Source organism: Vicia villosa, linkage group LG3, assembly GCF_029867415.1.
Source record: "Vicia villosa cultivar HV-30 ecotype Madison, WI linkage group LG3, Vvil1.0, whole genome shotgun sequence".
NCBI classification, from domain to species: Eukaryota; Viridiplantae; Streptophyta; class Magnoliopsida; order Fabales; family Fabaceae; genus Vicia; species Vicia villosa.
The window spans coordinates 37818725-37890813 of NC_081182.1; the positions used below are offsets into that span (position 1 = coordinate 37818725).

The following is a 72089-nucleotide window of genomic DNA, read 5'->3' on the forward strand; positions in this document are numbered from 1 at the left end:
AGTGCTGAAGGTTTCGACTGAGGACAGTGCTGCTGATATAATCACCAAGACATTGCCGAGTTGTAAGTTTTTCCACTGTATGCAGTTGATAAAGCTGCATGAAGAAAGCTAGTTTGTTTCCTTGATGTTGTAGAGTTAGGTCCAAAGTAAATATTTGTGAGATATTGGATGGAACTCTAGTATGGTCGAAGGGTAGCTTCTTGGTTCGACATGATTAAGCATGAAGTCGAAGGTTGTTCACATCCTGGTGTCGAAGATGCTATGGTTGTTAGCATGTTAAATTAGGTTTTAGTGTTTAAACCCTAATTTGTTAAGTTAGCTTGTTTATTAAGTTGGCTTGTGTAATTGGCCTTGTGGAAAAGCCCATTAGTTAGTATGTTAGGTTTTATTATAAATAGCATACTAGTCTCTCATCATTGCTAAGTCGCAAATCCTAATTTAGGATGAGAGAGGTTATTTGTTATTCTTGTAAACTTGTAATCTTGTTTTTTAAGAGAAAGTAAAAGAATAGCAGTTATAACCAATTCTCATGTTCTTCTTCTTCCTTGTTCTTTATTCTTCTCTTGCATTATACTTTGTTCTTGGTATTGAATTTACAACATTTATAAAAATTTTATATTAAAAAATAATATTTATTTTACATATATAAATAAAAAAATTCAACATTTTTTTGGAAAAAAAAATTCAGATTTTTTAAAATTGTTTTTAATTTTAAGAAAAAAACATAATTTTTTTTCGTTTTTTTTTTCAAAAGATATGTAATTGGAAATAAAAATAATCATCCAATTGTATTGTTCCACGACATGTTATAATATTACTACTCACAAATAATAATTCTTTATTTCTATATCTCCCTTCCTCTCAGGCTTCGAATCATCACTAAGTTTCCTAATCACAAATATTCACTTCTTTTCTCTTTCTCTTTATTTTTCATAATCTCTGTCTTCTACCGCAACCAAGCCACTGCTATTTGACTTCTTAGAAGTCTTAAAAAGAATCTATTATGGATTTGGAATAAATAAATTGGATAAGATTTATGAGTAGATGAATCATGTTAGACACTTTCATTCTACCACTTTTTATTTTATATATTATCCATTTTAAACGGTTTATTATTTTAATATATTTAATATTCAAAATTTAAAACTTTGTTGTTATGGGAATAGTTTGGTCTTTCATGAATTATTTATCTGAAGTGTTTTGTTCAGCAATATAATTGGGTTACAGAAAATTTTGCCGATACCCAATTCCAATCGGATAAAAATGAATTAATTTTTAAATTATAATTTTACTTTCAATACTTGATTTATTAGAAGGGAAAAAAATAATATGTTAAGTAAGTTATATTTTGTAGTAACACAATAAGCATAGACATAGACAATACAGCAGTTGAGATAATGAAATTTTTTTAATTCAGATTTTTTTGATTTTTTATTTTAAATTATTTTTTAAAATTTTTGAAAAAATTATTATTTTTTATTTTCATAATTTTTTTCTCTATTGAATTTTTTTATAAAATAATAATTTATATAATTAAACCAGTTCATAAAAAGAAACTGTTTCTAAACCGGTTTTAAACTGAATTTGAATTATTTAAAATAAATGGTTCAGCTCATTATCCATTTAAATGGTTTAATTTTTTTATGGTGCAATGTAATTCAGTTCAAGTATCCAATTCAGTTAACCATATTTTTGAACACCCCTAACAAGAACAACCAAATCAATTTAAAGAACTTCCAAATTAAAGAGGGAAAATGTGAGAAAATTTGTGGTCTAGTTATCTATGATACAAAGGGAACGAGATAGAAGAAACAAGGGGAACCTTGATGTTAGTGACCACTGTTATTGCCCCAATGACTTTTCAATCAACAATAAGTCCATCTGGTATACATATTGACCACAAAACGTCCAAAACTTCAAGAATCTGTAACTGCCACTAGGTTGAACATTGACAGTGTCAGGAAATAATGCATTCCCGTGTTGTTCTCTGACAATGTAGGGGAGAAGTCTGGAAACAATACAGTCTGTATCAAGGAACACATCCAGTCCATGTTGTTCTCGATTCTTTTGTATGGCAAGGTGCTTCCAGCAAACACAACTCGTGTCTGCTGACAGATCGAAGATTTTTTATTCAAGTACTTATAATGTTGTTAGTATCATGGTTTTGGGGTTGATAACAATTTTACTAAAACATGGTTCTTAACAAATGCTGATCAAGATGTCGTAACATCTTGATTATATTGATACATCGGAGTTTGAGCTTATATTGAAGACATATGTTCTAACAGATGACATGACATTCTGAACCTGAACATCAGTACCTGCCGTTTTAAATCTTAACATATTTGATTTGATTTTGTGATACTTCTTTTAGATATACATATTCTTAGATCAAGAGGATTTAATATCGAACTATAGAATCAAATCAAGACAGAATTATAGTTTCTAAAATTGGATGAGTGAACAATTTAGGAAACTTGAAGATTTGTTCCAAGATTTAAAAGAGATTTCTCTGTAGATTTGTTGCAGCCCTTAGCTTGTGGATCAAGTAAGAATTAGGGCAAAAGTTTTGAAGCCCATGGACTGCTAAAGACTATTTAAAGAGAATCCTAACCTAACGTATTCACAACTTTCACAATTGTAAAATCAGGGGAAGCCTTAGGTCTGAAGTTTTGAGAGTCTAATGTGTGTGTGTAAGTCACCCACATATCTTTTGATACAGTATGGTAGACTATTTGTTACTTGACTTTTAGCAAGTTGTTATTCTCATTCTTTAAGCTTTTAAGCATAAAGTTGAGTATTATTCTTGATTGAAGCTTTTAAGGAAGATCAAGTATTGTTTTTAGTTGAAGCTATGAAGCAAAACTAAGTATATTTTACGGGAAGAGTGATCTTCTTTATCACAAGTTTCTGATTTGTTTTTATCACAAGGTTGTGACTTATTTTATAACACTAACTGAGATTGGGACTATTTGTTTATCACTGCGGTGATTGGAGTTGAGATGTTGATTTCTCATATCTAGATGTTGATTTCTATGTAGATGTTTCACTGGATAGGAATTAGGCAAGAAGTTGTAAACTGAGACTGTTTAGGCTTTAAATTGATACTGCTAATAGGGGATTTCCTTCCTGGCTTGGTAGCCCCCAGAGCATGTGATGTTGCATCAAACTAGGTTAACAATTCCTTGTGTCATTTACCATTCTGCAATTGAATTCTATTTGCTTTTCTGTTTGGTAAATATGTGATTTGTCAGTAGATGATGTCAAGACATATATCCTAACATTATGATGTGGGTTGAGACATTGACCTTAACTTATGATCTGTGTTGGTTGCTATTATGTCTATCCCAAAGGTTGACCAAAGAAGGGACAAAACTCAATGAAGGTGTTTCCATTAGAGTTTTTTTAAGACTGGTATATATTCTTTGACACTCGATGTTCCAAACACATGACAGGAGTGAAAGAGTCATGATGATCTTTAAAAGTATCAGTCCATCTTCCATCTCTCCATGGTGTTAAGGCCTACAGTGGAGAAAACTGAGATATGAAATGGAACAAGATTAGTTAGCCTTGATAAGGTTCTACTTGCTAAAAGAACAAATGACTAGAATGATAATCATAAGCCATCTATGTGGCCAAGTTATGAAGACATGGTTTATTGTCTGGTCACTAATAAGATGAATGAAGAATGATAGGGAGCTGAGTCTAAAAACAAATCGTATTTGCATGGTTCCTCAAGAATCCACTAGCTTATCTACATGCTTACTGATCAAAAGTAAGATGAAGCCTAGATGTCATACCAAAAGTGGTAACATCAGACTGTTGACAAAGTTCTAAGAACTTCTATCATGGGACCAATAAGGTCAATACAAGATGGAAGACTTTCCTTAAGACATTTAACGATTTTCTAAAGAATCTCCTGATTAATCCATAAAAAAGAAAAATCAAATATCTTCATCATATCCTTCAAGATACCAGAAGGATGTACTCTGCTGATAACAAAATTTGTGAATACTCCCGAACCTAAGTCAAAAGTTCAATCATGGAGAAAAGGGCTTGATGTTCAATCATATGTTGGAACATCATTTAAGCAGATTGGCACTCTAAAAGTATGACTGATTCTAAAGAGATAGCAGGCACTGGATCAGATATCTTCCAAGTCAACATTGTTTTCTCCAAATCCCAGCTTATTCATGTAATATAATTCATTATTTAGAGTTTGTATCATTTATTGTTTCAAAGATGAAACACTTAATTATGGTGAATTTAGGAGTAAAATTATGGGCTAATCCTTATCTTCAACAAGGGCTATGCTAGCTAAGAGAGTTTTACTATCAATTTTTTTGGATACTAGAGGATTACAATGTACAACCGAATGTCCTGACATTGTACTATGGAAATATGGTTTAAATCCAAACATTCAAGGATGTCAGTGTGCTTAGTTGATCAAAGAGCATTTTACTGATCATCTCCTACTCTAGGGCCTTGGAGTAAGCTATAAGGGTAATATGGTAATTTTGTATTGCTAAAGAAACATAGCTATAACTGTCAAGAAGGCTTGTTAGCAATATTTCTTCCTTCTTCACCTAGTAATCCGTTTAAATTAAGAAATACATGTTCCATTGACAGAGAATGTCGTTTCAAATGTTGGAACATTTGTTTTCAACAATCAATGTTTGTGAAAAGAAAAAGGAAAACAAAAGAGTACTTCTCTCGTATGATAACTAGTGCACTATTTCATAGATGATTTAACGTATTTCAAGCACTCTCTCATTGACTAGGTCGTTACAAGCAAGGATCTGTTACATCCAAGGTAACTATTTTTGCATTTAAATACATTACTGGATGTTCATTCTCTCAAGTTGTGTTTCAAACATGAGCACATCAAACAAAAATGCTGAGGACAGAAAGGATCTCCTGTTGAAAGCCAAGAAGGATTAGAATACTGATCCAAGGAAGATTGTGTCAAATGTTGGTACATCCACTGAAGCACCAATAACAGGGAAGAAATCAGTGTCAAAGATGAAGTCCTTCAAGAAATATCATGTTCAAGATACCTCTCTAACTATGCTTTGTGATTAAGTCCCTCTTTTCAATTTTCTTTCCTTTTTGTTTAAGACTATCAAATTAAGGGATTTAGAATAATGATGATAATCACACATACAAGATCGATCGAGGATTTTTTTCCGAGTATTTACAATACTGTTAGTACCATTGTATTGGGGTTGGCGGCAATTTTGCTAAAACATGGTTCTTGACAGATGTTGAGAAAGATGTTGTTACATCTTGATTATACTGATACAACAGAGTTTAAGCTTATATTGAAAACATATGTTCTAATAGATGTCATGACATTTTGAACCAGAACATCAATATAGGTTGTTTTAAATCTTGACAGATTTGATTATATTTTATGATATTTTCTTTCTAATATATCTCAATAATATTCGCAGGTCAAGAATATTTAATCTGGAACTATAGAATAAAATAACACATAATTAAAGTTTCTAAAATTGGATGATAGAACAATATAGGAAACTTGAAGATTTGTTCCAAGATTTAAAAGAGATTTCTCTACTAATTTGTGGGAGTCCTTAGCGTGTGGATCAAGTAAGAATTAGGGCAAAAGTTGTAAAGCTCATGGACTGCTAAAGACTATTTGAGAACCCTAACCTAATGTATTCATAACTTTCACAATTGTAAAATTAGGGGAAGTCTTGAATCTGAAGTTTTGAGAGTCTCTTGTGTGTGTGTGTGTGCAAGTCGCCCACATATCTTTTGATACAGTGTGGTAGGCTGTTTGTTATTTGACTTTTAGTCAAGTCGTTGTTCTCACTCTTTAAGCTTTTAAGCATATAGTTGAGTATTGTTCTTGATTGAAACTTTTAAGCAAGGTCAATTATTGTTCTTATTGAAACTTTTAAGCAAGGTCAATTATTGTTCTTAGTTGAAGCTGTGAAGCAAGACTTAGTATATTTTACGGGAAGAGTGATCTTCTTCATCACAAGTTTGTGATTTCTTTTTTTAACTAGGTTGTGACTTATTTTATAACAGTAACTGGGATTGGCACTGTTTGTTTATCACTGTGGTGATTAGAGGTGGGATGTCGATTTCTCATATCTAGATGTTGATTTCTAGGTAGAAGTTGCAATGGGTAGAGATTAAGCGAGATGTTTTAAATTGGGATTGTTTAGGATTTGAACTAATATTGGTAATAGTGAATTTCCTTCCTGGCTTGGTATCCCCTAAAGTAGGTGATGTTGCACCGAATTGGGTTAGCAATTCCTTGTGTCATTTAGCATTATGCAATTGAATTATGTATGCTTTTTTGTTTCGTAAATATGTGTTATGTTAGCAGAGGATGTCAAAACATCTCTCCTGACATTATGATGTGGGTTGAGACATTGATTTTAACTTATGATTTGTGTCGGTTTCTACTATGTGATTTATCTGTTTTCAAAAGTTACAGGTGAATGCTATTATTCTATATCAGGAGTAGATGCCATAAAATATGTCTTGATGTCATGTTCTGATGTTGGAACATCAGTATTAACATGTGATGACCTTGTACCAGAGAATTTCAAATACCTAGGCAAATTGGTTACTTTTATTCATTTGTAGATGAAAGTACACATAAATGTGTGTTTTTTTTATTATTGCTCTTTTTAGTTTTTGCTGTTGGGGTTCAACCACCATTGGGTTGAGTAGCCCGGTAAGAGTTACCCTACTTAATAGGGCCAGTTGTTTTTCCATCATTTTCATCTTTTTGGGGGTTATTTTTCCTCAATCCATCAAACCTGATATGTGGATCAATGGTTATACCAAACTGTGAAGAATAAACTACTTTTAAAGTACTTCTCAAGATTAGAGACTATGGTACAAAATAAATGTTAGACTCGTATCATACTCGGGAAACTTGGGGTATTTAAGTATTACTAATTTTTTCAAGCTTTGTTGGGGTCCCTAAGCTTAACTTGGGGTTTTGAAATTTTTCATTTATTTTCCTTTTAAACCATTTATAAATCATTAAAACCTTGTAATCCTTTTCTTGTTGTTTTTTAATTGGTTGATCACTTCTGACTTTTGGTTGACTTGATTAATTAGGATGATTGAAGTTTCATTTTAATTGTTTAACCTTTGATTGAAGCTTGATGAACTTTCCTCATTTCAAAACTACCTTTAAATGATAATTTTGATCATTTTAGGTACTCTGATTGATAATAAGTTTATCCGAAGTATCATGAAGAGTGTTATTCAAAGTAATGATCTCATCTCCTTTGCTTTGTGCTTGATCAATTCTACTCTCTTCTTCTCTTCTTCTTGATTTTTTTGGACTTGTGCTACTTGTTTTAGGAGAATTATTTCTATCATTTCTCTAACAAGTATGGTACATAAATTGCTATTGTGCTAACATTATGACCATTAATTGTGCTAACATTATGACCATTAATTGTGCAAACATTATGACCATTAATTGCCCCGAATCGGTTGATTAATCAATAAAACTAACATTATGACCATTAATTGTGCTAACATTTATTTTATGCACTTTTACTTTTATGCATTTTCTTTATTGTCATTTACCTTATCCCATTTACATTCATAGCATTTTATTTATTGCACTTTAATTTTATGTTTTTTTATCTTTGCCCCTTTGGCGTTTGTTTCTTCTTTTATTCAAAAGAACAAAAACACTTAAATATGAGAAAACCCTAAAAAACTCTTAATAATTTTGTGTGGACTTGATGTTACCCTATAATGCTTATGAATTTCAGACTTTTGACTTAGACTTAGGATGATTTCCCCTTGCTTGGAGATTCATCTGAAACTTTAATTCATCTGGACCTTGGGTTTTCATCTGAGCACTTGGCCCCTATCTTGACAAACACTAGAACCTTTGAAATTGGGAATTCATCTGATGCTTTGTGACCTTAATGTTCATCTGATACACTTGTGGTCATGAATTTTATCTGATACATGACTTTCATATGAGGTTTTGGGATTCATCTGATCATGCTTTGCTTGCTTATTGCTTATCTTGTGGCTAAACTCCAAAGAAAAGGAATGCCCATCTTGTGGTTAGTTCACCTGCACACACAAAGGCTTTCACTTGGGCTATCTTACAATGAGATCTTTTTTTTCATATCATTTACTTTATACATTAGGATAGTCCCTTCATCTCCTCTCACTTTTTAATTTTCAAAATTTTCTCGCTTTTTCAAAACCTTATTGTTTTCAAACTTAAAAGCTTTCATAAGAAACTTTGACTTTGTCAAGTGATCGTCAATTTTTTTTCTTCAATAAATGCTAAGATACTTAAGCATATTCAAACTCTTTCAAAAAAAACATAAAAAATATAAACATCGTCAAACTTTTTTTCTGTGCCTTTGTGTACTTTATTTAAAACCTTTTCAGAAAGGAAGAGCATAAGTTCAAATTCTTACAGTTATGCAAACCCTAAGCCCATAAAAGTTGAGGTTGTAGATATTGGTATTTTCTACTTGAATGTGAGACATGCTCATTGATTAAATTTAAGTAAAGCTCTCCATATCAAGATGATGCAAATACACACTCCCTCATACTTGTGGACGGCAATTGGTGTTTATCACTCGAATGTGACGAAATGTCTTTTCCATTATAATCAAACAAAACAAACCTATGTGTTTTCTTTTTTAGCAGAAGCACAAATGCTCTATTTTCCCTGTTGCACAAAAGGGGCATGAAACACAAAATGCGACGTCTTGCCGAGCACAAAAAAATAAACATATATAATTCTTTTCCCATCTGATTCATCCTCTGCAAACTTTAATCTTTAGTTTAAAAATGCAAATTTTCAAAAGGTTCTCGTGGAGTACCATGGAGTGGAGGGGTGCAAATACCTTCCCCTTGTATAACCAACTCTCGTTTCAAGATCTTTTCTTTTGTTGGATTTTATGAATATTTTTCCTTTTCTTTGGAAACAATAAAGTTCGGTGACGACTCTTACTTTTACGAATTAAGTTAATCAATAGTTTAATCTTAATTTTTTCGTCGCGATAGATTGGTGTTTAATTTTGGGGTGCTTTTCTCTTGGTTCTTTGTTTCATGTTTTTGTTGTGGTTGTTTTTTTGGTGTTGTTTACTTCCTGTTTTGTTGTTTCGTCAATGTATTTATGACACTCATTCTAAATCCATTTTCCCATTAAATTTTTTTAAATTGTTAAAAAAATAAAGTTTATTTCATTATCTTATAAACTTTATATTTTTAAACGATTTTTTTGTGCAAGCAAGTATTCAACTAATTAATTCTTATATTCATGAAACATATGTAAGATGGTGTAGAAGGGGTGCATATATTTTTTGTTTAAATTTTTTTTTTTTAAGTATGTGTACCTCTAATTAATTCTTATATTCATGGAGCATATGTAAGATGTTGTAGAAGGGTGCATATGTTTTTAAATTCTTTTTGAATATGTGTACCTCTACTTAATTCTTATATTCATGGAATATATTTAAGATGGTGTGTATAAGAGGTACATATATTTTAGGTGTTTGGTGAATTCTAATAAATTACTTGTAACTAATTTCATAACCGAAGGAACATCAACTACGAGATGAAGTTAAAAGCCAAGATTTTAAAATAAAACATAGATTTAAGTATTTACACTCTCCACCTTTATAAATAGATAACTGATTGTTGTACTAAGCTTGTAGTAATCATGAATAAGGCACACATTCCATTGTTTTTTAGTTTGCTTATTCTCCTTCCTTATGGTAAGTCTTACTCCTCCTTTTCAAAATTAACCAGTGTTATTTTTATTTTATCAATAGTTTTGAAAGACAAACATTTTTAAAAGCTTCTAAATATTTGAGTGTTAATCATAATATCTAACTGATGGATGATTGCAGAGATGATGGCAAACTTAACAGGAATTCGATGCATCGAGAAAAAATGCAAATTGTTTTGTCTTTTTCAACATCTTTTAGATGGTTATTGCGCATCTCCTTACGAGTGCTCATGCGTGGCCCAACACGTTGATTGAGCATACAACCTTATTTATATTATCTCTAGATTTCGTTGTTTCTGTTTCTTTGAATGTATTATGGTGTTTATGTATACCCTTTAATTATAATCACATGTACCTCTCGTTTTATTTTAATTAGTCTTAATATATTTTCAATTAAATAGTGAAATTTCTTCATTTTATTTCAATTAGTCTTAATATATTTTCAATTAAATAGTGAAATTTCTTCATTTTATTTCAATTAGTCTTAATATATTTTCAATTAAATAGTGAAATTTCTTCATTTTACTTCTTCATTTTTTCAAAATTCGTTATTATATATACTTCACATATTGTAGACATAAATGAATTGTAACACCTGCGCAGCGTGTTTTCTCCAAAAACAGCTACTTGTGTGTTCGAACAAGGCAAATGCATTTAAAAAAGGGTCAAAAATACCAGACACTGGAAATTGTAGACATTTAAAAAAGGGTAAAAAATACGACTATAATTTTTTTTAATTAATTACAACATTATGTTTTTGACATTGCAGAAAATGTTTAATTAATTGATTTTCTTTATAAATGATAGGGATTTTTCCATATACGCTTTTATATTTATATATATAATCATTTTTTAATTAGGTTAATGTGAAATTTAAATAATATTTAAAAATTATTATATGGTCAAAATTCAAAATTAATTGTTTAGGGTCAATTTTTATTATTAGTCTTGCGCCTCTAAAAAATCAGGACCGACCTTGTGCGTGACTAACAATAGATTTTTATATTCTGTTAATATTTTACCATAGGACAAACACCTTTAGCTCAAGAGCTCGGTGTCTATCACTATTTCTTATAAAAAAAAATTAACTTTTGGCTTAATTTCAATTTGGTCCCTCTATTTTTATAATTTTTGATTTTTTAATTTAAAATCTAGAATTTAGAAAAATTTTTAAAAGGTTTTTTTCAAAATTTTAGTCCCCTTATAAATTTGGAATCAATTTTCAGTGACATGACATTAATAATGATGAAGTGTCTTAGTCACCTAGACCAAATTTAAATTAAAATCATTTATACATATTACTAATGTTAAACAAATTATAAGACTATAATGATATGTTGGGTGCTACTGGGCTGTGTGAAATGGATAGTAAAGGAAATCATTTCACCTGGAGTAATAAACAAAGTGCAAACCCTATATACTCCAGAATTGATAGGCTCATAGCAAACACTGAGTGGTTTCAGGACAATGGCAGTCTCAATTTGAATGTTTTGTCCCCCCACATTTCTGATCATGCAGTCTTATATTTGAGTGATCCTGGTACTCCTAGATTGAGGAAAAGACCTTTTAGATTTAATAATAGCTGGACTAGTATTGAAGGTTTTCAAGATGCAATGAAGGAGAGCTGGAACATGCCTATGTATGGCAAGCCTGTGGAGATCCTTTGGAAGAAATTAATGAGGTTGCAACCTGTTTTAAGAGCTCTTAATAGACCTGTGTCTGATTTGTAGAAGGAGATTGATAATACTAGAATTAATCTTGAGAAGGCCCAGGAGGATTTAAGTAACCATCAGATGGATGATAACAATATAGATAAACTTAGAGAGCACACTATCATACCCTAATTTTGACCCCCCCTGAGATGTTACACTTCCAGGTTTTTCATTAACCCAAGACAAGTACTCAGGGTAGTCACTTGTCACTCAACTGGAGATGTGCAAGAACAAAAGAGTTCAGGCCAAGGACCAGTCAGTATGGGATTAATCTATGATGCAATCACAAGGCTCAAATGATTCATTTATTCACATATGATTGATTAGACACCAGTCATCAAGACTCAGGTTTGCTTAGTTCACCAATCTAGGGTTTTGAGCCCATCAAGGACTGCAATCAGGGACCACATTTGGGAAACCCTAAAAAGCTCCAGGGCATCACTCAAAGGCTTCAATCATCTTCAAATGACCCATATGACAATATCCATAGGGCATTACACTTCAATTCAAGATCTACAGTCATCAATTTCATCTGGTCAACAATTAGGGTTTCAGACCTAATTCACTTGCACAGTTGACTTTTAATCAGGACATGGATCCACCATTTAAAACATAACTCAAGAACTTCTATTACCTCAATATAATCCATCCACGTCACTCATTTGAGGAGGAGAGCTTGATTCAACACAAAAGTCCAAGATTTCACTTCATCTAGAAAAAGTCAACTGTACAAGATCACCTTTGACTCTTGGGATTTTTGGTCAAACCATGACTTTTAAGGATCAATATCATCAATATATGATTATTGAAGTCATTTGGCAAAATAAATTCAAGAAAATTCATCAAGGATCAAAAAGTCAACAAAAGTCAGAAATTAGGGTTTTAAGGGCATTTTGGGAACTCAAAATTTTACTTACACACTCAAAAATCTCCCAAAATGAAAGTTGTAGATCTTGCAAAATAAAACAACATCTTACAATGCAACTTTTTTCAAGAAATCAATCATTTACGAGATTTGAGATTTGGAAGTTATAGGTCATAAAAACTTAGAAAAAAATTCTAAGTGTTTTTTGACCTAGTTTTCTTCCAACTTTAGGCCCATTTTTCATAAATTTCCCAATTGATTTTGAAGAAACTCCAAACTAATGAATTGAAGTACATGTTAAGGGATTTCCAAATTATGCTCAACCTTCTCCAAATTCATTTTGAGCTAGGAGTTATGCTTGTTCAAAGTTGGCCACATAAAAGAAAATTATAGGTCATGTCCACATTTGAGTTTTTGCAAACTTTGTACCAATGCCTACACCAATTGATGCATCCTTGTACATGATATATCAGAAAGGATTTAGAGGAATCAAATGCATTATTTCATCAATTTTGGCCAAGTTGCAAGAATTCAATGCCATGTGATTAAGTAATCATTACAAAATGGAATATTGGCGAATCATCAAGGAATCTTCTCCTAAGCCAATTAGAGGCTTCTCTGCATCAGAAATCATCCCTAAAGATCAGATTAAATCGAGGGCTAGGGCTTGGGATCAAGAGGAATCAAATTGTCATCATTGCATTTTGGATATTTCTTTGAATTCCTTCATAACCAAGAAATCAAGTTAACCTCACTAAGCAAGCTCACTCTCTTCAATTGTACTGAGCTCTTTGCCTATATATAGAAGTTTCATCCTCAGTATTCAGCACACCAAAGCAACCATAACTTCTTGCTTTCTCCATTTCTCCCTCTTGCTTATAGTTTTCAAAAGTTCTTTGGCAAGAAGAATCAAATTCTTCAAACTAGAGCTTTTCTTTTGAAAGTAAGCCTTCTAACATATTAATGAGGTTAATTGGAGTTGATCCAAGCATCTAGATCACTTCTGTAAGTGGGGAAACACCATTGTTGCTTTCATTTTGAAGCTCGTGCATTTGGAGGTCCATAGAGCAATTCAGAAGGTGTCAAGCAAGTCCAAGCATCCAAACAGGTTCCTTAGGGTGTGGTGAAGTTATCCAGATGGTCGCAGCTCATCTGTAAGTTCAAAATCCTCAACCTCCATGTTCACTTGAAGCTCAAATTGAAGGAGTTGAGCAGGAAAATTCTGAAGCATTCAAGTTACAATAAGCATTCAGCTAGCATCACTGAGTCCCCAGGAAGCTTTCAGGATCATTTAGCCATAGCCAGAAGGTCTCCACCATAGCCATCGACCTCCATTTTCAGAGGTATTTTTTCAAACTCTAACACTCATATTTAAGTATTCTTCTTGATATATCTCAACACCATTTCATTCAGCATCATCAGAGGATTGAAAACCCTCTATCATCATATATTTATCTTACAGTATAGCCATTTAATTTCATTTTCAATTTTTAGGGTTCTTCACGTCTTTTATATAATTCATTAGTTATAGTAAATTATAGCTTATGTTAGTTACATATTTGAAACCGTGAGAGAATTTAGAACAAGTTTGATGTTTACATCTTTGCAAATGGTTGAGAATTAAGAGAGTTCAGAAATTCAAAAAATGTTTGAGCTGGAGGTTGAAGACGAAGATGGTGATGGCGTCATTCTTTTGAATATCAGGGTTTAGGTTTAAAATATATTTAGTTGAATCCGTTTAATAAAAAAATTCATCGTTTGCCCTAGTGGCCTCACATACGCTCTTAGTCTCCTCATGCCTCTAGTCTGGGGTTCGAATCCCCCTCGCCCCAGACTTTTTGATTCTTTTATTTTTCAAGCATTTCTAACTCGTTTTGAAACAAAACCAACTGCGCGTGTGTTATAGTCACCAACTGAGGCTTGGCCCAGTGGTATTATTTTGAATGTGTGACCATAAGGGCGTGGGTTCAAGCCTTGGTAGAGACAACCCTTATTTTTTATCACTAATTTCCTTCATTTTCTTCACAACTTCACACAATTAATTCACCTATCAAATTAAGTCATTTTCACTTTATTTTTCACACACTTCTTATTTAATATATCTATTTTGAAAATATATCAAAGAATCATAAAAATATATTATTTTTAATATGTTTTAATTAGGTTTAAAATCATATATCTCTAAGTATGTTTTAATACTTGAAAAATATATTTTTTACTTGATTCTCAAAAATCTAATCTCTTATAAATATATTTGTGATAAAACCCTAATTATTTAGGTTATAAATAAATATATTTCATCTTTACTTTAGTTAAGTTGATTTCTTTGTCAATTTTCAAAGTTATTTTCAGTCTCCGATCAAACGGACGATCCAGGTTTTCAGACAACAAAACCTTGTATCTCCTCAACTATTTCTTATAAACAGTAAATAAATCTTTCCGGGCCTCTAATAGAGTGTAAGTCCCAACATCTTTTTCTCTTCTTAGTTTGTTTTCAAAACTGTATTTACAAAATCTGCTTTCTGTTTTCAAAACTTTCTTCTCGTATTTGAAGGGCATTATTCCCGGTGAAACTCTTCAGATACCTATGTGACCTATGTCCATCCTCACTTCTTCTGTTTTCAAAAACCTTTAACTGTTTATCATAAATATTCAACTGTTATCAATAAACAAAATTGCTGGTGAGGCTTTGTATATACATCTTCAAAGGCCTCCACTCCATCCTGGTTAGACTTTACAAGATTTCAATTTACAGTCTTTATTTAAATTACTGTCAAGTATAAACTGTTTATATATTGTTTAGAACTATGTCTGAGTGTAAACCCTAGGACAGTTAAACTATATATATATATATATATTATAGGACTATGACCTAGGATTGAGAATGTCTTCCCGGTGAAGGCTCTTTCCTAATTAGAGATCTTTAGTTCAAACCCTCAAGATGAATTATTCCCGGTGAAACATCTTGAAAAAGCATTAGAACCCAAAATAGGACACATCCACCCAAGAGGAATTATTCCCGGTGAAACCTCTTACCCATTTGCTTAGAGCCAAAATAAGTTCAAAACCACATAGCTTTCTCTTGTGCAATAACAAGGACCCTCGATGACCCTCGATTAGCCTCCTCTTGGGCTTTGTACAAGGACCCACAGGCTTCTTAAAAGCATTCCCAGCTTCCTCTTGAGCTTGTATACAAGGACCCATCACGTTTCTTATAAACATAGGAACAGGTCTTTAGTCACCTTTTAGCCTACCCTGGTGAGCTTCTTCTACTCTTTAAACCAGACTTTAAACAAGTTAAGAATGTCTCAATCTCACATTGAGTACACCTTTTGGAATGAGAGACATGGACAGTCTCTGTCACCCTTATCTTCATTAATTTTCCTTAGCAGAGTCTAGGATCCATAGTTGTCTATCCTTAGTCAGTGTCAGCCTTAATCTTGGGCTCTAAACAAGAAGTTTCAAATAATCTTTCTGCCATAAAATCCCCTGGAAAGGGTCAGCCTCCATTCTTTCCTTCATTTTTTCAAAAAACCCTGGAAAGGGTCAGCCTCCAAAATCACTCCTTTAAATCCAATTTCCCTGGAAAGGGTTAGCTTCCAAAAATTAAACTCTCAAAATATAATCTCACCAGCTGAGTCAAAACCCCTAGAAAGGGTTAGCCTCCAAAATCAGTCCTCTAAAGTCATAATTCCCTAGAAAGGGTTAGCTTCCAAAATTAAGCTTTTAAAGACAAATTCCCCGGTAGAGTCTACTTTAGGTCAACCATTCAAAAGGTCACCAGTAGAGTCAATCTTAAAACTTAGGTCTTTCATTCATCATTTCCTGTTTAACAAAAGCACAATCCTTAACAGAGTCAAAAATCCCCTCTGAGTCAAAGATCCCACACTGGTAGATCTTTCTTCATTTTTAACAGTCAGCCTCAACCTCGGGCTTTGTACAAGGCACATACTCCTCTTAGAGTCAAAATCCTACTCATAGGTATTCCCCTAGAGAGTCAGCCACAACCTTGGGCTTTGTACAAGGCAGGTAAACCACATTTCCTGTGTCAAAAGATTTATACCCTTTAGGATCTTTTCCCCATAGAGTCATCCATACTCAGTTTATTTAAGAGTCCGCCACAACCTTGGGCTTCATACAAGGCAGAAAACAATTACTTCCCTAGCTAGAGTTATCCACAACCTTGGGCTTCATACAAGGCACAAAATAGAGCCTCCCTAGGTAGAGTCAGCCACAATTCTGGGCTTTGTACAGAACACTAAAAAAAAGAGACCCTTTCAATCATAAAACAAATAAAACACTTTCCAACTAAAGTCAGCCTTAATTATGGGTTTCGTACAGAACACAAATCATTCAAAAGTCAATTCCCAGTGGAGTCATCTCCCAGAGTCAATAATAACAATAAAAAAGCCTCAAGCTTGGGCCTCATTTAAGCCAGCTAAAAATCAAATCTTTCAAACAGTAGATAGACATAGCTTATCTTTATAAGAAGATATTTCTCCTATCTCACCACAAACAAACAATCATTTCAAACATTCTCTCATTAGGACTCGTGAAAGACATGCTCTGGCTACATCCCAGACTTGTACAACTTTCCCTAATTTGGTCGAGAATCTTTCATTCAAGAGGCATGTGGTTGTCATACTTGATCAACCAAGTAGGCTCCCTCTCTTAATGAAACATTTGTAGCTTTTCTGTCACTTTTTAATGTTTATGGTGGAATAGTAGAAATACCTCTCTATAAAGATGACTTCATGTCTCTTTACTGTAAACAGATATTTAATTCAAGCTTCAACCTTGAGCTTCAAGCAAGGCACCAAAAATAATTAATTTCCCTAATTAGTTCCCCGAACTACAAAAAGCTCTGACTTCCATTAGGGATATGTAGGCATGAGGTTCACAAGGAATCTCAGCGAGCTAATAAAATACCAAAAATAGTCAGTCAGTCTGTCTTTCAAAACAATTCAATTCTCTCTCCTAACACAAAGGAGAAACTTTCCCAATCATTAAGCAACAAACACAAACACATAGACACAGAGAAGGTTCCCGTAAAGTACTACGGATATGTAGGGTGCTTAAACTCTTCCCTATGTATAACCGACCTCCCGGACTCCAGAATTTCTAGTCTAGGTGAATCCCCACACTTAGCAAACTCCTAGGGTTTATTTGAGATATTTTTCCCCTTTCCTACTCGTAGGATAATTAAAAAGTTCGTGTAATATCGTAGGAAGAATTGAAACAAAATTCATCCCGTCCCGGGGGCATTCTCCTTCCAAATTCCGCGTGAAGGGTCTAGCGTGCCGTCCTCCTAAGTGAAACGGGGAGGTAAAAAAAACGACACCACACACTGAAGAGCTTATCAAGTGGAATGACATGTTAGCTGAGAACCTGATGCAAAGAACTAAGATTGATGGGATTAAGATGGGGGATGAAAATAATGCCTACTTTCATGCCTATCTTAAGTCCAGGGGTAATAACAAGAGTATTCAATTCTTATAGAGGGATGATGGCAGTATACTTACTAATCAGAAGGATATTGAAACTGAATTCTTAAGTCTGTATAGAAATCTGATGGGCACAACTACTCAAAGAACTACTCACATTGATATAGATGCTATGAGAAGAGGTAACCAGTTGGACAAGAATCAATGCAATTTCCTGGTCAGCAGAGTCACTATAAAGGAGATCAAGGAGGCTCTTAGTGGTATTGGAGATTTGAAATCACCTGGGATTGATGGATATGGCTCCAAATTTTTCAAAGTTTGCTGGAATACTGTCAACAGGGATGTAACTGCAACCATTGAGGAATTTTTCTCATAGGGCAGGATTCTTAGAAATTTTACTATAACTAGTGTGACCCTGATCCCCAAGACTAGTGAAGCTAAACATGCTAGAGATTATAGACCAATAGCAGGCTGCTCAACTGTCTATAAGATAATTTCTAAAATCATGACAAAAAGATTAGGAACTGTCTTGCCTAACATTGTCAGTCTCAACCAATCAGCTTTTATTCCTGGGGAAGTGATTCATAACCATGTTATGTTGGCTTATGAACTCCTGAAAGGATATACTAGGAAAGGTGGACCACCAAGGTGTATGCTACAGCTGGACTTGCAAAAAGCATATGACATGGTGGATTGGAATCCTCTTGAAACTGTTCTGCATGAAGTAGGAATGCCTCATATGTTCACCCAATGGATCAATATTGATGTTATCAATGTTTCCTATGAGTTTAACATCAACGGGCACACCACTGATATTATGCAGGCTAGGAGAGGGTTAAGGCAAGGGGATCCGATTTCCCCCTTGTTGTTTGTGATCATGATGGATTATCTTGATAGATTGCTGAGGAAGATGTATACTGATCCTGCTTTTAAATTCCACTCAAAGTGTGAGAAAGTTGGTATAACCAACCTCACCTTTGCCAATGACATTCTCTTATTATGCAGGAGAGATGTTATTTCAGTGCAACTGCTTCTGAAGACTGTTTAGACTTTCTCTGAGTCCACAGGGCTAGTGGTCAACCCTAAGAAGTGCAAGGTTTTTTGTGGTGGCATGGACAGAATGGACAAGGAGCAGGTGATTGGGGCTACTAGCTTCACTGAAGGGCAGTTGCCTATGAGGTACCTAGGTATTCCTATCACTAATAAGAGGTTAAACATCAATCACTATATGCCTTTAATAGATAAAATTATGTATAGGATAACTCATTGGACATCTAGACTCCTTAGCTATTATGGCATAATTATGCTTGTTAAAAGTGTGAATTTGGAAATCACTCAGTATTGGATGCAGTGTCTCCCAATACCACAGTTTGTCATCAAGAAAATTAGTAGTTTGTGCAGGATGTTTGTCTGGAATGATAGTATTGTCCTGGTAGAAAGAGCCCTGTGGCTTGGAGCACTGTTTGCAGGCCCAGAGTACAGGGTGGCCAAGGTTTGCTGGATCTCTATATGTGGAATAAAATTGCTATGATCAAATGTCTCTGGAACCTCTGTAGGAAGACTGATAACTTGTGGGTCAAGTGGATCCACATGTACTATTTGAAAAGATGTAATGTGATGGAGGCTAAAATCAGTCAGAATAGCTCTTGGGTGATGAAGTGGATCATGGATACTAGAGAAGAATTGCAGCAACATTCACAATTGTAGGATAGAATGCTGAGCCAGAATAGATTCAAGATGAAGCTGATGTATGCAACCATGACTGATCATGAGAATTTGGTGGATTGGAGGAGTATTTTCCATAGAAATTTGGCTAGACCCAGGACAAATTTTATTACTTGGATGTTGTGTCATGAGAAACTTGCGACTAAGGATAGGCTCATGAGATTCAATCTGATTACGGATAGTGTTTGCAGTATTTGTAAGACAACTGATGAAACTATTGCCCATCTATTTTTTGAGTGCAGGGAGAATAAGGAGGTGTGGTGCCAAGTTTTGCAGTGAATTGACAAGGATCATCGACCTCTTCCTTGGGCTGAGAAATTGAATGGGTGACAAAGGAAGCAAATAAGAAAGGCTGGAAGGCTTGCCTTTTGAGAATGGCTTTTTCCGAAAGTGTATATGGTATATGGAATAGAAGAAATAGTATATTTTTTTTGCAATTAGTATAAACATAAATATAGTGAAAAGTATCATAGACAATATTGTTTATAGAAGTTGGCTTTTTAAGAAGCTTAGAAATCATTTGGCTCTTTTGATGATGTAATAGGTCTTGTTGATAGGTTGGATCTAAGGATCACCATTGTACATAACTGTTTTTTTGATGTAATATATTCTATTTGTTTCAAAAAAAAATGATAACAAATTATTTTTCAATTAATAATAATATTTTATTATAATTAATAATGTTTATATTAATAATAATATTTTTAAAATTAATAGTATTTTATTAATGTTAAACAAATTACTTTCCAATTAATACTAATAATATTGGTTGAAATTATTAATATTTTATTAATGTTCCTCATGCTCATCTTATTCATTAACAATGCATAAAAAAAATCTAATAAAAACGGAAAATAAAACAAGTTTGAAAATAAATAAAAACTAATATATAAATCCTCTCTTTGTCTCTCACTCTCTCCCTCAATATTACAAAAAAAACTCATAACACAAGAAAAAAAATTGATCATAGCCACTATATAACTATTTATCGAACACAAAAAGTAGAATATTTTATTGATCTAATTTTATTGACGATGCATCTTAATCCACAAAAGACATCAACTATCAACTATCTATCCATTAAAAGAATATGCCTGCAAACTACCAATAATACCCTTTCACTTTAAAATTTTTACATTTACAAAAGGTTAAAATAGTAAAAACATAATCTTTCAATTAATTCACCTTACTTTTTATTCAAATGCTACCAAGTGTCAATTTCTTATTTGATACTTTTTCAACTTTTACTTTTCTGACCCCACTTATCACTCTTTCACTTACTATTTTTCTTTCATACACTTTTTCACTTTCATTTTAATTTTTCTCTTTCCATTTTCTCTTTCCCTTTTTATTTTTCTAAGCATAAATAAATTGAATGAATAGCTACACATAAAAATCTACTTAACCGAAAACCTAATTATTTTATCATTATTAAAAAATAAAATTTCAAATGCCAAAATTTTTATTTTCACACGAGCCACTATGAGCAAAATACCAATTTTATTGTCTTTATTTGATACAGAAAATTCCTATTTTAAAATGTCAAATTTTTTATTTTTCTCACGGACCACTATTAGCAAAATACATATTTTATTTTAACTACCAATTATCTTTATTTGAGACACAAAATTTTTAAATGTAAAATTTTTTATTTTTCTCACGGGTCACTCTCAGTAAAATATCTATTTCATTTTAATTAATATCTTTATTTGAGACATAAAATTCTTATTTTTAAAATGTCAAAATTTCTATTTTTTTTTAAAGATCACTATGAGCAAAATCTTTATTTTATTTTAATTAACAATTATCTTTATTCTAGACACAAATTTTTATTTTTGAATGTCAAAATTTCTAATTTTTTCACGGGCCACTATCAGTAAAATACATATTTTATTTTGATTAACAATTGTCTTTATTTGAGATACAAAGTTTTTATTTTCAAATGTCAAAATTGAATTTATATTATTATTATTCATTTTATAATTAAATAACTCATTTTAAATTTACATACATATTTAAATAGAATCTATATAGTATCAAATAAATTTACCCGTGCGGACGCACCGGTATTTTGCTAGTTTTGAAGAAAAAAATTAACATCAACAACAAACAACATCATGTGTACATCGATCTAACTCTTTTGAAACAACTCTAACCTTCAATTATTTAAAACTTCTCTTCTGCGAACATGCCAACTATTCAGATTTGGGTTTTATTTTAACAAGTGCAAAACATTGAAAAAATGAAAAAAATTTAGATTTGAATTTTATTTCAAATTCTTCAACAAAAATAGGGATTTGAAAAGATCTATGTCTTATTTAACCAATGGTTTTTGAATATGAGACACTTTTTCAAGTTGAACGAAAATAAAAATGAATGGATTGTTCTGCATTTTCAGGAACATAGAGTTAAGACTTTAATATAGGAATAATTTAGAAAATTTCTTTACCCACCTCCCTATGGGGGTCACCCCCAGCGAAAAACCAAAACTGCCCCTGCTTCGGAGATTCATCTCCGAAGTTATTTTTTTTTTTTGAATTTTTTTTAACTTCGGAAATGCATCTCCGAAAACACCAAAAAAATGGTGTTTTCGGAGATGCATCTCCGAAGTTAAAAAGATTTAAAAACGTGAATATTTCCGGAAGTTCATTTTCGAAAATATTCTTGCATATACAAATTTCCCTCCTTCACTATTTCATCATTTTTCTCCTAAACTTCTCAAAACCCTCTCAAAAACCCAATCAATCTCCATCCATTTTTCGCCCTAAAATCAAGTTTCAAACCGTTGATCACGTTAAAGGGATCATAGAAAGCTACAATTTCAGGTAAACATCACTCATTTCATCCCCTATTTCATTACATTGATTGATAATTTTATGCTGAAACTGATATGGTTCGGAAGTTCATTTCCGAAATATATTACCTAATAAATTTCGGAAATGAACTTCCGAAATATGCCCTGGCAGTTAAAAAAAAACAGTTTTGGCCAATTTTGCTAATTTATTCATTTGTTAGGTATGGTGCATCCGGACAACATTGTGCAAGACGATGGTGTATTAGTTCCGGAAATTGTCAACGGTAATAACGATCCGGTTATTGACGTTACTCCTATGATCAATGCGGTCGATGTTCGGCAACATTTTACAATTGATTGATTGGGTTCGGAAGGAAGCTAACAAACATGGATTTGGAATTGTTATTTTAAGGTCAGACAACGGAAATAGTAGGCGGAAAGCTTTCGTTGTTTTGAATTGCGAACGGGGTGGTAGTTATGTACAATCAAACCGGGTGCTAAAACACGAGGACACGGGATCGAGAAAGTGCGGGTGTCCGTTTAAGTTGCGTGCTACTCGGAGGGTTGATGATTTGTGGCGGTTAACCGTAATTTGTGGAATTCATAATCATGCCTTGGATGTCAAGTTACACGGACATCCAATGGCGTGTCGTTTGTCCCGCGAAGAGAGGAATGTGATATCGGACCTAACGATAGTCAAAGTGGCGCCTCGCAACATACTTGCCGATTTGAAGCGTAAGAAACCGGATAGCGTTTCAAATATCAAGCAAGTTTACAATGAACGGCACAATCTCAAAGTATTGAATATGGGCCCTCGGTCAGAAATGCAACAACTTTTGAAACTACTAATCGATAACAAATATGTTTCAAGCTTCCGAACCTCCGAGGATAAAGTTACGGTGCGTGATATTTTTTGGACTCATCCCGAAAGTATCAAATTATTCAACACATTTCCAACCGTTCTAGTCATGGATTCGACGTACAAGACAAACAAATATAGGCTTCCGCTTCTAGAGATAGTCGGTGTGACCTCGACGGACAAGACTTATTCGGTGGGGTTTGCTTTTTTGGAGTGTGAAAAAGAAGACAACTTTACGTGGGCCTTGGGAATTTGCAAGTCTTTGTTAGTTGATCAAGAGGTTATGCCAAACGTCATTGTCACCGATCAGGACAATGCTTTGATGAATGAGGTCGATACCGTCTTCCCGACATCTACCGCTTTACTTTGCCGGTATCACATAACTTGCAACGTGAGAAGCAAGTTGAAACCCGCGGTTGGGACAAAAGATAGGCCGGATGAAAATGGTAAAGTTGTCAAAGCCGGTGTTGTGGTTGATAGGATAATGGCGGCATGGAGGGAAATTTTGGATGCATACTCCGAAGAGGTGTATACCGAGAAATTGGTACACTTTAGGTCTTTGTGTGGTTCCATTAAGACTTTTTGTCATTACGTCGAATCCACCATTCTTGACAAAGTTAGAGAAAAAGTCATGTGCGCTTGGACAAATCGGGTTAGACATCTTGGTTGCACCACGACTAACCGAGTTGAATCCGCACATGCGGTCTTCAAGAGGTGGTTGGGTGATAGCAAGGGAGATTTGTGTCGGGGATGGGACACCGTCAACCAAATGCTCCAAAATCAACACAATGAAATTCAAACATCGTTCGGTCGGAGCAAGACGGTTATGGAACACCGGTATAAGGGCCAAATTCTATTCTCCCAATTGATTTACAACATATCTCGAACGGGTTTGAATTTTTTGTTTCATGAAGCTAAGCGGTCGGAGACCACGGGGACATATAGTTCATTATGTGGGTGCACCATTAGAAAGACATACGGCCTTCCATGTGCTTGTATACTTGCAAAAAAGAAAAAGTTGAATTCACCCATACGCATGGATGAGGTAGCCGACCATTGGAAGAAACTTTGTTTTGATGATTTTGACCCGCCGAAAGAAAATGACTCCAAAATCACCATCTCCGACGAGTTGGAAGTGATAATGGAGAAGTTTGCTAAAGCGGACGACACAACAAAAATGCATATAAAAGAACAATTGCAAAAGATCGCATTTCCGGAGACCACCGATTTGAAACCGCCATCTCAACCGGTTAAGACGAAAGGTGCACCGAAAAAGTCCAAAATTACACAAGATGACACGTCAACAAAACGATCTCCTTCCTACTTTGAACATGTTGATGCATCGTTCCCGGAAATTCATGAGACACCTAAGTCCAAGTGTAGTGGTAACAAAGGTGCCCGTATTTCGAAGCCACCTCGCACACCGCCGATAAAAAAATCACCCATTGTCTACATTGATGAGATGCCACTTTTTATGCAAAAATATATCGATAACATCGTTGATGTTGGAGGCGACGGCAATTGTGGATATCGGGCCGTTGCGGGTTTGCTCGGTAAAGGGGAAAATAATCACACTTTAGTCCGACGGGAACTTCTTGCGGAGTTGACTTTGTATCGGGACATATACGGCCGACTATATGAAAATCAAGAAAACTTTGCAAAAATTCATGACTCCTTTGTTCCATCACTTACCAGTATCGCTCCGGTCTCGAAGTGGATGTCATTCCCCGATATGGGTCATCTAATAGCAAGTGCATATGATATTGTATGCGTCGATTTGACGAGGTTTGGACTAAGTGAGACTTTCTTTCCACTTCATAGTCGACCGCCATTGGACTCGTCGGGCCGGATCATATGCATCGGGTATCTACGATCGCGGCACTTCGTCCAAGTGTTTTTGAAACCGGGGTGTCCTATACCGGCTACATGTTGTCAATGGACCGCACATCGTTCAAATGAGGTGGAGACTTGGCCGGATCCTTTCGTTTCAAGAATGGCGGAGTTTGAAGAAATGATGAGCCAAGAGCGCGAGCAAAATAGAGAGCGGTCGAAGAACGTGCCTATTTTGGACTTAGGATCCACCGATTGGTTCGGTGAATTTTAGTTCGTTCCTATTCGTTTTTTGTTTGTAATGACCATTTTTGTATGTATTGTTGTTTATCATGTAAAATCGGACCGATTCAATACATATATAATATAAGTATGTTTTATGTCATCTTTGTCTAATTTATGTTTAATGTCAATTCCATTTGTTCAATTTACACAACACACTAAGCAATCAACAAAATGTAAAATTTATGTCTGTTTCTGCATAATTCGGAAATGAACTTCCGAAATATACATGTCTGCCTCCAATTTTCGGAAGTTCATTTCCGAAAGGTCCCCTGAGGCAGGATAAGGTTTGTTGGGCCATCAATGCTCCAATAAGTCTATAAATACTACACACTCTTCTTCATCCTCTTCACACCACAAAACACAAATGACACAAACCTACCTCCACCTAGCATTCGTCTACTTTGAAACCGGCTACTCGATGCCGTTCCAATTTCGCTTCTCGCGCGACACGCCGTTTGCGGAGTTGATACCGTCGCTTAACACGCTTTTGCACTATCCCGAGAATCGAAAGATTGTCAAGCTCGAGTACCGCTCGTCATCGCTTAACGACGAGGGAGGCATTAAGTTCACACCTTTTGAGATCAAGAACGACGAAGATTTAGCGGTTTTGTGGACAACGTTTGACCGATTTTCTTCGAAAGGCCCGATCGAGTTGGACGCGAAACTTCAAAGATCGGCGGACGACGTTATCAAAATGTTGACTCATCCCCACCTACCCGTGTTCAACAATATGTAACTTTAATTTTCAGTAATATTATCGTTGTAATCTTCACCCGATTAAATAAAGCGAATCGTTGTTGTTTTTCATTTTTCTTCTGTCCAGACATAAATTCGGAGGTTCATTTCCGAATTCCCTCAAGGGGGTTGCGTTCGGAGATGAACTTTCGAAAATACCACATTTTCTGAAAAGTAACTTTATTTCGGAGATGCATCTCCGAAATCAATATTTTATATTAAAAAAAATACGTTTTCGGAGATACATTTTCGAAAACACATTTTTTTACAAAAAAGTACCTTTTCGGAAATGAACTTCCGAAACAAGGGGTAGTGTGGTAAATTCACCAAGGGTGGGCAAGAAGGTTAGGAGGTGGGTGAAGAAATTTTCATAATTTAACTATTGTTAATCTTTTAAATAGGCTAAATGTATTCTTTAGTTGATAATTTAATTTAATATTTTGCTTTAATCTTTTAACTAGAAAAATATTACATACTAATCACTTAAAAATAATTCTCTTAACCCAAAATAGTCATTGTCGTTAATTTCTTTCAAAAATTAAATTAATTTGGACTATGTGAAATCTTTAATATCTGGCATGAATTTTTTAAACTTATTACTAAACTGATTTTTAATTTAGGCTTTAGGCTTAATTAGTGCTGAAGCTTTTAAGTTAATTTTAGATTTCACTATATTCGCTTATCTAATAAATGTTAGATTTTAGTCTCTTAAAAACGCTTTCATTAGCCATTTTAATCATTTATGTTAAACTAGCAGGATACCCGTGCGTACGCACGGGTACTGGTACGGGACGCGAATTTGTTTTTAATACATAATAAAAATATAATAAAAATGAAATGAAAGAAAAATGAAATTGTAAAATAAAAAAAAAAATATTTATTTTTTATTTATTTAGAAGATGAAATGTAAATGATATCAATATTTGGATCAGTTGTTTCATTTTTTCTGTTTCATATAATTTCTACGATATGAGAAAAAAAAACAATAAAATTTTATTGACTAACTACATGTTTGAATCAGTGGTTTCATTTTTCCCGTACTAAAGTTGAATTAGTAAGTTACTCCTTTTTATTAAAAATGATCATTTGTCATGTAATAAAGTTAGATCAGTAGTAAAGTTTTTCCTGTTTATAACAATAGTATTTTTTTGTCATGTATTAAAGTTAGATCAGTAGTAAAGTTGTTCTTGTTTATAACAATAGTATTTTTTTTCCCTTAATGTTTTCACATATTTGAAAAAAATGATCGATAAATTTTTTTGTTATTCAATATTTAGATTAATAGTAAAATTGTTTCCATTTATAATAGTAATATTTTTTTCTATATATAAAAGATAATTTTGTTATGATATTATTTATAGAAGTATTTGAATCAATAGTATAGTTGTTCCCCGTATAAATAAATATTTTAATCAACAATGTAGTTTTTTCCGAATAATTTTTTTTGTTTGTTTTGACAATAATAAAAAATTATTTTAAAAAATGATTTTAAATAAATATTGTTTTGACAACAATGATTTCTCTTCAATAATTTCTTTCAACAATCTAAAAATTTATAAATAAATAAACAAATATGAATAAAAATATAAATAAGTAGAAATGAAATAAAATTAAATAAGATATAAATATTACAAAAAAGTGAGTTAAATATGATATAAACTTTACCATTTACCAAAAATAAATTCAAAACTCATCAATTAAAACTTATTAAAAAAATTCATAAACACAACAAACATTTTTAATAGCAGTCAAACTCAACAAACATTGGGAGAAGGATGAAACTTCATAAAGAGGCTATTTAACAAATATTGGGAGAAGGAAAACTATTTTTTTGGTGCATGTCAGTATGTATTGATTGGGAAGAAGTAATGGAGTTGAGTCAAAAATAATAGAATAAAGTCATGATTATCTTCAAAATTTTGAAAATATAATGATGTCTCACATAAATGAAATATGAAACATTGAAAATCTATTGTAGAAAAACAAATTGAACAACCTAAAAAAGAAAATAGTATATAAGTTAATATTTATCTAATAATAAAAATAACATTATAAATTAAGAAATAAAATAAAACACAAAAATTAATATAAGAAAAACAACATAGATAACTTTTTTTCTTGTTGGAAACAAAAGAACAACTCGTCGAAAAAAAATATAGATGAAATGTTAGTAAACTTAGAAATTGAGAGAACATAAATTAAAAATAATAATATGAAAGAAGGTATATTAATACATTTGAAATAAATAAATAAAGAAGAAAAATTTAAAATTGAAAAAAGAGAAGACACAAATATTGAGAGGAAATTAATAATTGTTGAGGTGACATAGGAGAGAGTTGGTATTCAATGTCAGAAAAAAGTGAAAAAAAAGAGTAAATCTGACATTAAATATTATATTACTACTTTCAAATATTTTGGTATTCAATGTCGAAATGATCACATATTTAAGTTATCAATGACAAAGTGCATAGTTTAGAAGAGATAATATATCAATAACTTATTCAATGTCAAAATGATCACAATAAAATATCAGCCATTTCTACATTTGAACGATCATGTTATGGAAATAATATCAGCCTCACTTCCAATCACCTGAATCACAAAATGCATACATGGTTACAAAACAATCAATTCTTCAGCTATCAAAAAAAATCCAATGGTATTCACAATAGAATCAATTAAAGCGGAATTTCAACTTAATCTCAGTATCCCCATAGTCGACATTGCAAGCGGATCACCCCGAACCCTGATGGAAACAGAAAATTAGAACTCAAAAAATTCAATGAGTACAAAGCTATGATAAAAGCCTTAGTTCAAACAAATAGAATTGCAAATGAATATTATTAGTCCAGTTAGCAACACATGGAGGGAACTTGTATAGTAAAACTACCTTTCCACATGAATCTAAGTGTTACCTTTTGCAATTTTTGTAGAATGTAACTCACAGCTCTTAACTACCGTCTCAGTCTCATCGGAAAGAAGAAGACTTACAGTCGCATCAACTATCTGTACAAACATTAACTCAAATACGAACATGATTTATCAAAACAAACATGAACATGAAGCATTGCAGACAAAAAATGATAAAACATTTCAGTTGAGTAAAAAGCTTATAAAAAGTGAATAATGCTCAACACAGACGCCAATAAAAATGACAAGTTTTAACATCAACTATCTATACAGTTTTTGTTTCTAAAAACGGTTTGTAATACTAAAACTCATGAAAAAATAGAAAATGAACATGATTTTTCATAATGAACATGTACATGAACATGAAGCTTTGCAAACCAGAACTGATAAAACATTTTCGAAGATAATAAAGATGAATTAAAACAGAAATACCAATACCAATTCACAATCAAGCCTCAGAAGAAAATCACACAACAACAATGCTATAGCAAAAAATCAAAGAAAACAGAAGAGAAATAATCAAGAAACCGACGAAGGCATTTCATCGAACACTTTGTAAGCAAGACTGAAAGTGAAATTTTATTCAAGATCTATGAGAACTATGAGAACTATTGAATAAAGACCGGATTTATACCTGGATCAACATGGCTTTCTTGTTTTTTCAAGTTAGTTTCCTGCACATACGGAAAATTGTTCAAATCAACAATACCACCAAATCTAATTTCAAACTCGTCGATTAAATTGGAAGTCAGAAATGGCCTTACTTGATCAGCGATAGAATATTGTGAATTCTCTACCTTTCATGTCAACCTTTTTTTCACTTGCAGTATATAAACTGACAGAATTTAGAGTGTACAAAAGGATCATCAAATGAAAGCTTTACCATGGTCATCAAATGCACCAATGCCGTAATATCATCCTGCCATCAAAGTATCATCCTTAGTGTAGTGAATTAACGCAACAATTCTGAAGTAGCAGAAAATTAGAGGCAAAAACTACCAAATATATACATGAATAAGAAGCATATCATTACCCATTTGAAAATCACCTTCCTATCTGGACATCACAATAAAATTTAGTAGTATTATCAATTGCTGTAATAACCATGAAAGGAAATTGAATAGAATTATAAAACCTTTAATTATACGATGATGAACCAAACAATCATTAGGAAGGTTGAACTGTGACAGAGTTATCATCTTCAATTGAATTCCCGTTGAAGTGATTGGATTTTGATTAAGCTGTTGATTTTCATCATCAATGAATGTCATTGGCGCTATCGTACACCAAATTAGATTTTGCAGAGAATTTGTATCAAACACCAGCAAAGGTGTACTTGTTATTAACTCGATAGGTTATACCTATTTGCTGAACAACAATGTTGTTTCTGAGACAACAGAATTAAAACAAAATAATCAAAATCCTAAACTATAATCACAAAAGTTAGAATACCTTCAGCTAAAACAAATAAAAGGGCGTCTCCAAAACATATAAAAATGAAAACTTTATCAATGAAATACCTCTAATACAGTGTCGATTTGATCTAAAATCAAAACTTTATCAACGAAATACCTCTAATGTCACTTCTGCTTCATGACTCAATTCCTTTAATGTTTTCAAAGAAAAATATAGAATTTTAAACCTGCAAAAATTGAATAAGGGATCTGAGAAAAATATTTTGTTCATAATCAGGTAACTATGGTGTTTGTTCATAACCCTAAAAGTTTAGATTTACGTAATTTGTAACCAATACGAAAACCCTAAAATGTGAAACCAACACCCACAGATCTACATGAACAAAAAGCAAAAATTTCTTACCACATATCAATTTCTATAATAAGGGGTTACGTGGCAGTGGGAAAATGAAAGGTAGAAGTGGAGTTTCTAGAGGTTATTTCTTTCTTATATGTTGCTTAAAATCGAAACAACAGTATGTAAACAGGTTCATCGCTTGATCTCATATGGTTATTATTTACTTTGACATTTGTGTGGCTTTTCCAAAAGCAGAAAGAGAAAAAGGTGAAGAGGAAGAAGAAAGAAGCTGAAGAAAATATAAAGTAAAAGAGGAAGAAGAAGAAGCTTCGGGAGAGAGAAAAAAGAAAAATAATGTTGTGATGTTTGATAGAAGAGAGAGAATAATACAGAAAGAATAGGAAGGTTTGAAAAAAAATCACAATAGAACCCGATGACATCATCAAATGAATTACACCTACCAAACAAAGGCCTAATTGAATAAATATGTGGTTGAAATAGAACAAAGTGACATCACTGGTTGGAAAAAGTAATTTTTAGACACAAATTGCCCCTAAAATGTTGTGGTGGCAGCCAAAGAGAAAAGGGCAAAAAAAAATTTTCCAGAACATCTTCCTTTCTTATATTATAGATTATGAAAAAAAAAAGTTAACTATCGATGATGTGGCGTGACAACAAAGCAGTGGTCAAAAAGCTAAGTTGGTATATGTATTAAAAGAGAATTATTACTATTTTTCCCTTGCCATATAGACGACTTTAATCTTATTAATTTATTATTATTAAATTATTATAATTTAAAATATCGACTTGAACTCATGCCCTATAACTCCTTAAAACCAACGCTCTTACTACTGGATTGTGACAATTTACTTGTCAAGTTTTCACATGATGTATATATTATTATCACTTGATCATTTATTGGTTATTTTATTCAAATATCTCTTCTTTAAAATTGTGAGTTATTTAAATATACTTGTAATTTTAGTGTATATATATATATATATATATATATATATATATATATATATATATATATATATATATATATATATATATATATATATATATATATGAGGAGGGATATATTTACTCCAAGAATAAGTGTTGAACACTTACTCCAAATCTTAACCATTGATTTCATTAATCTAACGGTTTTAATTGATCATTTAATCTAATTATTTTTGGAAATATTTTTTTATATAAAACTTTAATTAAAACCGTTGGATTAATGATAATCAATGATTATAATTTGGAGTAAGTGTTGAACACTTACTCTTAGAATCAATATAACCCTTCTATATATATATATATATATATATATATATATATATATATATATATATATATATATATATATATATATATATATATATATATATATATATATATCGGCGGATGCACATGTATGCAAATGGGAGCTAGAGCCCCCACCAAATTAATTTGTTCTATTTGACCTACTATTCTACTTTACCTTCATGTACAATGTTGTGAAGATAGTTGCCCCAAGACTTTTTTAATGTGTGTTTCCATTCTCTCCTATTATTTATCTTATCTCAATAATAATCCTACAATTTAGATAAACTAGTATATTAAAATTCAATGTCACGTTGATTATAGAACCACCATAATTGTGAAATTTTATAATTGGAAAAAAAATTATCACCTAACATGAAATTTATTTGAAATGTGTAAGATACACTGAACAAAGTCTATTCTATTAATTACTATTCATATACATTCCGTTAAATTTATTTAATTAATATAGTAGGAAGACCAATTGATAACCTAAAACTAATTATTAAAAATATTAAGAATTGTGTGTTAGAGAATGTCTTCTTAGAATTATTTCCATTATTTAATGGAATTACTCTTTTCTCTGTCTAACAACAATCAAAATACATATAGCTTCTTTTACAAGGCTTAAATTTTTTCTTTATTCTCGTTAAACACGAATAGTTATTTTCATTTCAATCCATTTAAATAGTTTATCAATTCTATCAACTGTTATAATTTTGTTTTTATTAAAAAAGTTTGCTCTAGTTTTGCCCCCATTAAACAAAATGTCTGGATCCGCCACTATAATATATATATATATATATATATATATATATATATATATATATATATATATATATATATATATATATATATATATATATATATATATATATATATATAGGAGGGATCAAATTACACCCGAAGAGTTACACCATGAGTTACACTCGCTCGCAATTTTATTTTGAATAAGTAAATTTTAAAATCAACCGTTAGATTGAAACATAATATCAACCAACCAAAAAATAAAAATGTGACATGACAATGAATTTAAAATAAAATAAAATAAAAATGTGACATGACAATGAATCATAGTGTTTGATTGGTTGAGGGTGTCAGTACCCAACTAAATTCAAGGGTACTAGAGTATTTATAGGGACCAAAAACATACATAACCCTAAAAAAATGCCACTAAGCATGGCGTGTGCCATTTCCTGTCAAGGTTAGTTTTACTTACAAATTTTTTTACAGGGAGATAAATAAAAAATCACCTCTATGGCCAGGGCAAAAGTGATAATAACCCTTAAAAAATGATGTTTTGTTTAAAGTGGAGGAGTTTGTTTTCCGGAAGTTAAAAATCCTTGTAAAATGTTAATAACATGTAAAAAATAGCAATTTTTATGCTTTTCTTCCATAAAAAATCACAAAAATATCATTCAGCATGATCCTCATTGGCTCAACATCTATTGAGTGAACAATCTCTTTAATTGCTGCATGTTGCACGAGAAAATTAAAATCAAGCCTAAAATCTTTGTAAAATATAAATTCTACTTAAAAATTAACTAGAGCAAACATAAATGCGAAAACTAAAGCATTAAAAGCCACCTGGTTCAAAATAAATACCTAAACTTTTAACATCAAGAATAGAAGCATAACTCTACAATCATCTCTTGTAACACCCCATTTCTACCTGACAATTATACAAGAATCAGAGTTTCAATTTTCCTCGACAAACAAATGAGGGGTCACATATTCACTTCACAACAAATCACTTCATCGCATCTAGCGGATACACATCACTTTTCTTTGATCAATTAAACAAATACTCAGCATATAATACTTTTCAGAACATAATAACTCTATTATTAGAACATGGCGGAATCATAGTTCTCAATCTTTGAATCAATAACATCTTATTCAACTAAGATAAAACAATAAACAACAACATCATAAACATCATAAATCATTCTCCCCGAGTGCTACGTATCAGAGCGACAACTGACTCGATTAACGGCAACTAAATCCTCATACTCGAATACCTGCATGTTACCAATATAAAGGCAACGACGAATAAGAGAAAAGGGTGAGATATCAAATCATATAGGTGAGCGAATGATAAATTGTTTATTAGGATTCAGGAAGATATAGTTATCACATCGCAAGTATTAATATTGCTTTACACTTCATGATTTCACTAATTCACAAATCTCACATACTCTACATTTCACAATAAGTCACCACAAATCATATTCACATCAATTACATATAATCTCATTCATTTACTTTGCAAGCTAATTCACGATATACCACAAGTATAAGTCACAATTATAGTCCCAAAACGTCACCGCATATAAGTCATACATTTAGTCACGAAACATCACATATAAGTCACACATCTAGTCATAAAACATCACATATAAGTCACACAAGACATGTTCAGTTAATCGCATTCATAAGTATTGATATCCTTGTACTATTCACAAAATAATCAATTCACATTTTTACATGCATCCATCATTTAGCAAGTTACGATATACAATCACGATATAGCCACAAAACACCACAACTATGAATCACATATGACACATGGGACATGACTCATGTATATGCATGTGGTACCAATCGGAGCTTCAGCCCCCGTCACCAATTTCCCAATTCAGAGGCACAAGGCATAAGTCTTCGTCACTAATTTGCCAATCCAAGCCGTCAAAGAGTATGCATATGAAATGTGACTCGACAAACAAGACATACACAAAATACTAATCACAATCATCCATCATCACTAGGCATACGCCTACGTCACTGATAATTACCAATTATTAGAGGTAATTCAACATCACAATAAACATTCATCTTCAAATAGAAATAAACTCATCCCGACATCATCATCATGTTTCGGTATATCACGGAAAACATATAACTTCACATATTAACAAAATCATCTCAACAATCATCAAGTTTCGGCATATCACGAAAAACATATAACTTCACATATTAACTAAATCATCACAACAATCATCATCGTCGTTTACTTCACAACATAATCGTCACAAGGCACACGCCCATATCACAATTATCATCTATCATAAAAGATATTAACACTTCACACATAATACAACAACTTCATATTACAACGGAACCATTCCGACAATTCGCCAAATCAACGGTCGATACCATTAGCAAAATAATCACAAAGATATTCACAAAAAATCGCAATTACGGTCAAATTCTCAAGATATCATAATTTACCGATAAACCGAATAGTTAAATCTAAGTTCAAGTTTATTCCAATTAAAAATAGACTTATTGAAACTTAATTCAACCATTAATTAATCGACCGATTAATATCACAATTTCGACAAAATAACACTACCACATTAATGTACTAATTAAGCTTAGCTACCACATCAACTTTCATCAAATTCCGGACAAGTAATTATACCGCTTAATTAGGCTATTTCGATCAAATGAGATTGTTTATTAGTTCTATAATTACTACTGTTATTATTCCAATTATCCTATTGTCTCAATTATATTTTTATTTCATAATGGTCATACAAATAAATTAATAAAGAGTTGAATAAAAATGAGATTGGTGATGATATAATAAACTTAGTTTATTATATCACGTGTTTAGTATATATATATATATATATATATATATATGATAAGTAAAATATATCAATAAAAATAGAATATTGATAGTAAAATTTTTAAATGACTACACGCCAACCGTCAATGCACATTCGTTGACGCCGCCGCGAAGCCTAGCACCACCCCTACAACTTCGTGCTTCTTGCTGTGTCTGTGTAGCTGGTCCTGAAAGTGGGTTGTTCTGCTGGTCGCTGTCTATGAATTCGTCAACACCACTATAATTTCCCGGAAACCGACTGTCGTAAAGTCGGTTACCCAAGCCCTCAAAAGTGTTAAATGGTGGTGGGGGAGTAGGTTGGGATACGACTTCTGGTACGTAGCACCTAGCAGCACTAGAACTACCTTGATAAAATCCAAATTGGTTCGTCGGGACTTAGATGGAGGCTTGACGAACCAGTCTCAATGTTTTAGCCAAACAACCTTGTGGACCCTGTGTACGCTACAAATCCAAGTGGTTGTGAATGGGTCTGGTATTGGCTGGCGGAATGGTGTTGGTTTTCAGCTTCCTGGAAAGGTTGAGACTGTGTTTGGAAGAGATTTTGTTTGCAGTAGTTGCGGTTGGAACAGGACGGAGTCTGGAACAGATTTTGTTGCTGGTGTACTAATTTTGTTCTTGTTCTCGTTGTTGTTGCTGTAGTTGTTGCCGTTTTTGTCGTTGTTGTTGTCGTTGTTGTAGTTGTTGTTGTCGTTGTTATTGTTGTTGTTCCTCTTCATGTTGTTGTTGTGGTTGGATATAGTTGTGAACACGGGGGTCTGTCAAGTAGAACGGATCTGCAATAAATAAATTAGGGGTGGTAACGGTATGGTACCAACTCATGTATTGTGCGGTCGGTTTCATCTAACGATCAATCAAGGGGAAGTTGAGGACATATTGGGGACGGTCTTTCCACATCTGGCACCATTCGGATGCGAAATCCTTCCAGTTTTGATGATTCCACTGATGGTTTACTCGTTTGAGGTGCCACACTCCCAAGTCAACTGGAGGATCATGTATACCTTGATGCATTCCGAATTGGAGTTTGACCCAGTTACTATGATGCATTTAGACGATGTTATACCGGATCAGGAAAGTTTTTGCAGTCCAAATAGCTGCATCTGCACCTCTTTGCTCATGGTCGCATTCCAGATACGGTCTCCAGATAAATTGCATGCATAAGAGTTATACATTATTTCGGTCAAATATTTATAAAAAAGACACTTATAAAAGAGGAAAAGATTAGAGATAATACATCCTCGGGTCGTAACTGATCAGTCATCTGGCGGTACATCGTGATATTTGACCGCAGATTTTTCGTGAAGTCCATCTTTTTTACGCAAAATCTAAAACGCGAATTAAATGTGTCAGTTAGAGTAAATCATAATCAATTTATTTTGCATTAAAAATATGAATTAAAAAGTTACCTCATTGCATATGGGAAGGTTCAACTGGTTCTGTTAATCGGGGCCATTATAGGCATTCTCCACCACCCCCAAACTTGCACCACCAGAGCGCATCCATAGAATATACAAGAATCGTTTTTTGCGTTCATGCAAAGGGATTGGTACAACGTAGCCAAAACAGCAGACCCCGAACTATATAGACCCACTCTAGTAAAATCCATTAACAAACGTAAATACATAAAATTTACGGTGTTACCGGTACTATCTGGAAACAAAACGTTTCCAAAGAGCAAGATCAGATAACACCTGGTTTTCTGAAGTATAGTTTCTTGGGATGAATCATCATCCAAACGAAATGTTGAATAATATTCCTTTAACCTCTTAAGGTTAACACCATGTCCTCTAGCACCTGCTTTTCCCTCTATCAAATCTATACCCAATGCCTGCTGGCAAAGGGAATTTGCTTGCATTACACAACCATTAATTTCCTTACCGTCTACTGGAAGGCCTAGCAACATGTGTACATCCTCCAAGGTTATGGTGCACTCCCCTGTTGGAAGATGGAATGTGTGGGTCTCCGGCCTCCAGCGTTCTAACAAGGCCAGAACAAATTTGTGATCTATGGAAGACTCAGAGATGCTGCTAATGGGCCCGAAACCAGCAACCACTACAACACGGAAGGCCTACGAAAGCGCTTATTTTGGGTTTTAAAAGCGCTGTGAAAGCCAGCGCTGGCGTAGGTAACAAAAGCGCTTCTGAAAGCGCTCTGGTAGACCCCCCTATAAGAGCGCTTTTCTGGAAAAAGCGCTCTGGTAGGCCCCCCTATAAGAGCGCTTTTCTGGAAAAAGCGCTCTGGTAGCTCAGCCTATAAGAGCGCTTTTTCCAGAAAAGCGCTCTGGTATCCCCCCTTATGAGAGCGCTTTTTCTGGAAAAAGCGCTCTGATAGCCCCCCCTATAAGAGCGCTTTTGTAAAAGCGCTTTCGTAGGTTGCGTTTTTTTTATTTTTTATGTTTTTTTTTTAATCTTTGGCAGCGTTTTTACTAAAAAGCGCTTTTACTAAAAAGCGCTTTCGTAGGTGGACCTTTAAGAGCGTTTTTTAAAAGCGCTGTCGTTGCTAAATGAGGTATTTTAATGTGCAGCCTGTAATTTAAGCCTCCCAGTCGACCTGTAATATTTTCGACCTGTAATATGTTTTCAACCTGTAATATTTTCGACCTGTAATATATTTTCGACGATATATTTTCAACCATAGGTAGGACAATATATATATACTAATATAATACCATTATAATATCCAAAATTATATATATACATCATTACAAACTAAATCAGTAACATAACAATATTATACTTCAAATCGACACAAATCCTACATGAAAAGTTGCTGAATATAAAATTGACACAAATCCTCTTTGATTTCTTCCAACTTAAGTCTCGGGTACGAAGCAGCACGGAATTCGTCCAAGTACTACAAAACAAAAACATAATATGAATGATTTAGTTAAATGTAATAAATTATATGAAATTATCTTAAGTTATAAATTCATACCGTGAGCGGAATCTCTAATTGATTCGCCTGAAGGATTTCTTTCATAAACCTCAAAACATAGTATCCGCAATCTGAACTGTTTCGCTGTTGCGGACACTACATAGAAAAACAAATAAGATCAAATATCACAATAGTCAAGTAGCATAAATATTATAAGCAAAAATATTATAAGCAAAATTGTGAAAAATAATGTACCTGCACTTTGATCCAAGTAATGTTGTTTGATTTAGTCCGGGATACTTGTGCGTCTCGTTGACTTCGGAACACTTGTATTGATCTAACAAATATATAAAAGCATATGTTTAGATCAATCTCACAAATAATTAAATATATAAATATACACGAATATTTAGAACGATCCCACTTACAAATCAATCATTTCCTTCTTAGCCGGATAATTGGTCCAGTCACCATTTACCGAATTCAGATAATACACCACTTCTCTTATAGGGTTGATAGCAAGCAGCAACCAGTGTGCTCTATAAATTAAAACAATAGGTTATATGAAAATTTTGCTATACACAAAAGAAACAGAGATTAGATGAACCAAGAATGAGAAACTAACCCTACTGGTCGGGTATTATACGCCCAAAGATGCAGACTTTCTGTATTGCCGGTGGACATGAATCTATCGACTAAGCGCTGTCTAACTGATTCCGGTTCCGAAGCAATTGCCATTCCGCTGCGATGGGCGGAAGACACGAAATGGAATCTGTTTGACAATGGAGTCCCGCGCAACACTCTGTCATACAACAACCTTAAATAAAAACATAATAAACATTAGATTATTTTCATTGAAATGTGTAAGTAAATTGTGGGACTAATTAAATAATATATCGGATGAGTGAATATTACCGGATGTATGAGTGCATATTACCGACGCCTAGTTGTTCATGCGTAAAAATCTCTTCCAAGTCATCAATTCCAATATTTGACATGAATTTAATACCGAAGACACCTTCATCCATATTGATTTCACGTAAAGCACCATCCTTCAAATCAGACATATCAACAATTGTTTCTAGCGTCGTCCGGTATCGAGGCACAAAAGCACCGCCTTTTTTTGCCGCTGGCTTTGGAGGACCAGTGGGTGGTACGCTACGAACTGGCTGCGTCATTTGTTGTGACCCCCGAGCAGATGCCTAAAAATCATATAAGTTAGGTAAAATATAAAATCATGCAGTTTTAGATTCAGATTATATATTAACACTTTAAATGTACCTCTTTTAGTGATGCAACAGACTCCTCCTCCTGTAAAATCCCTTTACCCTTAATTGCGGGTTTTGTAGGAGAAGTCTAAAATTAAAATGTAAAAAATAATTAATAAATGGTGCAGAATTGACATTCGAAAACTAAATGATTCATAATCATTTTCAATATACCTCATCACTAATGGTAATGAGCTCCGAGGGCCATGCAACAAATGATCCTATTGCATCTCGCAGCAATGTCGTCTCTGAGACCATGTCAGGTACCGGTAGCATCGCATCATGATCTAATACAACATCCACCGATACTTTCAGGTGTCCATCCGGGAGCGGTCTATGGTGAAGTAAATCTCCCAAAGTGTTGTGCACTTTTCCCTTGCCAACTAGGCGATAATTCGGTGACGATAAGTATAGTTGGCAAGATGAAATGCCCTAAACCAATAGTAAATATAAAGTCATTATCATTAATAAAATAGAACAATTTGTAAGGAAAAAAATTTATAATTACCTCGGGAAATTTCCTTTGACAGTTGATACTAGCCTTATCACTAGTTTCTTTCACCGATGAAGTGTTGCACTTTTCTCTCATATACATATCTTTATCTCTTTGCAATTCAGAGACTTGTGCTTGCAATTCCTACAATTTTTGCAACACTTCTTCATTGGTAGGATTTGATCTTCTCCTAGGATGCTTGTAAAAAGAGGTTGGAGTCACACCATGACCTTTACCCCTCACCCGACCGGGATACTCAGGAGCATCTAGTGCTTTACTAAGTACGCTCCTATCATCCTGGTCCTCACCGGTGGATACCGATTGCGACAAGGTCTCGTGTAATTCATTTACATTTCAATAATTATTAGTGGAGATAAAAAATCATTTATATATTAAAAAACATTTGATTTAATTAAAGACACAGTGTTATACTTACACATTCAGCATAAACTCTTTGAACATCGGGATCGACAGCTTGATTCTTGCCCACACGAGCTTCCTTCCACAACACATGTACTGGAAGTGAGGTTTCCTCACTTTTCGTCTCCTCTAACTATGCATTGACACAAATAAAATCGTCAAATAAAACACATTTAGACAATTAATTAAAACGCATTTCTATTTACTTACAATTTTTTCCTTAAAGCGTGCATATCCCAAACGCCCTTTTTTGTATGGATACGCAGCTTTTGATGCTCTCGCACTATTTGTGGCACTCCTTTTCCGAAAAGATTCATCTCTTTGCTCTACAAACTTAGCCCAATCATTATCATTAATGAACATCTCATACTTTTTTGGACGTCCCGGGGCCTCTTCAAGAAAGTTTCCTTCTTTATCCTTAAGATAGCTGTTTGTTAGATAAGCTTTCCACCCTCTGTATCTTTTTCCGGCCAAACTAAGAATGAAGCGTTTACGCTCATCTGGTATGGTAAAAGACCTCTGCAAACAAACATACGCATAGAGTGTGTTAGTATAAGTAATTTAATCAAATTATCGTCAAGATAATAACAACAACCATATATGATACCTTAAGCTCGTCCCAAATCATGTCTTTTTTCTCGTCCAACTCTTTGCTTTTCAGATTCCATTTAGCTACGGAGACTGGAATATGCAAACGAACAAGTGTACCAATATAGCTTGTCAACTTTGCAGAATTAGGACCAATTGGTTGGTTATCAGAATTCCATTCCAAATTATATATCAATCCTTGGTCTCTATGTCGAATGATTCCCTTCATAAGGGACACACCTCGTGCAACTTCTTTTGATGATGTATCCGGAGCATCTATATCTTGTGAGTTTTCTTGTGGGTTCTCTTGTGGGTTTTCTTGTGGGTTCTCCTGTGGGTTTTCTTGATTACTAGCCATTAAACCTGTATAAAACAAACTAAAGCACATTAGTACACTACTAATAAGATAACAATCTATACAAGTCAAATGGAAGTCAAACCATGCATGTACAAGTAAATCGGAATCGAAATCGGTGAAATCAGAATAAGCGACAAAAAAAGAAAGTTGTCGGAATTGAACGAAATTTACATGGCTATGGTAAAACGTCCTCACGGACTCAAAAATGAAGTGGGTTTTCCGAAATTTAGACCCTAAGCCCGACTTTTGATCACGGGCAGAACCAAAACCGATAAAAAAACAGTCCCGAAATGTAAAGATAAGTGAATGAGCAGATCCGGAATTGTCAAAATAGTATAGTTATATGTAAAGAAGTCGACAAATGGATATATGGTTCAAAAGTTATGTACAAAACGAAAATATGCACCAAAATTGAATAAGTATTGTAACAATCGGAATACAAATTGAAAAAACTATACAAATTGAATATATAACATTAGTCGGAATATGTATACTATTACCTTTTTCACTAACGTCTCTTTCTTTTCTTGGTAGGATTGTGTGCTACGCGTCTCTTAACAACGCGGACGGTTGGATTGATCCAAATACCCTCATTATGATCATTTCTAGTACAAGATTCGTTCTCATCTTGATCGTTTCTTGTACAAGATTCAATGCCAACACCAATATCACCTTGATCTCCAATGTTTTCATCAACTATTTTGTTTGATAAAAGCACTATAGACCATTTCGTACTTGTCGGATCATTGATATAGAACACTTGTTTAGCTTGAGAGGCTAGAATGAAAGGCTCATCTTTGAACCCCACCCTGTTGAGATCCACTTGCAAAAATCCTGACTTATCCATTCGTATGCCACTATTATTTTCAACCCACTTGCAACCAAATACAGGAATTTGAAACTTTGCGTAATCAAACACCAAAATGCGCTCGATAACCCCAAAAATGACAAATTTGCAAATTTCGGATTTAAGTCATTCGCACTTGATATGTGCATTGCTTCAGCTACCAAGGTAACACCACTATTTTGCATAGTACTTTTATCATCCTGTTCTTTGGTATAAAATGTGTATCCATTAATTGCGTATGCGCTATATGAAAACACAATTATACTTGGACCATAGGCTAAACATCTCAACCTTTTCTGTTACCGAAGCAGGATCTGAATGATACTTTGAATAAATATGTTCACTAAACCACGGTATGAAACTTCGATTGTGCTCTCGTACTATCCAGTTCTCATTTCTATTCGGATTTAAATCTCGGAGAACAACCTTGTGCATTTCAACATACGGCTCAACCTCAATCTCATTGTGCAGAACATACAAGTGCGCTTGATCCCGTTCGACCATTGATATTGTCACAACTTTATTTCCAATTAGCCTTTTTCCTTCTTTTTTTCCGACAATATGAGATTTGGGGAGTCCAATTGACTGAACATTTGACAGATATTCAGTACAAAACTCAACCGCTTCTTCAACAACGTATCGTTCGGCAATACAACCCTCCGGTCGACTTTTGTTTTTCACGTACCCTTTTAATATTTTCATATAACGTTCAGCAGGGTACATCCATCTCATATAAGCTGGTCCGCACAATTGTGTCTCTTTCACAAGATGAACGACTAGATGAACCATTATGTCAAAAAACGAGGGAGGAAAATACATTTCAAGATCACATAAAGTAACAACTATCTCTTTTTGCAATGTTGGTAAGATCGCGGGATCGACCACCTTACTGCAAATTGACCTGAAGAAGAAACACAGCTTAGTTATTGCGCTTCTTACTTTTTCTGGCAAAATAGAATGTATACCTATTGGTAAAAAATGTTCCATTATAACATGGCAATCATGCCTCTTCAAACTCTTTAACTTGAGGTCTTTCATGGACACAAGTCTTCTAATATCTGAAGAGTAGCCTTCTGGAACTTTAACTTCACTGAGGAACTTACACAATGTTTTCTTCTCCTTTCTAGATAGAGTGTAAACAGCAGGTGGCAGATATGTTCGTTTTCCTTTCGTCACGGTCCCAATTCAGTTCTCATTCCCATGTTTACCATGTCCTTCCTTATGTTAAGGCCATCCTTAGACTTTCCTTGTATATTGACTAACGTACCTATGACGCTGTCAAATACATTTTTTTCAATATGCATAACATCCAGGAAATGTCTTACGTACAACGACTTCCAATATGGAAGTTAAAAAAAAATTGACTTCTTCTTCCACCCACCCTTGACAAGTGAATGTGCAAAAAGGCTTGCCAAACTGAGTGCTCACATCTTTCACCTTTTCAAAAATTTGATCACCTGACAAAAAAGGCGGGGCTGTACGATGTTCGGCCTTTCCATTGAATGCTTTTCTCCACCCACGGTAGTGATGATTAGAATTTAAGAATCTACGATGGCCGAGAAAGACATTCTTCTGATAAAGCTCCAATCGTGTCGTATCAGTTTCATCTTCACAAACAGGACACGCCTTTTGACCTTTATTGCTGTACCCGGATAGATTTCCGTATGCTGGAAAATCATTAATTGTTCCAAACAACATCGCCCTCAAGTTGAAACTTTCTTTGCTATACCCATCATAAACCTCCACACCGTTCTCCCACAAAAACTTTAAATCTTTGATTAACGGTGCCAAGTATACGTCTATGTCATTCCCTGGTTGTTTAGGCCCGGAAATTAGCGTAGATAACATCATGTACTTACGCTTCATACATAGCCACGGAGGTAGGTTATAAATCATAAGAATCACAGGCCATGTGCTATGAGAGATACTTTGAATACCATGCGGGTTCATTCCATCAGTAGACAATGACAAGCGAAGGTTTCTTGCTTCTTTTCCAAATTCAGGATAATCAGTATCAACTTTCATCCACTGTGGTGAGTCTGCTGGATGTCGCAACTTTCCATCAATAATTCTTTCATCTGCATGCCAAGTCAAGTGTCTTGAATCGGTTTCACTACGATACATGCGTCTAAATCTCGGAATTATAGGAAAATACCATAAGACTTTGGCCGGAGATAACTTTTTCTTATATCGAGGGGCACCGCATTTAGGACAATCATTCAACGCTGCATACTCGTTTCGAAACAAAACGCAATCGTTTGGACATGCATGTATCTTATCATAGCTCATGCCAATAGAGGACAACATCTTTTTGGCCTCATACGTTCGATTGGGAAGAACATTATCATCTGGTAGCATATCTTTCATAAGGGCTAATAACTCTGTGAAACTTTTATCCGACCATCCATTGTCCGCCTTTAAGTTGTACAACTTTAACACCGCAGACAATCTTGTGAATTTTGTACAACCCTCATACAACGGTTTCTCTGCATCGCTTACCAACCTCTCGAACATTTTGGGACAATCCTCAAGATCTTCTTCAAGCGCTTCTGCAATCTCTTCGACTCGATCATAATCATATGTGTCTGTGCAATCGTCGTTTGAAGCATACTTCGTATTACACCTCGACTCAACATTCCCGTTACTTTTCTCACCATGCATTGTCGAACATGTATAACTTCTATCAATTCCAAACCGTAGTAAATGCGATGCCAACTTATTCCCGTCAACCTTACCCCTATAAAAGCAACCCAAGCAAGGACACGGCATTCGAATCGGGTCTTCGGAGTGCGCAACCGCAAACTTAACAATTTCCCATACCCCTTTCTCGTACTCTTTCGACAATCGGTTTGAATTCATCCATGTTTTATCCATGTCTTAATTAAGCTAAACAAATGCTTTTGCTTCTTGGTTTCTCTATCAGGTACTAAGGAATTCTGTCAAGATAAGAAATAGCTATCATCATTATGTCTTGATCAGAATACCTAATGAGATCCTATAAAGTGTGAATAATAGAAATAAATCTTGTCAAACCACTCAAGTCTTGAAATATAATGTAACTGCTGTGAATAAGCAACACTTAAGCAATACCTAATGAGATGCTATAGCTTTCATATTAGTTAAGTTGGTAGTTAGCTAAAGATAGGAAGTTACAGTTGTCTCGATTGTTTGAGTCTCTAAAAGAATACAGTACCTTATTTCAGCCTACCCCCGATTTCTTAAAGAAGACATTACCTTATTTCAAGGTAATATAAGTCCACAAACCAAAAAACTGATTGAGAGACACTAAATTGAAATTAAATAGAACCATAAACAATAAACTATAAGCAGAAAACAACAAACTATAAACAAGAAGAAAGGGCTAGTAACTTGAGTTGGACTTGATGTGGGAGACGGGTAGGTTTGAATCGGCGTTGTACAAGTAGAAACCAGAGGCTTCAAAGTAACTGTAAAATTAAACACACACACGATGCTGTTAAATACACCACTACTAACACAATATCAAAAAAACCCCAATCTAGATTGAACATATTAAAATTAGTTTCTATACTGCAAAATTCATCATAATACCAGTAATTTGAGAAAGAAATTTACCTTTGATGTTACCGAACTCAAGAAAACGCGAAACGTCGAACTAGGCCGGGAAACGATCAAACTTTCACTCTACACAAGTTACCCCTATAGCAAATTCACAAAGTTAGTAACCAATAAGACAAAATTGATTGAAAGAAATTTGAAATACTAACTTTCCTTTTAATTTTCAATCAAACAAAAATAAATTTATATGTATAAACGATTGAAAAAATTAAAATATAAAAACAAAACAAAAACAAAACAAAAACAACTACATAAAAGTTAACACAACAACCAAAACATTTGAGGAAAAACTTGTGTTGAATTCTTTAATACAATATTATTTTATAATCAAATCTAAGATCATGAAAAGTTAACACCATTAAAATTGAAAATACTAACTAAGTCGTACAGTAACAAAACAAGCCAAAACAAATCCACGCAAGAAATTAAAAACAAAATCTGTAAATGATTGCAGAAAATTGAGATGTCATATAGAATTTTCATCGAATCGCATATATGATCTACACAAGAAATGATTGAAGAAAATGATCTACACAAAATAAACACTCAAATCTCAATAGTTAATGTTTTTTCAAATGGAGAATCTATGGAATAAATCCAAATATAACAAGGTTCAGCTAATAGGAACTCTTTCTGTTTCTTGCTATTCACTTACACAACCAACTTCAACAATTTTCCTATCTATTTTATATCAAAATGCTCCATATGGCTACTAAAACAAAATGTGGCAGAAACATAAGCACACACTCTATTTCTAGGCAGAGTTGATGAACCACATATAGAAGCATAATGGTGGTCAGCAAGAGATGCACAGAGAGATGGTTTTAGAGACTTACAATGGTGGTCAGCAATTCTCGAGTAACGGACTCAGTTATGAGTTGTGAATGCGTGCAAGAGGTTTCTTTGTCGGGAGAGTGTTTCAGCAATAAGGTTCCTTTGACTGAGACGAAGATTCAGCCGGAAGTGAAGGAGGAGACGAAGAGCTTTGCGAAGGCAGAAGGAGAAGACGAAATTCAGAGATTCAGTATTGAAATTCAGCCCCAAACGAAATTCAAGGATGGAATGGTGATTCAATATCGTGGAAGGCAGAGATTTTCATGGAGATATGCTAGGTTTATGTTTGGGGAAGAAGAATGGTATTCTGATATCTGAAAAACGTAATAACCTGGGAATATTTTGTTTTAAAAAATATAATTGTAAATACCCTACGAGAGCGCTTTTGAAAAGCGCTTTGGTACCCAGCCCTATACCAGCGCTTTTTAGATAGAAAGCGCTTTGGTAACATACCCCTTTACCAGCGCTTCTAAAAGCGCTTTGGTAACCTGCCCTATAACAGCGCTTCTTTAAAGCGCTTTGGTAACAAGCCCTATACCAGCGCTTTTAAAAAGCGCTTTCGTAGGCCCCCCTATAGCAGCGCTTTTTTCCCTTCATTTTTAGTTTTGTTTTTAGCGAAACCTATAGCAGCGCTTTTTCCTAAAAGCGCTTTCGTAGGGGTGCTGCTAAAAGACAAATTTGGCGTAGTGAACTTCTAAGTATGGTTTTATGCGTTCGTCTGGAGAAACGATCGAGTGACTACGAGTGCGGAATCGGGAAGCATCCTGAAAATAATTATGTATGTATTAATATGCAGTTATAACATAATAGAGACATGCAATTATTAACATAATAGTAAAATACTCACATACGCTGCAATGTTTTCCACGGTTCCTCGGTGCGTATCACCCATGGTTAAGAGAGACATGGTTGAAGACTGGAAATCTGGAATTTGAAAACAAAAAGATTTTGGTGAGAGTAAATGAGTGATGGTGATGAGAAATCTGTAGAGGCCAAGGTAGTGTATATAGTGAAAAGGCTGAAACGGTAACATGATGCATGTTGGACATGTCAACACATTCAATGTTGTTAGGTGTTGCTTGTGCAAAAGTGGTTGGCATGCATGCAACATAGCTTTCGGTGACAGGACATGGTGACATGCATGCAGAGCAGAAATAGGTGACAGATAGGGTTGCATGCATGCAATAGTAAGATGAATCGTTTCAGGAATCTTTTCAGGAATCGTTTCAGATGCATGCGAACTTGCAGGAATCGTTCTAGACGCATGCAATATACAAAAATTATTAACACGCAAACAGGTGGGGACCAGGTGGGGACCACCAACCCATACACTAATGCGCCATTTGAAATGGCACCTTCATCAAAAAACAATACGTATGCACCATTTCAATTGGCGCATTAGTGGAAACCCTAATTTTTTTTGAAAATTAAGGTTTCTGTTTTGTCCTGTAGTGGAAACCCTAATTGTGTTATGGATTGTAAGATAGGCGTGCGTCCCTCTATAAATTAGGGTTTCTTATGTGCAAAAGACTACACACACGAATTAAGGATGAGATCTCGCATAAGGCCAGATAACACGCACCTGAGATCAGAGCCTCCACCACCCGTAATGCGGTTTGACTATCAACCGGAGTACCGTCGAAGGAACGGGCATGTTATATTCTCTCCCGTCAAACCTCCTATGCCGGTTATGTTTTGGAATATCCATTCCATGGAACAACTCAAGAGGAACATCCTGAGGTTTTTGGATGGGGAGTACAATCCCGGCGGAGAAATCAGATCTATCAAGAGGCTTAGAACAAGGGGTGGTGTTGTTCTTGAAAGGCAGCGTTCGTGGGAGACTATGGAGGACGACATCCAATGCACTCGGATGATGGAGGACAAAGAAAACATTGTTTTAACCATTGTAATATCTTAGATGCCATAGGTTCTTTGATATTTTTGTAACTTCTGTACCGTTCAATCAAATGCTCAACGCATATTTCAATGAATTGATATTTTATCGTTACGATGTCGCCAATAAATATTTAAGTTATAAATAATTAAAAACAATATTTCCCACCAAATAATAAAATATTGTACAATATTTACCCGCTAAAAAATAATTGGTTGAAGTGGTATGCTCTTCTATAAATAGAGGTGTGTGTGTGGAGGTTGAAGTATCAAATCTTTTTTTCTTCTTACTTCCAATAGTTATAAATGGATTCAGTTTGGGCTGTAGTTTTTTGAGGAAGGTAGTCACATGAGGGTTTGTCTGAACCCGCATTGGGATTTCAAGAGAATTGTTAGAGCCATCAACACCGGGTTTCGTCAACTGGATGGTCCAACCAGGAAAGTTAAACAAATAGATTATCGTTGTCCATACATTATGTTGACGGATAATAACCCAGAAGGCACCTACATGTATTATTGGGATCGTGTGAAAGACGATGTGGATGTGGATTTAATGTTTTGGACACACAGTGGAGAAATTAATTGAGGCGTTGAAAATCCACTCGTTCTTGCAGTGATACTTGAGTAGTTTAAATTGTGTATTGTGTATGATGTGGTCAGACACATCATACTTGAAAATCCTCTTGTTTTGTGTTATTTTATTGTTGCAATTTAATATCGTGTTCTCCCAGTTGTTGTAGTGTTTTCCAATTATATGTTGCAAACGCTATTATGGTGTAATCAGACCTTGGATCATTTAATTATAATTGATGTGGTTGTTGGGTTTGTTGTGGTTGTTGCAAACATTAAGTAAGCTAATAGCCATTAATCATTGTGAGTATGTCTTTTACAATCAATTTGGAATCTTGAGAAAGACATAAATCAGTGTGCGTATGTATAGTCACATCATCCTGAGACAGACATAGATCAGCATGCGTCTGTCTAGTCTCGTCACGTTGGAATCTTGAGACAGACATAGATCAGCGTGTGTCTATATAGTCACATCATCCTGAGACAGACATAGATCATCGTGTGTCTGTCTAGTCTAGTCATGTTGGAATTTATTGACTGACTCTATATTAAACAATGCAATGTTGTAAGCATGTATGTGAACGGTGCACAATAGAGCATTATCTTATCCTATATAAGACAACCAATATTTCTAAACACTACAACACACACAAACAATATTGCCTATTATCACCTGATATTACAACACCCAAACACTAACCCGAAACAATGACTTCATCTCCCCAATATTTGGTGAATGCCTATCTAAACGGTGAGACTTACATATCTGAAACAACCGGTTTTTTGATGAGAAACACTCAAATTGTTCCATTTTTGTTAAGCAAAAGAGCCACCTTTACATCCTTCAATCAACGACTTCAGGCTAAGATTGCAATGAGTCCTATTGCAAACATTGTCTACCAGTATCCTTCTTTCAATAACAACAACACCGTCAAGTTTTATGAGATGGAGATTGAAAATGACGAAGACCTCCAGGATATGTTTGCTAACCACGAATATTCTGGCTTGGATGCCATCGAGATGTACGTTACTATACAGGTTGAGACACAAGAACCTCATATTGTTTAGTCGCAGGTTATTGACCCACCAGTCAACGAGCAAGAAGAGGTTGATGTCATAGACGAGGAAGAAGAAGATCTAGAAACTGAATTTGACGACATGGTCAACGAGGAATCCGAAGACGAACAATACATGTCAATGCCTCCAACTCATGTGTACGCACCTCCAGCACATATGAGTAACTTGAACCTGCAAGGTGACAAATCATCATTCGACATATTCATCACCCCGTACATCCAAAGTGACGATGAGTTAAAGGAAGGAGACAAGTTTCCTTCTAAGGAGGCGTGTCTTAGAACAATAAAAAATGGCACATGGCGCACAACTTTGATTTTGAAGTAGATTGTTCAAACCTGGAACGGTATGTAATCACTTGTAGCAATCTAGAGTGTGGTTTCAGACTGTTGGCTTCTTATAGGAAGAGAAGTAATGCATGGGTCATAGGGTCGATTATGCAACAACACACATGTGTCAACTCTAACACTTCCCAAGATCATACAAAGCTCAGTGGCGATCTTATTTGTCAGGAGATCTTACCTCTCATAAGCTCTGACCTGTCTTTGAAGGTCAAAAATATTATCTCGCATATCGTTACACTGTACAACTACACTCCACCTTACAGAAAGGCGTGGGTTGCAAAAACAAAGGCAATTGAAAAATCTACGGCAATTGGGATGAGTCATACAAAAATCTTCCCCACTACCTTACTGTGCTACAAACTTACGCACATGACACTGTTTCTATTCTAGAGACACTGCCCGCGCATGCCCCGGATGGAAACCCTGTCCAAGGAAACGGAATATTCTATCGCCTTTTTTGGGCGTTCAAACCTTGCGTACGAGGGTTTGCATATTGTAAACCCATACTTCAAATTGATGGAACATGGTTATACGGCAAATACAAGGGAACCATGCTTATGGCGGTTGCACAGTACAGGAAAAACAATATATTTCCAGTGGCGTTCACAATTGTTGAATGTGAAACTGCCGCGGCTTGGAGTTTCTTTCTAAGAAATCTCCAAGAACATGTTGCTCCTCAGCCTGACCTCTGTTTAATCTTTGATAGGCACGCTTCCATTGAGAGTGCTTATAACAATCCAGCAAACGGATGGCATGACCCACCATCAACTCACATCTAATGTATTCGCCACATCGCCCAGAACTTCATGCGGGAGATCAAGGATAGGCAGCTCAGGAAGGCCCTGGTCAATGCTGGTTATGCATTAACCCAACCTACATTCCAGCATTATCGGAGTGAGATTGTACTGAAAAATCCAGATGCGGGAACTTGGATAGATAATATTTCTAGGGAGAAATGGACAAGGGCTTATGACAAAGGCGTGCGATGGGGCCACATGACGACAAATCTGGTAGAATCCATGAATGGAGTTTTCAAAGGCATTCGTAACCTTCCTATCACTGCACTAGTGGAGGCAACCTACTTTAGGATGGCTTTGCTATTCTCAACGAGAGGCAAGAAGTGGAGTGATGTTAGACAATCGGGCCAATTGTGTAGTGATAGTTGCATGAAATTTATGCAAGAGCAATCGGCAAAAGCAAACACTCATCAAGTAACTACTTTCGACCGATTCAACCGCACCTTCAGTGTTTGCGAAACAATTGACCACAATGAGGGTTTGGCAAGACAACAATATCGGGTTCTGCTATAAGAACATTGGTGCGATTGTGGACAGTTTCAAGCTTTCCGTATGCCTTGCTCACATGTCATAGCGGCATGTGCATTTGCGCACCGCGACGCAATATCACTACTGTCTCCAATTTACAAGGCTCAGACATTGCTCTGAGTTTACAGTGCTGCGTTTTCAGTGGTGGCCAAGGAGGATTACTGGCCTGAGTATGATGGGGAGGTATTTTGGCATAATGACGCAATGCGGCGAAAGAAAAAGGGTCGCCCCAATAGTACGCGGATTAGAACCGAAATGGGCGTCCACGAAAAAATGGAAAGAAAATACAGCATTTGTCGTCAGGTGGGGCACAATAAAAAAAGATGTCCTAGTCGTGGCTCGACCTCGTCGCAAGTTTAATCTACTATGTAATTTTTTTCTGACAATGTATCAATTTCGCTTACCACCTCTTGTAACCTTTCCTTAATCTTTCATCAATAAAGTGTGCTTTAGTAAAAAACCGAAATCGACAACGCAAACATTCTTTAGGGTTAATAAAAATTTTACGAACTCGATTTATCAGAAGTTTTTACGAAAATAAAAGACCGCAATCAAAAACTTTGCGCAAAAATACCCAAAAGGGATTTTTTTTTTAAAAAAAAGTACCCCAACACATAGGAGCCAAATGAAATGGCGCCTATGTGTTGGTCCATGAACTCATGCGCCAAATCAATTGGCTAGCAATCTTTTGCCCTAATTTTGGAGTGTTTGCGCCAAATGGTTTGGCTTGCAACACACTAATGCGCCATTTCATATAACCGCATTCACCTTTCCGGTGTCCCAAACCTAGACAGTTTGGTAAATAAACTGAAAACATGGTTTTTTTGTATTTTTTTTAAACATGGTTATTAAAATTTTTTTTCTTTTATTAAGCATGTATACAACTAATTAATTCTTATATTCATGGGGCATTTGTAAAATGGTCTAGAAGGGGTGCATATATTTTATGTTTTTAATTTTTTTAAAGTATGTGTATCTCTAATAAATCCTTATATTCATGGAATATATTTAAGATGGTGTAGAAGAGGTGCATATATTTTAGGTGTTCGGTGAGTTCTAATAAATTACTTGTAACTAATTTCATAACTGAAGGAACATCAACTATGTAATGAAATTAAAAGCCAAGATTTTTAAATAAAATATAGAATTAAGTATTTACACTCCACCTTTATAAATAGATAGCTGATTGTTGTACTAACTATTGTAATCATGAACAAGACACACATTACATTGTTTTTTATTTTGCTTAGTCTCCTTTCTGGTAAGTATTTACTCCTTCTTTTCAAAACCAGTGTTATTTTTATTTTATCAGTAGTTTTGAAAAACAAACATTTTTAAACGTACAAAAGTGTTTTTTTTAAATAATAAAAAGTTTCTACATATTATTTGTTGAGTATTATTCATAATGTCTGACTGATGGATGATTGCAGAGATGATGGCACAAATATTAGGAAGTCCATGCATTGATGATGAATGCAAATTGTTTTGTCTTTCTGCAGGTTGTATAGATGGTTATTGCTTATCTCGTTTCAACTGCATATGCGTGACCCGTTACAGTGTTAATTGAACATACAACCTTATTTTATTTATATTATCTCTAGACTTTGCCGTTTATATTTATTTGATTTTGTTATGGGGTTTATCTAGACCCTTTAATTATAATCACATGTGCGTCTCATTTTATTTCTATTAGTCTTAATATATTTTCAATTAAATAGTGAAATTTTTTATTTTATTTCTTAATTAGATACATTTATTATTAAACCCCAAAAAAATTGATCTGTAGTGACACAGACAAAATCCGTTACTATATGTCTATTTCCGCTTCTAAAAGCTGATTTGATAATCACCGAGAGACAATTTTTTCTAAATTTCTTTTCAAAAAATTTTAACTTTTTTTTTCCAAAATTTTAGTCCGTATAAATTTGGGATCAATTTTTAGTGACATGACATTAATAATGATGAAGTGTCATAGCCACCTAGACCATATTTAAATTAAAATCATTTTATTAATATAACTAATGTTAAACAAATTATTTTTCAATTAATAATAATATTTTATCATAATTAATAATGTTTAGATTAATAATAATGATAATATTTATTTCATTAATGATAAACAAATTACTTTTCAATTAATACTAATAATATTGGTAAATTAATAATATTTTATTAATGTTCCTCATAATAACCAAGAGGATTTTTCAATAGAGCCATGAATCTCTTAGCCACCACGCGAATTTCCAATTTTACCTCCACCTTCCGTAGATACACATTCGGAAAGACCCTTATTTTGTAAAAAAAATTGTCTCATTTTGTAGATGCATATACGGAAGCGTTAAAAACATAGTGAAACTTGAGATTTTCCCAATTAATTGGGAAAATCTCAAGTTTCACTGTGTCTTAAGACTTCCGTTGATGCAATGAACTTAATTAATTTGGAATTTTCCCAATCAATTGGGAAATACTCTTTCGTAAATGTGCATCTACGGAAGCTTCTGTATAACAAAAAAAATATTTTCGGAGATGGATATATGTAAACGGAAAGATAATTTTGTCAATTCGATAGTGTGTAAGAGATGTATGGAGTAAACTAAGAAATTCTCATAACCAATGCTCATCTTGTTGATCAACAATGCATAAAAAAACTCACAAAAAACAGAAAATCAAACAACTTTGAAAATCAAAAAACACTAATTTATTAATCCCCTCTCACTCTCTCTCCCTCCATAGCACAAAAAAAACTCAAAAAACTAGAAAAATTGATCCTAGCCATTATTTAACTACTTAACGAACACCAAAATTAAAAATATTACTCCAATTATTTTGGTGAAGCATCTTAATCCACAAAAGACATTTAGAAGAAAAAAAATTAACATCAACAACAAACAATATCAAGTCTACATCGATCTAACTCTTCTTCCATCTCCACCCTTCAATTCTTTTGTAACCTGTTCGTGAAACAACCCCAACCTTCAATTCTTTAAAACTTCTCTTCTGCGAGCATGCCATAACCTAGAAAAAAAAAATTCTATGAGACATGCTGTTATGAATTTTTAATTAAAAAACTGCATAACATAGAAAAAATCAAAATTTTTAGATATGAATTTTATGAGACATGCTATATATATACACCAAAGTTTAACACTTACATGTTTACACCGTAAATTTATACACTATTTTAAATATTTTAAATGTAACACACATATCAATACAGAAAATAATAATAAAATAAAGGAAAAAACTTATTTGTATTGCAGATGTCAAATTGGATGTAAAAATAATATTTCTAGAATTTTATTTCAACTTCTTCAAGGAAAAATAGGGATTTAAGAAGATCTATATGTCTTTTTTAACCGATGGTTTTCGAATTTGAGACACTTTCAAGTTGAAAGAAAATGAAAATGAATAGATTGCTATGCATTTTTCTGGAACAATAAATTTAAGATTTTAATATAGAAATAATTTAACTATTGTTTATCTTTTAATTTAGGCCTAATGCATTCTTTAGTTGGTAACTTAATTTAATATTTCACTTTAATTTTTTAATTAAAAAATATTACATACTAACCATTAAAAACAATTCTTTTACATAAAATAGTCATTGCCGTTAATGTTTCTTAAAAAAATTAGCTTGGACTACGTGACAATCTTTAAATTTGACATGGATTTTTTAAACTTATTACTTAACTTATTTTTAATTTTAGGCTTAATTAATGTCGAAGTCTTTAAATTAATTTTATATTTTACTTTAGTCGCTTATCTAATAAATATTATATTTTAATCTCTTAAAAATGGTTCTCTTAGCCAATTTAATCCTTTCTGTTAAATTATGAGAAAAAACATTAACTATCAATGATGTGGCATGACAACAAAGCAATGGTTAAAAAGCTGAGTAGGCATATGTATTAAAAAAATGATGTTCTGTTTAAATTGGAGGGATTTGTTTTCCGAAAGTTAAAAACCCTTGTATAATGTTAATAACGTGTAAAAAAATAGCAATTCTTCTGCATTCGTACATAAAAATTCACTAAAATATCATTCATCCTGGATCTCATTCAGCCTGATCCTCATTGGTTTAACATCTATTGAATGAACAATCTCTTTAATTGGTGCACGCTGCATGAGAAAATTAAAATCAAGCCTAAAATCTTTGTAAAATATAAATTCTACTTAAAAATTAACTAGAACAAACATAAATGCAAAAACTAAAGCTTAGAGAGAGGGGAGAGTTTCTCTCTCTAGTTTTTCAAGGGGGAGATGCAATGGACTGAAGTGAAGAGGAAGTCTTTCAAGAACGGCCATTCTAGGTGGGATGTTTTTCCCAGGAATTGGAGACCGAGGATGGATGAAGGGAACAAGGTGATTTCGGTGTTTTGCTCTAACTTCTCTGATAGAGTGAAGGCGGAAGATTTGTTTGCTCTGTTCGGGTGCGTCGGCAAATGTGTGGATGTGGCCATTTCTCCCAGGAGGAACAAGTGGGGGAAGCGGTTTGGCTTTGGTAGTTTCAGGGAAGATGGTGACGCGAGGTTGCTTGTTGTGAGATTGGATGCCATTCAGATTGATGGTGTGAAAATTTATGCTAATATTCCTAGGTTTGAGACGAAGGAGGCGGAAAGAGTGAAGGTGTTTGGTGGCTCTTGTGCCGCGGAACCTAGGGGTGTCTCGGAGGGGTTTGTGGCGAAGAAGAGTTTTGCAGGAGGTGCTTCTCTTAGGAACGATGGTGGTAGGACTATTGCAGAGGTGGTTGCGGATCAGAGGGAGGTGGTTGTTGCTCGAAAATGTGATTTTGAGTATAAGACTGATCCAGGAGTTAAGGCATTATTGGTGAAAGCTTTTGTGGGTGTCGTATCTAATCCGGGTACCTCCTACAATATTCAAGATCATTTTATTTTCTGAAGGTTATTTTCAGATCAAAATCACTCCTTTGGGGGCGAATTTGTGTTTACTAGAAGAAGAGGAGGAAGGAGATATAGAGGCTCTGATCAAGGAAGCGGAATCATGGTGGAAACAATGGTTTGACAGTATTAGACCGTGGAATGAGTTAGATGTGGATTCAGAAAGGAGAATGTGGATTCGTTTCTTCGGTCTTCCGTGCCACACTTGGAGGGTGGATTTCTTTGAGAAGCTTGTTCAGTCTTTTGGGACGTACATTTGTTCAGATGAGTTAGTCACAGAGAGAAGCGGTATGGAAGTGGCCCGTGTGCTGGTCTGTATTCCAGTCGATTTCATGGTGCCGATTTTTGTAAATGTTAAGGTGGATGGGGTGGATTTCAGGTTGAGATCGAGAAAAGAATATACTTCTCTTTGTAAGGTAGCAAGAAAGGAGGTGCAGGCGGAGGATTCCGAGTCCGAAGACTCTGTTTCGGTGGGGGATGTTTTAAGGTGTTCAGATGGTTTCTATGAAGAGGATGCGATGTGCAGAGAGTCTTCATTCAAGGAGGTGGTGGAGGAAGATGGGGCATTGCTTCCAGATGGAGACGTGGAAGAACCTGTGGAGAATCCAGCGGTCAATGAGACTGTTGGTATACCTAGGCAGGGTAAGGTCACATCTCAAAAGGTGATAATTAGAAAGGAGCCTTTTTCTTTTGATCAGGCTATTGTAGCAGCAAAAGGGAAAGTTTGTTTATCAAATTCTAGCACGGGTATTAAGGAAACAGAAGAGTACGTGGCATTTGTGGAGGGGAGTGGCGTAAAAGGGTTTGAGACCACAGATGTTTTAAGCAAGGGGCTCACTAGTGAGGAGGTGGCTGGAAAGAGAATAAAAAGAGTTAAATTCAAAAAAGTGGGGTGTAAAAGTGGGCCAAAGTGTGTTAGTAAAAAAAGCCCAAATCGTTATTAAAGGCCCATTGCAATAGAGGGAAGGCATGGGACGGATAAGAAAAGAGGGGACAGTTGGTATCAGATCCTATTTCTCCATTTTCTGCAGAAAACGGAAACAGCGATAAAGAGGGAGTTTGGCTCATAAAGATGCGGCTTATGGTGGGCAATCGGAAGAGTCGTTAATCCTAAGAAACAATAGCAGGTTGAAGGAGAACTTTGGTTATAATGCCGGGAAAAAATTATGGAAGCTTTTATCAGACTTGGGAGTGGAGAAACCAGGAGCAGAAGATTGTGTCGTGGAGCTTGATCATATGGAGATTGAGGAGAGAAACTGTGCGGAGGCAAGGATGGAGAACAAAATTATGCTTAAATGATAGTTGAAACTCTGAATATCAGGGGGGGAGGCAACAGTGCAAAAAAAAAGAAGAATTAACCACATCATCTCTAGAGGTAATCCTGATCTTTTCTTTATTCAAGAAACAAAAATGGAGCATATCTCTTGTTCTATGGCTGGGAGTTTTTGGAAGACCGGTGGTGTTGATTTTTCTTTTATCCCGTCATTAGGGGCTTCTGGGGGAATCTTGACCTTATGGAACACAAATACTGTGAAGGCTATTTTCAATTTCGGTGGAAGGGGGTTTCTGGGAATGAAGATTTTGTGGAAGGGGAGTTATTTCTATGTTGTCAATGTTTACTCTCCTATCTCCCGGGAATAAAAGAGAACATTGTGGGATAAAATTTTAAGTTTGAAATCTAGATTTAGTGATGGAGAGTGGTTGTTGGGAGGTGACTTTAATGCTGTCCGGAATAGGAGGGAGAGAAAGGGAGTTTCACTTCCTAATCCGCGGAAGGAATGGTCGGATTTTCAAGAGTTCATTAGGAAGAGTGGTTTGGAAGATGTTCCGTGCAAAGGGAATAAGTACACGTGGTTCGGTGGAGATGGGAGATCGAGGAGTAGAATAGATCGTTTCTTGGTGGCGGATAACATTGTGAGCGGGTGGGGGGTTATTGGTCAATTGGTCGAGGATCGCGATGTTTCGGATCATTGTCCGGTGAGGTTGCTTTGTGACAAGGCTAATTGAGGTCCTAAGCCGTTCAAAGTTAATAAAGAATGGTTCTCTAATAAGGATTTCTTTCCGTTTGTGAAGAAAGAATGGCTCTCTTTAAAAGTTGAGGGGAGGGGCGATTTTATTCTTAAGGAGAAATTAAGAATGCTTAAAGATAAGTTGAGATGGTGGAACATCAATGTTTTTGGTAAATATGATTTTGCGGTGGAGGAGAATGTGAGTATTTTGAATTAAGGAGACATGGATGTGGGGGAAGATGATGTTGAGGAATCTACTGTGATGGTGGAAAGAAAGAAAAGAGCGTCAAAGGATATTTGGTTGAATTTGAAAATTAAAGAAAATATGTTAATACAAAAGTCAAGATTGAAGTGGTTAAATGATGGAGATGCAAATAGTAAGTATTTTCATGGGGTGATGAAAGCTAGAAGGACAAGAAATTTTATTGGCTCGATTGTGACAGGAGGTGGAATAATTAACTCGGTGACGGAAATAAAGGAAGTAGTGAAGAATCATTTTGAGAAGAAATTTGTAGATGATGGTAGGATGAGGCCGGTGCTAGACGGTATCTCTTTTGATACTTTAGAAGAGGAGGATAAGTTATTTCTTGAGAAACCGTTTGAGGATGCCGAAATAAAGGAGGCTATTTGGGATTGTGATGGGTTGAAAAGTCCGGGACCCGATGGCTATTCCTTCTTTTTCATAAAGAGGTGTTGGGATTTTATGCAAGTAGAATTCATTAATTGTTTTAAGTGTTTTCATAGGGAAGCTTTGTTATCTAAAGCAATCACTTCTTCTTTTCTTACTTTGATTCCGAAATCTTCAAACCCTTTGAGTTATGATGAGTATAGACCAATTTGTTTGGTTGGGTGCATTTACAAAGCCATTTCAAAACTTTTGGCGTCGAGATTGAAGAAGGTGTTGGGGACTTTAGGGTCGAAGTGTCAAAGCGCTTTCGTTCCGGGTAGGCAACTTTTAGATGGAGTTATGATTGCAAACGAGGTGGTGGATTTGGCGAAGAGAGAAGGAATGGGGTTTTAACTTTTTAAAGTGGACTTTGAGAAAGCATATGATAAGGTGTCTTGGAATTTTCTTAGATACTTGTTAAGAAGAATGGGTTTTGGGGATATTTGGTTAAAGTGGATGGAGGCGTTGATTTTCTCAAGTAAGATGTCGGTCCTTGTGAACGGTAGCCCTACGGCGGAATTTGAAGTGAGAAAAGGGTTAAGACAAGGTGATCCTCTTTCGCCTTTCCTCTTTGTTATTGTTGCGGAGGGATTGAGGCGTTTGGTGGCTAAGGCGGTGGAGACGGGAGATTATGTTGGTTTTAATTTGAGGAGATCTTGCTCGGTGGATATTCTCCAATTCGCCGACGATACTTTACTTTTCGGGGAGGGGACTTGGAAACGAATATGGGCGATCAAGGCAATATTGAGAGGGTTTGAATTAGTCTCCGGGCTTGGGATAAATTATCATAAAAGCAAGCTTATTGGAATAAATGTGAGTAACCACTTTTTGGATTGGGCTTCTCATTTTTTGTCTTGTAGGAGGGAGGATAGCAACTTTGTTTTTCTTGGCATTCCTATTGGTATCAATCCTAGGAGGATTTCTTCGTGGAACGAAATTCTTAGCAAAATCAAGTCAAGACTTTTGGATTGGAAGGCCCGCTTTTTATCTTTTGGAGGTAGATTAACTCTCCTCAAGTCGGTGCTTAGTAGTCTAGCCATTTTTATGTTGTCCTTTTATAAGGCTCCAAAGAAAATAATAAAGGAAATAACAAGGGTGCAAAGCAAGTTTCTTTTGGGAGGTGGGGGAGAAAATAAGAAAATTCATTGGGTGAGTTGGAAGAATTGTTGCTTACCTATAGATAGAGGAGGTCTCGGGTTAAGGCGTATTAGGGAGTTTAATTTTGCTCTCCTTCAAAAGTGGAGATGGAGGATCATTGGAGGATCGGAGGCGTTATGGTACGAAGTTTTGAAAGCTAGGTACGGAGATATTAACCTTCAAGTTGTGGGAGCGGCTAAGTCGGATAATAACAAGAGTTTAAAATCCTTTTGGTGGCGGGATATTCTGGAGCTAGATCATCATTTCAAAGAGAGTGTATTTGTTAATATGTCTAGATTTAAGGTGGGAGATGGATTTCACATTTCATTTTGGCATTCTTGTTGGATAAATGATAGTTCCTTAAAGGAAGCTTTTCCAGTTGCTTATTTTTGTTCGGAATTGAAGCTTGTTTCTATTGCTTGCATGGGTGGATGGGAGAATAATGTGTGGAAGTGGGGAGATTTAGGGGTTAGGGGAGGAGGTATCCCGAGAGTGGAGGAAGAGATTCGGCGGCTGTTTTTGGTGTTGGAGGGGGCGCGGCTGGATCGGGTGCAAAGTGGGGAGAGGGACTCGGTGAGGTGGGAGGGTGAAGAGGATGGCATTTTTCGGTTCGGAGCTGCTATAGTGTGTACGATAAATATCACATCCCGTTTGGTCCAAGGGTGGAATATTTGGAAGCTTTTTCTCTTCTTTGGAACAATTTGGTTCCTCGAAAAATAAAAAGTTTCGGTTGGAGGTGCTTTATTAATAGATTGCCAACCAAGGATCTTCTTGCTTTAAGAGGTATTTCTTTTTCTAACTCTTCTTTGTGTTTTTTTTGTGAGAACGATCAAGAATCTCTGCTTCATCTTCTTCTTTCTTGCCGGGCTTCTTTGTTAATTTGGAGGGATATGGCCTCATTGATTGGTTTCGATATGGGAGAGGAGGTTTCTTGGATTGAGAGTTTCATGAGATGGTTTAGTTTTTGTAAATCAAAGAGGGTGAAAAAAGGTAGAGAAGGTGTTATGTGGTTGGCGATTGTGTGGTCAATATGGAATGTTAATTAGAAATAGTATCATTTTTAGAAGAGAGGATTGGAATATCCTTGACATGGTTTGGAACATTAAGATTCTATTGCGGCGTTGGTCTTTCATCGGGAATATTAATCGGACCAAATACAATTTATATGAGTTCAACAAAGATCCTATGTTGTATCTTTCTTAGGTGTATTTGGTGCTTAATTTTCCCGGTTTCGGGTTTGTTCGCCTATTGTAAGCTTGTAAGAACTTTTGGATCTTTTTATTTATAATATCTTGATTATTAAAAAAAAAATTAATAAATGCAAAAACTAAAGCATTAAAAGCCACCCGGTTCAAAATGAATACCTAAAGTTTTATCATCAAGAATAGAAGCAGAACTCTACAATCATCTCTCCTTGTAAGAAATTAACAAGAAAAGGAATTAAAACCAATCCCAACAAATTTTCCCAAAAAATTTTGCCTACTCAATGTGGACTGTGAAGATATGACGCTCCAATCAATGAAGAAAAGAAAAACAAAAAAAATTTGATAGCAGGAACATGATAAACAATTTTCAAAAATAAAATGCTTGAGTGGCACACATAGAGTCCTGTTGTTTGAGACTTTGTTGGTTGCCTACTGGTTTTTGAATTTCATCACTTGGAACAGGTACATTCTTAACCTGCAACATCAACATATTGCGAGTGTTATAACCTTTTTCCAAAACTCACTATCAAATAAATAGTTGGTGGTTGTTCAGTTTGATATTTTTTTATGGTACAAGCTGTGCAAAAAATTAGATGAATGTTAGTAAAGTATCATTTAAGCTTAAAAATAATTTATATACATGACTATAGAATTTGTTCTTGCGGTTAAACTTATAACTTAATAAAACACATGAATTAAGAATAAATTGACACAATCTAAATTGTAACAATTTAGTAAAAATGAGAAACATTCATACATATTTAAAGCTTCCAGGAACTTGCAGTCTTTATCAAGTGGCCTGAGAAAAACTCATTACAGAAAACTAACTCTAAGAACATCATAAGAATGCTAAAACTTGCCGGATGCGCGGAACTGCATTTCTTCAGCTAACCGTTTCTAGTGAGAATTGGTTGAAGGATGGCTTTAAACCCTTAGCTGAAAAGCCTCTGTCTCATTGCTCCAGGGTTGAGCTTCCGCTCTATCAGTCAACCTGCTCGCAACAGTACCGTCTTTATCCATGGCCCTTTGTGAAACAAATAAAAAAGGCAAAAAAAGATATTAGTAAAAAACTAAAATACTTAAAATTATGAAATTTTTAGTTTCTTTTAAAAAATTGATCTACCAAAAATTTTAAAATTTTCGGTACAAATGTTTAAAAAAATCACCAAAATTTTTGAAATTTCTGGTAAGAAATTCCGGAAATTTCCTTGAATTTATATCGAAAATTACTCAAATTCACCGAAAATTTTTGGTAAACTATTATTAATTCGGTAAGTGAAATAATTAAAAAAAATAAATTATCCTAGTCATTGATTTCATAAAATTAAAAATTATTTTTAAATCTTAGTCATCATTGCCACATAAGCAAAATTGGAGGGGACCACAAAATTCCAAAATCCATAAAAAATAAGGACCAAAATCGTTGATTTTGTAATAGGGGATCAATTATTTAAAATGCTTAAAACAAAGGGACCAAAAATACATTTAAATTAGGCTGATTAAAATTGCATATAAGTCAAATATTTAATTTAGAGTTAAATACGTTTTAGTCTTTCTATATGGATTAAAACTATGTGTATAACTAATTTTCTAGGGACTAAAACATGATTTTTACTAAAACTCAAAATTGATAATTTCGTAAGGACTGAAAACATATTTACCCTTTAATTTATTATAAAATCAAATTTATTTAATTATCCTATAACTCTTATATTTTTAAACGATTTTTTTAAGCATGTATACAACAAATTAATTCTTATATTCATGGAGCTTTTGTAAGATGGTCTAGAAGGGGTGCATATATTTTATGTTTTCAATTTTTTTAAAGTATGCGTACGTCTAATAAAATCTTATATTCATGGAATATATTTAAGGTGGTGTAGAAGAGGTGCATATATTTTAGGTGTTTGGTGAGTTCTAATAAATTACTTGTAACTAATTTCATAACCGAAGGAACATCAACTATGAAACGAAGTTAAAAGCCAGGATTTTTAAATAAAATATGGAGTTAAGTATTTACACTCCTCCTTTATAAATAGATAACTGATTGTTGTACTAAATTTGTAGTAATCATGAATAAGACACACATTACATTGTTTTTTATTTTGCTTATTCTCCTTCCTTATGGTAAGTCTTACTCCTCCTTTTCAAATCCAGTGTTATTTTTATTTTATCAGTAGTTTTGAAAGACAAACATTTTTGAACGTACAAAAGTGTGTTTTTTTTAAATAATAAAAAGTTTCTACATATTATTTTTTTGAGTATTATTCAAAATGTCTGACTGATGGATGATTGCAGAGATGATGGCACAAATATTAGGAAATCCATGCATCGATGAAGAATGCAAATTGTCTTGTATTTCTAGAGGTCGTATAGATGGTTATTGCTGCTTATCTCGTTTCATCTGCATATGCGTAGTTAACGGTGGAATACTTTCCCTCTATCTTGTATAAAGAGGTGATTGTCTGTGTATTTGGTTTCTCGATTTTATTAATGCCGTTACTTATTAAAAAAAAATATGCGTGACAAAATATGCGTGACCCGCTACAGTGTTGATTGAACATACAACCTTATTTTATTTATATTATCTCTAGACTTTGTTGTTTCTGTTTCTTTGATTGTGTTATGGTGTTTATCTAGACCCTTTAATTATAATCACATGTGCGTCTCATTTTATTTCTATTAGTCTCAATATATTTTCATTCAAATAGTGAAATTTCTTCATTTTATTTCTTAATTAGATACATTTATTATTAAACCCAAAAAAAATAAATTATCACTAAAAGAAAATTGATGTGTAGTGACAGACAAAATCACAAAATCTGTTACTATATGTCTATTTCCGCATGTAAAAGCTGATTTGGAAATCACTGAGGGACAATTTTTTTTTAAGTTTCTTTCCAAAAATTTTTAAAGTTCTTGAAAAAAATTTTTAACTTTTTTTTCAAAGTTTTAGTCGGTATAAATTTGGGATCAATTTTTAGTGACAAGACATTAATAATGATAAAGTGTCATAGCCACCTAGACCATATTTAAATTAAAATCATTTTATTAATATTACTAATGTTAAACAAATTATTTTTCAATTAATAATAATATTTTATCATAATTAATAATAATAATATTTTTTAAACTAATAGTATTTCATTAATGTTAAACAAACTACATTTCAATTAATACTAATAATATTGGTAAATTAATAATATTTTATTAATGTTCCTCATAATAACCAAGAGGATTTTTGAATAGAGTCATGAATCTCTTAGTCACCACGCGAATTTCCAATTTTACCTCTTGTTTCCGTAGATACACATCCGGAAGTACCCTTATTTTGTAAAAAATTGTCTCATTTCGTAGATGCATATACGGAAGCGTTAAAAACATAGTGAAACATGAGATTTTTACAATTAATCAGGAAAATCTCAAGTTTCTCTGTGTTTTAAGACTTCCGTAGATGCAATGAACTTAATTAATTTGGGATTTTCCCAATTAATTGGGAAATACTCTTTCATAAATGCATCTACGGAAGCTTCCGTATAAACAAAAAAAAAGTGTTTTCGGAGATGCATCAATTTAAACTGAAAGATAGTTTTGCTGATTCGACAGTGTGTGAGAGATGTATGGAGTAAGCTCAGAAATTCTCATAACCAATGCTCATCTTGTTGATCAAAAATGCATAAAAAAATCTCACAAAAAATAGAAAATCAAACAACTTTGAAAATAAAAAAACACTAATATATTAATCCTCTCTCACTCTCTCTCCCTCCATAACACCAAAAAAACTCAAAAAAACTAGAAACAATTGATCCTAGCCATTATTTAACTACTTATTGAACACAAAAATTAGAATATTTTATTACTCTAATTGTTATGGTGAAGCATCTTAATCCACAAAAGACATATAGAAGAAAAAAAATTAACATCAACAACAAACAACATCAAGTGTTCATCGATCTAACTCTTCTTCCATCTCCACCCTTAATTCTTTTGTAACTTGTTCTCGAAACAACCCCAGCCTTCAATTCTTTAAAACTTCTCTTCTACGAGCATGCCATAACATAGAAAAAATAAAAAAACAATTCTATGAGACATGCTATTATGAAATTTTATTTAAAAAACTGCATAACATAGAAAAAATCAAAATTTTTAGATGTGAGTTTTATGAGACATGCGATATATACACCAAAGTTTAACACCTACATGTTCATACCGTAAATTTATACACTATTTTAAATATTTTAAATGCGACACACATATCAATACAGAAAATAATAATAAAATAAGGGAAAAAACTTATTTGTATCGTAGATGTTAAATTTTTTTTTTTAATCAAAAAATAATATTAAACGGAGAACTAAGGGTTCTCCAACCCGATTACAAAGAGAGAGCGGGAAAGGTCGACAAAAAGAAAAATTACACACCAAATACCCCTACGAAAGAAAAAGGAGCGGATCCTTACTAAAATCGTAAAAAGAGTAGTTGGGATGAGTAATCTCTCCACAAAAAGACCATTTCCAAACCAAGAACTTAATGTTCCAAACGGTATTGTTTATGCTCCAAGCTTCCTTCCTAAAGCGGACACCATTCCTAATTAACCAAAAAGACCAAACGGTGGCAAGCCACACGACATCCAATTTACTATCTCTAATCCTACAAGAGCGGAAAAACAAGTGCCACTCCATAAAATGCGGTAAACACTTATTTTCCAAAATTCCCTCTTTACCAATCCAATAAGCTATGTCATTCCATATCTTTGTACCCACCAAACAACCAAAAAAGAAGTGATCCCTATTTTCCGGGGCTTTACCACACAACACACAAAAAGTATCATCCACGGGAAAATGTATACCTCTACTAACCAAACCATCAATCATTGGAAGCCTATCGAGGAAAAGTCTCCAACAAAAAGCCTTGATTTTGAACGGAACTTCCGCTTTCCACAAAATACCAAAAACACCATCATTAACATTAGGAGGTCCGTACGGGATTTGAAACTTCAAGTAAAAATTGTAGCAAGATGAAACCGAAAAATCCAACGACGAGCCTTCGGTCCATCTAACGGAGTCACACCCATGTCTCCACCCGTTAAATGTTTCCACACGGTCCTTCAACCTAACCAACTCCGCTTCTACAACATTGTCTTCCAACCTTAAACCAAAATCACCCCAACACCACGAATCTTGCAACCACCCCCCATACCCGCCACCGAAACACCCTTCAAAGTGGAATTTAAGTATAAATCCGGAAACTCTTCTTTCAAAGATATCCCTTCTAGCCAAGAGGTTTCCCAAAACGGTGTGTGGAACCCGTTATGAACATTAAAATTAACCTTGTCAACCATCGGATCCGAATGACACAAAGAATTAATTTTAACCAAATCCCTCCACCAAATAGAAGAAGAAGAAGTAGAAGAAGATGAAAAAAGATTTCGGAGAAAGGAAGGAGGATTACTAACCTTACTATTGATCAATAAAGTGGATGATAAATCGCCGTATCGGCCTTTCAAGACATCCATCCAAAGAGAACTCCGACCTTAAAGAATTCGCCACCTCCATTTGTTGAGGAGAGAAATATTGAATAAAGCAATGTCCTTTATTCCTAGCCCGCCTTTGTCCATGGGAAGACAAACATCTTTCCACCGCACCCAATGGATTTTTTTTCTCCTCTAATCCTCCCCAAAGAAATTTACTTTGCAAGCTATTAAATTTCTTCACCACCTTCGCCGGCATTTTATAAAAAGACATAGTGAAAATGGTGAGGGGGGTAAGCACCGATTTCAAAAGAGTGATCCTACCGCCTAAATTCAAGAAGCGATTAGTCCAACCATCCAATCTAGCTTTAGTCTTGATTAAGAGCGGTTCCCAAGTAGACTCCACCCTTGGATTCGACCCAATCGGAATGCCAAGAAAAGTAAACTTGCTATCCTCCACCTTACAAGATAAAAAGTGAGATGCCGCTTCCAAGAAATGAGGACTAAGATTAATGCCAATTAACTTACTCTTATGATAATTAATCCCAAGACCCGAAACAAGTTCAAAGGCTCTAAGGACTACCTTAATAGCACGAATATGCTTCCAACTACCATCGCCCACCAATAAAGTGTCATCCGCAAATTGAAGGATATCCACCCTACTATTACCTTTGATGACAAACCTTTGATATTCCTCTAACTCTATAGATTTACTTACTAGAGCCGTGAGCGCTTCCGCAACCAAAACAAAGAGGAAAGGGGAAAGAGGGTTTCCTTGTCTCAACCCTCTAAACACACCAAATTCTCTCGAAGGACTCCCGTTCACCAACACCGACATGTCACTCTTAAACACCAATAATTCCATCCATTTCCTCCATCTATTTCCAAATCCCAAAGCTTTGAACATAAACCGGAGGAAAGACCAACTCACCTTATCATAGGCCTTTTCGAAATCAACTTTGAAAAGAGAACACTTAACTCCCTCCTTCTTCGCATAATCAACCACCTCATTCGCTACAAGCACCCCGTCGAGCAAAAGTCTTCCGGGAACAAACGCGGTTTGTCTAGAAGAAATAATAGAATTCAACACCTTTTTGAGTCTCCCCGCCAAAAGCTTAGCCGCCACTTTATAAATACAACCCACCAAGCAAATAGGCCTATAATCATCCAAACCCAAAGGATTGTGTTTCTTAGGGATAAGAGTTAAAAAAGAAGAAGTGATAGCCTTAGACAAATTATTCCCTCCAAAAAAGTAGTTGAAAAAATTAAAAAAGTCTTCTTTTAAAAAGAACCAACATCTTTTAAAAAAGAGAAAAGAATACCCGTCCGGACCCGGGCTTTTGTCTCCTCCACACTCCCAAACCGCCTCTTTAATCTCATCGTGAAGAAAAGGTTTCTCCAAACAATCCGCCTCTTCCTTACTTAGAGTCTTGAAAGGAATACCCTCTAAGAAAGGTCTAGAAAACTCCGGTTCGACAAATTTCTCCTCAAAATGCTTGAAAACCGTCTCCCTAACATCATCCACCGATTCCACCACACCACCCGAAGAAATAATAGGACCGATATGATTGATACTTCTTCTTTGTTTCAACATCTTGTGAAAAAATTTACTATTGGAATCTCCCTCTCTAATCCAACTCAATCTCGACTTTTGGAGTAACATATTTTCTTTTATTCGCAAATTCTTCCAAAAATTACAACAAGCTTCCTTCCTACCCACCAAGATACTATCAAAGTCGAAAACATCATCGGAAGCCAAAGCCTCATCGGCCACATTCAACTTATTAACCCCATCCTCCATATCCAAATCAATTCTACCAAACACTTCTTTATTCCAAGCTTTCAATTTCTCTTTTAATAACTTGAGCTTTTCTTTTAGCCCAAAATCTCCACGACCCTCCACCTTAAGGCTTTTCCATTCTTTCTCCACAAAAGGAATAAAGGAATCAACACTAAACCATTCATTATTGAACTTAAAAGGCTTAGAACCCCAATTCTTATGGTCCTTTATGATCCAAATTGGGCAATGATCCGAGATATCCCTATCCCCGATGAGTTGACCCATAACCTCCCATCTAGACACAACATCGTTGGAAACAATGAAACGATCAATTCTACTCATCGCCTTTCCATCACCGCTAAACAAAATAAACTTCTTCCCTTTGCAAGGTAAGTCCACCAAATTGCTTTTCTCAATGAATTCCGAAAAAAGCTCCATCTCTCTTTTATTCACGTGCAACCCGCAGCCTTTCCTTTCTCTATGATTTTTTATCGCATTGAAATCCCCTCCAATGATCCAATCCCCATCCTTATAAGCCTCCTTTAGCTCAAGCAACTTCTTCCATAACTCAATCTTTTTGTTCACAAGACAAGGAGAATAAACGTTAAATAAGTAATAAAACTTATTCTCCCAACAAGCTTTTATTCCTAAATAACCTTCTCCTCTAAAACTATTAATGACCTCCACTTTATTATTCCACAAAATGAGCAAACCACCCGATCTACCAACCGAATTGGAAAAAGAAAAATCCACCTCCGAATGGTACCAAAAAGACTTGGCCAAACCTCCCTCCATGTTTACAATCTTAGTTTCTTGAATAAAAAAAACATCTGCATTACCTTTTTTAATTAAAGCACCAATCCTCCTTCTTTTGAGCGCATTCGCTCCCCCCCTAATATTCAAGGAGCCTATAATCATTGTTCACCTTCTTTGTTCTCCTTCCTTGCCTCCCCTCTCTCCAAAGAAACTATCTTATTCAAAAGATTTTCCCTACCCTTCGAGTCAACCACCCCAAGAGCTACAATAGCCGAACAAAGCTTGCCCCCAATGTCTACCTCCATTAACTTCCATTGCCTCTCATTATTTCTCCCAATATCCGATTCTTCATTTCGTTCCCCGTAACAAATAGAATTGTCACCATTTACCACCAAATTCGTTGTCCCCTCCAAGATATTGATAGGATTCAAAATCGGGCCATTAAGATATGCTCCACTAACCTCCGGAACCGCCCCCTCCTTAATACCCTTCCTGTTTTTCTTCCTCCCTACCCTCTCGTTAATCAATTTCAATCTCAGCTTTTTCTTAAAATTGATTTTAGTTGTTGCCTCATCCTTGGCCAAAGAACAGACAACCTTGCTGGGAGAACAACTAATCACCTTGCTGGGAATTAGCTCTGTACCGGAACACACAGTCATCGGGTCAGAGAACTGGGACGGCGCAGCAGTGTTCGAGTCAACAAAAATACTTGCAGCGGTGATGTTGAGATTAACGCGAGCCTGGCGGGCCTTCTGAACTGCGTCATCAAACTCCCCCGAAACTGTTCTTTCCGCACCGCCTTCCGAGCTTCCACCTAGTCTCGCTCCACCGTCAAACAGGGCCTTGTTATCTCTCGAAACAGCGTCTCCTAATTCTTTTGGTTTACTCACAGCAACCTCCCTAAGCACCCTGGCTGAGAATTGAGAAATACTCTCCTCCGAACCGTCAGCCGACAAGAGATCATTCTGAAAATTCTCATCACCATAAAATCGATCCTCCGAATCAGAGGAAGAAACATAAGTAGATGGAGCTTTATCATTGCCTGCAGAGACGAAGGGCAGACCCCACCGGTCCTCCCTGATAGTTAAACAGAACCGCTTACCATCGATAATTACCGTAAGCGAGTGAGGAGCCAAAAATGACAGCTGAACTTTGACCAAAATCCTGGCTACGTCAAAGTTGAGACCTTTAGACGTCCTCTCATCAATACATACGAAGGTTCCCAACGATTCAGCCAAAGAGACAAAGAACTTCGCGTTCCAAGCGTGTACCGGAATGCCGTAAATTCTCAGCCACACTTCTCTGTGATCCTCAATCATACCCGCCTCCCACTTCTTGACATCACAAAACCAATTCTTCCACCAATCCTGCCCCTCACTGACCAAGTCCTGAATGAATCCTTCCTCCGATTCTTCGAGAAGGCAAACATTACCTCCCATCGGAGAAACTTTAACAGCAAATACCCCTTCCATCTCCATATAAGTTTGAATATTGTAAGTTGTTCCCGGCACAGACACTTTCCCAACATACGCTTTGTCTAGTCTGCTTTTGATATCCTCCGGAGAATTAAAATGAAGCTCCTTAATCGTATTGCCCTCCCCACCTTTCAACTTATTGTTATTTGGATTGCCCTTAACAACGTTGACAAAGGAATTATCTAACGGTTTCACACACCCCACTCTGTTGTAATTACCTCCTCTGTGCGGGAAAAAAGACTTCACAGGATTTCTTGAGAAACCTCCCTGCTTCCTCTCAAACCGTGGAAGATTAACGTGTAGTTTCTTCTCCCCAATAACAACATTGTCTAGTTTGACCGCGAGCATTCGTCCATCTTCGACCTCCACGAACCTTGCGAAACCGAACCGTTTGCCGAAATTGTTCCTTCTAGGCGATATAGCCACCTCAACCACACTCCCTATACACCCGAATAGATCAAACAAATCCTTCGCTGAGGAAGTGTTTGGAAATTCAGAGACGTAGAAGGAAGTCACCTCTTTAGATAAAACAGGACGATTGCTGAATCTTCCCCCCAACGGGAAGACATCCCACCGAAAGGAGGTCCTAACTGTTTGACGAAACCG

General features: G+C 34.8%; 1 protein-coding gene and 3 long non-coding RNA genes across 5 annotated transcripts; 3 read left to right on the forward strand and 1 right to left on the reverse strand.

The window, feature by feature from the left end:
* The first annotated feature begins 9458 nt into the window (after positions 1 to 9458).
* Positions 9459 to 10191, forward strand: LOC131655435 (uncharacterized). The gene is made up of 2 exons (XR_009299757.1): positions 9459 to 9752; positions 9888 to 10191. It is a non-coding gene; the product is annotated as an uncharacterized LOC131655435 (long non-coding RNA).
* Positions 10192 to 28548: 18357 nt separating this feature from the next.
* LOC131655436 (uncharacterized) lies at positions 28549 to 30971 on the reverse strand. Of its 2 annotated transcripts, XR_009299759.1 has the most exons (8): positions 30744 to 30971; positions 30498 to 30567; positions 30061 to 30312; positions 29690 to 29981; positions 29560 to 29599; positions 28931 to 29021; positions 28712 to 28761; positions 28549 to 28607 (listed from the first exon to the last, which is right to left on the reverse strand). It is a non-coding gene; the product is annotated as an uncharacterized LOC131655436 (long non-coding RNA). The 2 variants fall into 2 exon arrangements; XR_009299758.1 differs by having other exon boundaries at positions 28555 to 29021.
* Positions 30972 to 56430: 25459 nt separating this feature from the next.
* Positions 56431 to 58283, forward strand: LOC131657893 (uncharacterized). Its single transcript, XM_058927244.1, has 3 exons — positions 56431 to 56913; positions 56999 to 57894; positions 58037 to 58283. The coding sequence occupies exons 1-3, from the start codon at positions 56431 to 56433 to the stop codon at positions 58281 to 58283; spliced, it is 1626 nt and encodes a 541-aa protein (XP_058783227.1).
* A 5790-nt stretch (positions 58284 to 64073) lies between these two features.
* On the forward strand, positions 64074 to 64563 carry LOC131655437 (uncharacterized). The gene is made up of 2 exons (XR_009299760.1): positions 64074 to 64129; positions 64301 to 64563. It is a non-coding gene; the product is annotated as an uncharacterized LOC131655437 (long non-coding RNA).
* Positions 64564 to 72089: the final 7526 nt, after the last annotated feature.

Excerpts from the sequence above, each read along its gene's own strand:
- LOC131657893 (XM_058927244.1), top strand. The coding sequence starts at position 56,431 with ATGGATGAAGGGAACAAGGTGATTTCGGTGTTTTGCTCTAACTTCTCT. Across the intron at positions 56,914-56,998 it reads CAGGAGTTAAGGCATTATTG|ATCAAAATCACTCCTTTGGG; the intron begins GTGAAAGCTTTT and ends GGTTATTTTCAG. Across the intron at positions 57,895-58,036 it reads GGGTGTAAAAGTGGGCCAAA|AGGGAGTTTGGCTCATAAAG; the intron begins GTGTGTTAGTAA and ends ACAGCGATAAAG.